The sequence below is a fragment of the Eucalyptus grandis genome, chromosome 1 (assembly GCF_016545825.1).
Source record: "Eucalyptus grandis isolate ANBG69807.140 chromosome 1, ASM1654582v1, whole genome shotgun sequence".
NCBI classification, from domain to species: Eukaryota; Viridiplantae; Streptophyta; class Magnoliopsida; order Myrtales; family Myrtaceae; genus Eucalyptus; species Eucalyptus grandis.
Window position 1 is genome coordinate 22,152,036 of NC_052612.1, and position 53,203 is coordinate 22,205,238.

At 39.5% G+C, this 53,203-nt stretch overlaps 3 protein-coding genes and 1 pseudogene across 3 annotated transcripts; 2 read left to right on the plus strand and 2 right to left on the minus strand.

Moving 5' to 3' along the window:
* Nucleotides 1–2,226: 2,226 nt before the first annotated feature.
* On the minus strand, nucleotides 2,227–4,420 carry LOC104433100 (fructose-1,6-bisphosphatase, chloroplastic). The gene is made up of 4 exons (XM_010045744.3): nucleotides 3,829–4,420; nucleotides 3,248–3,472; nucleotides 2,508–3,014; nucleotides 2,227–2,415 (listed from the first exon to the last, which is right to left on the minus strand). The coding sequence occupies exons 1-4, from the start codon at nucleotides 4,267–4,269 to the stop codon at nucleotides 2,344–2,346; spliced, it is 1,245 nt and encodes a 414-aa protein (XP_010044046.1). The 5' UTR covers nucleotides 4,270–4,420; the 3' UTR covers nucleotides 2,227–2,343.
* A 9,357-nt stretch (nucleotides 4,421–13,777) lies between these two features.
* Nucleotides 13,778–15,042, plus strand: LOC104433099. Its single transcript, XM_010045743.3, has 3 exons — nucleotides 13,778–13,968; nucleotides 14,079–14,405; nucleotides 14,702–15,042. Exons 1-3 carry the CDS (start codon nucleotides 13,899–13,901, stop codon nucleotides 14,848–14,850), a joined length of 546 nt encoding a protein of 181 aa, XP_010044045.1. The 5' UTR covers nucleotides 13,778–13,898; the 3' UTR covers nucleotides 14,851–15,042.
* Nucleotides 15,043–26,823: 11,781 nt separating this feature from the next.
* On the plus strand, nucleotides 26,824–28,828 carry LOC104435455 (annotated as a pseudogene).
* Nucleotides 28,829–48,281: 19,453 nt separating this feature from the next.
* Nucleotides 48,282–52,062, minus strand: LOC104433098 (laccase-7). The gene is given in 7 exon segments (XM_010045742.2): nucleotides 48,282–48,705; nucleotides 49,370–50,119; nucleotides 50,122–50,328; nucleotides 50,500–50,628; nucleotides 50,862–51,103; nucleotides 51,458–51,609; nucleotides 51,944–52,062. Coding segments are annotated over 7 exon segments (1,716 nt in total). The 5' UTR covers nucleotides 52,049–52,062; the 3' UTR covers nucleotides 48,282–48,574.
* Nucleotides 52,063–53,203: the final 1,141 nt, after the last annotated feature.

Sequence of the window (53,203 nt, forward strand, 5' to 3'; positions counted from 1 at the left end):
ACTCATACCAATTTGCGACTTAATTTTATGTTCTTAGTATACAAATGATTTTTCAATTAGAAATCACCATTAATCTATTTTTGGTGAGTCAATTAGAAAAATAAATAAAATAACGAGAGAATTACCTAAGTTCTAAGAATAAGAGATTAAATGAGTTTGGGGATTTGATTATGCTAGATTACTCTAACGCCCTTTTAGTATATTTTCTCTTTTATTTTCAATTTCTAAGCAGCTTGAGTTAATTTTAACCTATCCTTTAACAAGCAAGGTGATTATGTGAGTGCACAACCATTATTGAACACTCAACAAAACAATGCAACAAATAAATTCCAAACATGGGGAGGAAATACTTAGCTTGATGCAGCGCAAGCATCTGCAAAAAATATTAATTTGAAACACATATTTAACATAAATATGATTTGTAATTATCACAAAATTCCACTCCTCTTTTTGGGTTTTCTTATTTAAGTAAAACTTAATCTACATGCAATGCAATGCAATAATGTACAACAATGTCTAATTCATGCAACATGCAACCTATCATGTAAACTATATGTCACGCAACATTTATTAAATAACCTTATCTAATGATGGGCAAAATGCAACTATTCTAACATGTCATGTGTTTTAATTTAAATGACCCTAAACATACAATTTACTAAATTACGTGCAATGAATGAACTAATCTTATGTGACACACATATAATATTTTTTTGTATTTTTGATTGAAATTCATAATTAAAAATCACCAAAAAAATCTACCCAAAGTGAGATATTATAAATTTCAAATTAGGAAATAAACTAATCCAAATCCTATGTTAACTTAGAAAATTTATCTCAACATGCAATTTAATTCAAAGATAGTATATAACCTAGATATCATTTAAATATGCATTCTAATATAATTAGTTGGGCAAGGTGTTGCGAGCTTGCCGAAACCTCGACAGGCCACCGCAAGCCTCACCCTTGCAAATCTGGGTGAGGCTAAGCCTTGCTAGTCGCTAAGCGAGTCTCGCTTGGCCACAGGCAAGGCTTGACCTCACCCAAGTGGCACAAGGTTGGCTTCGTCTTTGCTTGGCGAGGCCCAGCCTCATGCCTCACCTAGCCATTGGTGAGGCTTGGTCTCACCAGCTAGTGCGAGGCTAGGCCTTGCTAAGCCAAGGCTTGGCCGACCTCACACCACTTGGGTGAGGTCGAGCCTCCCGGTGGCTAGGCAAAGCTAGGCGAGGCTGAGCGAGGCTGAGGCTTGCGATGGCCAGACGAGTCTCTGACAAGCTTGCTAGTGCCTCGCTAAAGGAGGAAGGAGAAGAGAAGATGAAAAATAAAACATAAAAAAGAGAACAATAAGAAAAATATAATAAAAGTATTAAAAAATTAAAATAAACAAAAAAATTTAAGAGTCATACTAAATGCATTTCTGAGCAAAAATTATTTTTTGCAATAGAATAATGATCAAATGTACCATAATTCTAGATTTGAAAGTTCGATGCACAAAACTCGAGGATGGACCTGAGACCCTCTCCCATGGACCTAGCACCCCAGGGGCTAGTCCAAGAATGCCTGTGCCTCGTCTCGGGACTGAGATCGTAATTTGGGACCTTGGGGCGTGGACTGGGTGGGGACTTCGATGCCCAAACACGAAATTGCAAGCGCAGGACTCCAATATGCAGCTCTTGGACATGGACCCTGGAATATGGACTGGACGTTTGGTGGACAGACGGGGTCCATAGGCACTCGGACTCAGGACACTAGGTTTGTAAAGCATGATTTTTGATTCTAGGTGCCAAGTTCCGAGTGCTACTCACAGGGATCTCAGTCCGTTCCCCTAGGCCCTTAGTCGCGTCCTCGAGGCTGGGAGGCCCCAGCCTGGCCTCGAGGTACGGTGTCTTGCGCTCAAGGTCCATTAGTGATAAGGCACCAGCCTAAATTTCTCAGTCATGAATTGTTATGATTCTGTCAATTATAGGGAAACTTGTTGCAGATGTATTCTTGAAAAAGGGAAAACCACATGTTCACGAATTTAATGCAGTTGCAAAACATGAGGAAAACATACATCTCAGTATTCTTTAAATTTTTTGTCTTACTCATCTCTTCTATGTACAGGTGTATGCTGTTGTTTATGGGGATTGAATTAGAACCTATACTCTCCGGTCCCACCCCCCAACAGCAGGGCCGCATGCCTGTTAACATTCAATGTCATAAACAATGAGAGAGAGAGAGAGAAGATGCGCAGAATCGTGTGACTTCGCTTTAAATTCTTTCTTCACTTTTAGAGCGGGGGTTCACTATATGGAAATGTCATTTTACAGCAAAAATTACCCTGTTCTTCCGGTAGTTCAATTGCTAAGCAAGATACTTTTCCAGTTTCTCGACTTCCTCCACGCTCCCAATGTACAACGGCACTCGCTGATGAATCTGTCAAAAAGCCCATGAAAAGCAGAGCCTGTTATACATCTGCTGCAATCTACTCAAGAAACACCCTGCAGATAGCACGTCAAGTCACTAACCTCGACAGGTTGAATGTCTAGTACCCGCTGGTGACCATCCGATCCCTTCCCTCCGGCCTGCTCCACGATGAAGCTCATCGGGGCACACTCGTACAACAGCCTCAGCTTCCCGTTCTTGCTCTTCTTGTCCCTCGGGTACCCATAAATGCCGCCGTACAACAGGGTCCTGTGGAAGTCCCCCACGAGGCTCCCAATGTACCGGGCCGAGTAAGGCTTACCGGTCGGGCCCGGGTCCTTGAGGTCATCGATGTACTTCTTCAGCTTGTCGTCCCACAGCTGGTAGTTTCCCTCGTTGAAGGAGTAGATCTTGCCGGCCTTTGGGATCTGGATGTTCTCCTGGGTGAGCACGAATTCACCATACATCGGGTCGAGGGTGAAGGCGTAGACGCCTTTGCCAATGGTGATGACAAAGATGACGGAGCTCGAGTACATGCAGTAGCCCGCTGCCAGGAGGTTGTCCCCCGGCTGGCACACATTCACCACGCACCTCTGCTCTGCATTGTCGAGCTGTTCGAGTGATCATGGCATACATGAGAAAATACAGTGTAGGCTGAATCAGCTTATTGTGATCGCCAATTTGATAATATTCTATCTTGGGAAGAAGTAATTAGTCTTTCAGTGTATCTAACAGTATTTCTACCACATTACAGGACTAATCAATTAAACAGTTAGAGAGATTGGCTGTTATCTATGAGAGTCATGGGAAAAATATTCCCGTTGAGGGGAAAGGGGAGGCTTACATTCTCGTCGTCGCCGATGTCGGCTAGGCACTCATCATTGGGGCTGTAGATCCCAAAGATGGAGCCAGTGGAAACAGCAGCATCGATGTTGGATGATCCATCAAGTGGGTCAAACACCACGATGTAGTTGCCGGAGAAGCTCTCCTCCACGGCCACTGGCACGTCCTCCTCCTCGGAGGCTATTATCCCAGTCCTCCCGCTCGATCTCAGGCAGCTTGAGAACACCTGTGCAAATTTACAAACCAATGAATAAGCACAGACGTAGACACAGAGCGATATTATCGCTCGAGACTCCATCAAAGAACTTATTATCACCACCGGTATAGCCAGTTTTGCGAGTCTTGCTAGTAATCTTGGACAAAATTCAGAGTGAAGCCCTAAGCATCAGTCTATCTAATCAAATTCAAGTAATGCTTGGCTTAGCAGTTAAAGAGACTGACAAGTTTGTGTAGATTAGGCATACATATCGTTGTCATCTCTACCTAAATCGAACGCACGGACACAAAATTCAATTCAGCATTGCTGTCAATGTTTTAAATGCTAAGGCAGAGGCCGAGACCGAGAGACGGCGGCGATGTTACCTCATTAGAGACGACGTCAAGCTTCTTTTGGTCCTCGCCCTGGACGTTGACAGCCCCCTGCACCCCCGTCAGGTTCGAAATGCCTGCCCGCTGGACCAGCGATGCAATCTGCTTGCACGCCATCGAGATGCTCGACAGCACAATGGTCAGCTCGGCGTCGATCACCCCTTCCTTCTCCTGCTGCAGCAGCCATGTCGTCAGCGTCAGGATATCGTACCCGCTCTTCTTCTTCTTCGCAGTCCCAGCCGTCTCGGTCGCCACCGCCATGCACCTCACTCCTCCTGCGGCGGCTCCAGCAGATCCGACATGTCTCTTCTTCAACGAGACGAGCGCCCTGGAGTCTAGCGTGCACAGCTTGAAGGAGGAGAGGCTGGAGAGGGAGCAGGACGGGTTGGAGAGGAGCCGGTGAGGCACCGCCGCTGACGTGGCTGCCGAGACCATGGCTTCAGGCTTCTTCTATGAGTCTCTCTCTTGGGTGTCTCTGCAACGCGTTCTTCTCGCTGCTGCTGCTTCGTCGCCCTGCTGCTGATATTTTTTCCTTGGCTCCGCCGAGTGGAACGAAGTGAATTTGGTGAGATTGAGTGGAGCATTGATGGAGGGGAATGTGAGGCCAGCGACGACTTCTGTTAACCTCGGGGCCCGCTTATCCTTCGGCATTGGCTTGCGTTGCGTTTTCTGTGATCATGGTTCCCCCGCTGTGAAACTCGGCTCTGTACCTTCGGGTTTATCAATCCCTCTCAACCCTTTCTTTTTTTATTTGGAAGAAATATGACTATTGCTAATCAAGATGTATGAGTTCAGTACAAAGAACATAGCCAGTATATTCGCATCAGGCCGATTTCTTCTTTGTGGCGTAATAAATGGGCTCAAAGCCTATTATTATCCCCATTATTTTCTTAGTATTGCCCAAAGCCCAACCCATTACTCTAAAAGCTCGGCCCAACATTTCATTTCCTTTTCGTGGAGAAACCAAGAAGAAGAGGTGCATTTGTTAAGAAGGGTCCACCGTGAAGAAGAAGAGAGGAAAGTGGAGGAAAGAGGGAAAATCTTTGCATGTTCACGATTTGGACACCTCGACTAGCCGAATCAACAATAAATTGCAATGCTGGATAAGTACTATGCATATTATTCTTTTGATTGAAGTAATATTCAAAATTATGGCACAAATTTGAAGTAATGTCAATTTCAACTATAAGATTTGATTGAAGAGTTATTGAGCTATAGATTCATATGAAAATGGTAAATGAGGGCATTGTGGAGCTGTAGAGTTTAAAGAAAATAGATTCCGAAGTATGGTTTGGTTGGAACAAAATTATGAAGTTTTACTCACGAGTTAGGCATTCTAATAATAAGCATTACCAACAAAAATGAACGTTTACTATAGACGAGTTTATTTGTCAGCCCACGTGGGTGTCATTTTATCAAAGAATAAGTGTAATTAGTCGAGTCATTCATTGGGATTATGTATTACTCGATTTTTATTTCTTTTGAATGATTAATAGGAATTCAAGTGTGTTGGCTTGAAAAACTATCCCAGGTTGGTTTTCGATTTTTCCATCTTCAATGAATTTATAAACATACATTGAAAGTGGTAGAGATTTAATATAGTATGAGTTATGAAGAAGCATATTTCTTGCATAAATTGAATTGGACTTTTACTATCATTTTGTTTATTTGAAATGATAAAGTACCTATTTATTACAATTTGAGTTGATTGTTGTAAATGGTTTGCAAAATCTTTTATAAAAGAATCATGAAAATTTTATGACTTATGAATGTGATTTATGAAAGGTATTTTGAGATATGTATATTTATATATATTGTAATGCAAAAAGTTATGTGTTTTGGTTGGTAAACTTGAGTTTGAAGTGGTTTCTAATTTTAGTTGAGTTATTGTAGATTAAGGTTGATAGATTATTCTCATATCGCTATGATTAGAACCCACTAAGGGGGTGGTATGCATAATGTTTTAAGATGTCTTTCTAGGCCGAACCATCGGTTAATATAGGTGGTAGACCTAGTCAATGAGGTAAACTTGGTCACCTTTCTCATGAACGTTAATGTAACCATAGTTGGATGTTGAGCATTGGATTAGTTAATGAAATAGATCTTTGATGTTGATTTGATTGAAGTTAATTAATGGAATAGACCATTGATAGTTGATATTGTTGATTTAGCTTATATGGAAAAGGTTTGTTGAAAAAGTGTGGTCCAAGTTTGATATGTTACGTATATAATTTAGTGGACTGGAAATTGTTGATATTGAGATATGTCTAAATTTCGAGTGAATTTCTTTTAGAAGGATGGATAGTAATAGATGGGCTCAAAGCCCATTATTCCATCAGTAGTGCCTAAAGCCCAACTTATTTCTCTAAAAGCTCAGCCCAACATATCATTTCCTCTTCATCTATTGAAGAGGAAATCGGCAGAGAAAGCACGAAGAGGTGCATTCGTGGAGAAGGGGTCGACCGTGAAGAAGAAAAGAGGAAAAAGGAGGGAAGAAAGAAAATTTTCATGTTTTCATGATTTGGACACCTCGACTAATTGAATCAATGGCGATTTGCAACACCGGGTAAGTAATCAAGCCTATTATTTGTTTCATCGAAGAAATTTTTGAAGTTAGGGCACAAATTTGAAGTGTGGTTGATTTTGAACTATGTGGATGGTAAATAAGGGCATCGTGGAGTCATAAGGTTTGATGAAAATCGATTCCCAAGTATGGTTTTGATGGAATGGAATTTTGAAGTTTCGCAGGTGAGTTATGCTTACGAACAAAAATAATTAAAAATGTGAAATGATTTTTCATTATATCAAATGATTTTTCATTATATCAAATGTGAAATGATTTTTCAATATGATTGTTTGTTATAGACGAGTTATTCGTTTGTGCATGGGTGTTGTTTTATAAAAGAATAAGTGTAATTAGTCGAGTCATTTGTAAGGATAGTGTGTTACTTGGTTTTTTATATTACTTTTTGAATAATTGATAGGTATTTGAGTGTATCGGCTTGAGTAATTACCAGAGGTTCATTTTCGATTTTCCCCAATTAGTGATAGTATATTTTCTATGAATTTACAAACTCATATTTTGAAAGAGGTAGAGATTTAATATAGTATTAGTTAAAAAGGAGCATGTTTCTTGCTCCAAATTGGATTAGACTTTTGCTACATTTTGTTTATTTGAAATGAACTTGTTGATTACAGTTTGAGTTGATTGATGTAAATGGTTTACGAAACTTTTTTGAAAGGATCATGAAAAATTTATATCATATGAATGTGGTTTATGAAAGGTATATATATATTGAATTGTGAAAAGTTTTGTGTATTGATTGGTAAACTTGAGTTTGAGGTTGGTTTTTGATTTTGGTTGAGTTATTGGAGATTGAGGTCGTTGGACTATACTCATGTTGCTATAATTAAAACTCACTGAGGGGGTAGTATGCATACTATTTTAGGACACCTTTCTAGGCTGAACCATCAGCGATATAAGCGATAAATCTAGCTAAGGGGGTAAACTTAGTTGCCTTTCTCATGGACATTAAATGTGACTATCGTAAGATGTTGAGCATTAGATAAGTTAATGAAACGAACCATTGACATTGATTTGATTAAAATTTATCAATGAAATAAACCATAAATGGTTGATATTGTTGATTTAACTTACATGCAAAAGTGTGATCAACGTTTGATATGTTATGTATAGTATATTGGACTAGGAATTGATGATATTGATTTATAAAAATGCAAATTGAATATTTGATCCACTTAGAATATATGTAGTACTCATTGAGTCATGAGTTGTGTTTCAATATCAAGCTATAGTTAGTTGTGTCCTTTGGGGAAATGACAGCCGTGTCATTACCCTTATTCTTGCGAGGTTGGAGATGTGACACTTTCAAGATAAAGAAAAGTACCAAAAAGTTTTAAATTTATTATATTAAAATCAATTTAGTTATAAATTTTTAGTTAAATAATTTATCCTAAATATTTTCACATTGATATCAATTCAATCCGTTAGACTAATTTAGGCTGAAAATTGTTAATATGAATTTATATCAATATAATAAGTTTAGAACTTTTTAGATACTTTCCTTTCAAGATGTCAAGAATACTTTAAAAATTTCGATATAACATGTAATGGATCCAAACGAAGAATGGGAGACAATCAGCGTGCTCTGATTTCAATGACGGGTTCAACGGAATCTTACCTCACGTCTCAAAGAACCTGAGATTGTTCCATGCGAGTCAAAAGTGTAATCACCCACTTGAATTGACGCGCGTATGTTCGCAACAAATATGCTCCTCGATCATAAAGAACACTTACTGACCAAAAACAAAAAAAAGATCATAAAGAACACTTGCTTGCAATTTTTGGAGAATCTCCATTGTGTCTCGGCACCATGTTACTCGAACATTGCATGATTTTCTTCTCTTTGGGGGTGTTTCATTTTATGGAAAAAAAGCTTATGTTTATGGAAATGATTTACCTAAAATTCATTATTAAGAAAAGTGATTGATTTTCCCTTATTTGGTTGTGAGTTGAAAATGAGAGCGAAGTAATTTTTTCAAGTTTGAAATTTTCATTTCTTAAAATATTTTTCTTTACGTAGTGCTATTAAACTATATAAAGGAAATTATACTATGTAAGGAATTATGAAGCTATGAATTTGCAATTGTTGGTACGAAAAACATCAAATGAGTGATTAAAGATCGATGAATTTCTGAATAAAATCTTTTAAAAAGCAAATATTGAAGAAGGATCTAAAAAGCCTTCAAACGCGGACATACATGAAAGTATTCAATCTCTTTATTCTTTTTCGCTGGTTCCAAAATTAGCGTTGGAAAGAAGTGAAATGGTCGGTACAACCTACTTTGACATTTGAGTAAATGCCTTTTCTGCTTTCCATTTCAGCCGCAATTTTTTTTTTTTTTTTTTTTTTTAACGCGGGAGGGGGCCGGGGGTTGGGGTGAGGGGGAGCACTGATTGAAAGTATTATTTGAGAGAGAGAGAGAGAGAGAGCACTGATTGAAAGTATTATTTGAGAGAGAGAGAGAATTGAAAGTATTATTTGAGAGAGAGAGAGAGAGAGAGAGCACTGATTGAAAGTATTATTTGAGAGAGAGAGAGAGAGAGAGAGAGAGAGAGAGAGCTTTATTGATGCTTTAAGCTTGATGAAAGTTCTTTTATATGTTGTGACATGAAACTACGTAAAATTTAGTTAATGAAGACGTTTCTCTTATTTGAATTGGAAAATCGCTTTCCTGATTTTAAGTGCAAGGGTTCTGTTTGAGGTGGAAACAACCCACTTTTGAATAAATGTGCTTCTCACGTTCAAAGGCGCACACGCAAACGAGCACATTCATGTGTCAAATTCTTTTGCACCGTGCGTGGTTAAGTTTACAAGTGAAGTTTTTTATTAATCCCTCGAAGGAGCACTCAAAATGCAAATGGGTTAGGCTTGGGCCAAGCCCAAAACTCGACAGACGGTTACTCCCAGAATGAATCTTCCATACGATCGATGTAAAAGTACATAGTGATCAGATTTTGCATAGCAACCACGACTAATGTCCTGCGGTATAACCTAGTTATTAACGGCTACTATAGGTTCTAGCATGGGGGTCACTTAGGCTGCGCATGATAAAATTTCTGGAAACAAATTGATTTCTTGCCGAAATCAATTTCTTAATTTCTATTCCTAGACAAGTTTACGAGCAAACCCGTTTGATAACAATTCAAAATTTCTATTTCGAAATGTAAACCGTTTGATAACGAACAAAATTTCTATTTTTTAGGAATAGAAATTGATTAGATAACAATATTGAAATCCTCAAATACAAAATAATAGTCGAAATAATACTAATACAAGTTGAAAATACAATTTCATGGAATTTCCGGCATATTATTATCATTTGCCATTTATTAACAATTGTTTTCCTAAGCGTATTTATTTGGTTTCCCTCCTCGATCAATGTATCGTTTGCAAGCTCATCCCGCGTAAGTTCGAGACAAGATGCGGAAACATGAATATAGGTGCCATCAATGACGCATATACAACATTGTCATTTTATCGAAAACTAGTATCTACAAGATTATTAACAAAATAAAATTAATGGTGTAAAGGAATATATGAGAATTCTATTTTAAAGTAATGTTTATGGTTAGGAACCAATCGGGGAAGGTCGGTTTATTTTGATTCTTGAATTGAATCGGTCTAGTTGCTCATCCTAATTTCTTTATTGTTGCTCAATGAACCTTTAATGGCCCTTGCATAGCAAAGAGAGATTCTCTTGAATCTCTGCTTTAATTAAAATTCAAGATTGTGTAACAATCTAATTATTTTGATTTTGCAAGAATTTTGAATCCGTAAAAAATAACGTTAAATTTCTAGGCACGTTTTTCATTCATCTATTACGTAAGTACTTTTTCTTCAACTGGCCATGCAAGTGCCTTTTCTAGAAGGAAAGAGCCCCATTGTTTTTAAGTAAGCATTTAAGAACTTTGGTCATTTTTTGAAAATTGGGGACCCATTCGATTGCCTTTCATCCTAAAGAGGAAGTTATAAAAAAAAAAATTGAAAAAATTGAAAAAATGCAAAAAAAAAAAAAAAACATGTGTAAAATAAGAAAAAGAAAATTAACAATAATTTGTGAAGTTGTGATTATGAGTGAATTAAGTTAGCAAGAAAGCGCAAAGTTCTTTATATGGTTTGATTTCGGTTTTTTCTATTTTTAAACGAAGGAGCACTCAAAATGCAAATGGGTTAGGCTTGGGCCAAGCCCAAAACTCGACAGACGGTTACTCCCAGAATGAATCTTCCATACGATCGATGTAAAAGTACATAGTGATCAGATTTTGCATAGCAACCACGACTAATGTCCTGCGGTATAACCTAGTTATTAACGGCTACTATAGGTTCTAGCATGGGGGTCACTTAACAATAGAATTCCTCTGACAAGACAAGAAAGATCGGCTTCGTAACATTTTTGCTAATTTAGCCGGTGACTAATTTCTAGATATTCGTAAGAGTTAGCAAATTTTCTTTCATCCAAACAGGCAACAAGACAAGCAGGATAGACGCATCAAAGAGATCGGTGGGGAATTGCTCAAATACAGAGATGTACGGTCTTTTGCACGTTTGGTCGAGATGATAAGTCATGCCGTAGGAAGACAATTTTACAGCGTGCTATAGCATTTTTGTACTTAAATACGATGATACATCATAACATTGCATGATGCACCGATTTGAACTCGACATGAAGCTGTGTTCTATTCCGTATTAGAAAGAGGAACACCTACTACCGATTGCTTTATCCTTGAATCCGTTGTCGTGTACGTCTCTCATACAAGCAGACGAATCAAGCGATCATCGATCACGTTTTGTGCTGATACCCCAACCTACTGTTGCTAGCCTTCTTAGGCATGATGCATTTCTGTGGTCTACTGCTAGCCGCCGTAAATTGGCCTTTAGGTGCATTAAAGTTGGAGGCGCGAGATTAAAGAGGTGGCTATGAATTGTATCCCGGAGATAATCGCAGTTTTGCACGACGGATTAAATTTCGTGGTAAATTCATGCACTTCTTTTGTGAGATTAAGTGGCTTTCTTTTGTGTGAAATTAGGTGGGATGTCCTAAACATTTTGACCATTTTTGAGAGAAATTGTCCAGAAAGTTCTAAACCTATTGTACATAGGCCAATTTAATTTTAAACCTTTCAATTGCCCATTTAGTCTTAACTATTTTGACAATTTCTCAATTTAGTTCTAAACCTTTAAATTGTATCAATTTAGTCCTAAACCTCTTGATGATTTCCCAATTCAATTCTAAACATTTTGACAATTTGTTATTATAATAATTTCGCCAAATATCCAAATAATAAGTTTATGACTAAATTGATAAATTTTCAAAAAGTTTAGGATTAAATTGATACAATTGAAAGGTCTAAAATTAAATTGACAAATTGCTGAAATGTTTAGAACTAAAATGACATAATTAAAAAAAAAAAACTTAAGACTGAGTTTGCTGCCAAACATTAGGTTTAGAACTTTTTGGACAACTATCTAGATTGTTGTTTATAATTGGGGACCGCAAAACACCTTGAAAATATTGAGAGGCTTGAGTGTAGTTGTAATCTCATTGTATCTCTTTAATTTATAATAAAATCTTGCGTTGTGCGTTACTTCTGATCGCTTGTTTTCACAACAATTGATCGATGATTAATTGAAAGGCCCACAATCAATTTAGCTTCTGGTGGAAATTGCCTTAACAGTCGGTCTAGCGAGAAGAGACCCTGGAGAGTCTGTCTAGCGATGTGAGATGTTGGGCTGCTGCAACGACAACGTAGTTCAAGTTGGCAATTGACGGTGGTAGTTGTAATCTCATTGTATCTCTTTAATTTATAATAAAATCTTGCGTTGTGCGTTACTTCTGATCGCTTGTTTTCACAACAATTGACCGATGATTAATTGAAAGGCCCACAATCAATTTAGCTTCTGGTGGAAATTGCCTTAACAGTCGGTCTAGCGAGAAGAGACCTTGGAGAGTCTGTCTAGCGATGTGAGATGTTGGGCTGCTGCAACGACAACGTAGTTCAAGTTGGCAATTGACGGTGGTTGATGTGCACAGTTTGTGGGTGTACTTTAACGACCCGAGGAGGTTCAAGTAAAGATATGTTGATGTAGAAGGATCCAAGGATTAAGGGAGAGCTTATCTCTAAACCGCCGGAGCTCACACACGTGCTAGATGTAGATTGGGTGTGATTTGGAACAATAATTAACTTAGTCCGATTAGAACTTATAACTTACGTTTTCTTGAAAATTTTGAGTAAATGCGCTTTGATCTGATTACGAAGATACCGGATTTTCATTGTGCGTCCCACCAAAAAGGAAAAACCCTTCGCAATTTCAGGACCACATGAATGAATGGAACCTTATCTGGCTTTCTACAAACTACCAGTCTACCGCCTTGGATTTCCACGTTTCACAAAGGGAAGACTTTTGCAACTTTTCCAACACGGGCAATTCGAATGCGACGTTTCGCGCAGTCTGCGTTCTCATCATGTAGGCCCACGAATCAACTCGTAACTTGAACTTAGCGCAAAAGTTTCATGCCCTTTTTCCAATTTCTACTTCTTGTTTTCTTTTTCTTTTTTTTTGGGTGGTCAACGTTGACGCAACAACTACTTTGGTTGGCTCCTCCTACGCTCCTTCCCTACGTATGCTCAAGCCGTGAATGTGATGGCACGTTTTGTTTTAGTCGCCCAACATGGACCGACCCATTTTAATAAAAATCAATAATACAACCAAAAATTGATTGATTACACAGATTCCGAATTCAGATTGCAAGAGGCGCCCGCTGTCACCTTATAGTAGAAACCTTATTCGATGTACATGGATGTGATAACAATCGTCGATACATAGAGATCAGTTGGGTTGACAGTTCAAATGCACCACGTTAAAAAAAATTGATGCCACAATTCGATATTCTTACGAGCCATGTCGATCCGACAAAGGGCAGATGGGTCCAAATCCTATGCTTCCCCGAAAGTTAGATGTAACCATGTAAACATCAATTGCCATTTTATTTTCTGAGACGACCATTGACGGCCAAGTTCGGTCTTACTCCACTTAAAACCAATTTTTCTTGCTTTGGAACCCGTAAAGCACACGGTCAATCCTCGGTCAACAAACGAAATTACCCAAAAGTTTCGTTTTCTTCTTGCCGTCATCGACACGAGCGACAAACTCAATTTCTTAATTTTCCACAATTGACTCGGTAAGCAGAAAATAAATACTGAATTACGAATTATCGCTGACGTAATCGCGAGGAAGGCTTCTCCAACCCGTCCCCCCCGCCACCGAAACGTCAGCGTCATGGCCTCAAAGACGTGTTTCAGTTACCCGCGACCAATGCAAATGGACGAGCTAAGCACACGCCCGTCTATAAATGGCCATGTTCGCCTCGTGCATTCTTAGATCTTGCGGCACCAAACGCTACATTAAAGGACACAAAACCAATCCTCCTCGATTCTCTCTATTCACCAAACAATACCCTACTTTGATTGGCAAACTTCAATGGCTTCTTCCTCAAGCAAAATGACTTTGGTTCTCCTCCTCTCTTCCCTCTTCCTCCATGCAACATTAGGTAAAGAAAGATATCCCATAATTATGTTTTGGCTTTCGAAACCCTTGATTGTTTCTCTCATGTTCTTTCGTTGCTCGCGTTGATCCTGTCGAGACTGGAATTCTTTGCAGCTGAGATTGTGTGCGAGGAGTTGCCGAAGGATCTGTGCGCGTTCTCGATCGCGTCTTCGGGGAAGAGATGCTCGCTGGAGACATACGCGAACCAGAGTGGTGGGGTCGAGTACCAGTGCCGGACGTCGGAGGTCATAGTGGAGAGGATGGGCGGGTACATTGAGACTGATGAATGCGTGCGCGCCTGTGGGGTCGATAGGGATGCCGTCGGCATCTCCTCGGACGCGCTCCTCGAGCCACAGTTCACCGCCAAGCTTTGCTCCCCGGCGTGTTACCGTAGATGCCCCAACATCATCGACCTCTACTACAATTTGGCTGCCGGAGAAGGTATGAACATGTGATTCACCATCAACGTCAGAGGCATAAAAAGGCCATAGAAAGAGTTTGTGCTTAGTTCCTTTCGCTTTCGCCGCGGAAAAATTGAAACATTCCTTATTCGATCCTTCTGTTTGACCCAAGGAATTTTCTTTTGGGTACTCAATCGTGGTATTTGACCAAATTCAATCTTTTTTTTTTTTTTTTTTTTTGTGAAGATTTTCCTTTTGTGAAGAAGTTACCGTTCACAAATTTAATAAAATAGAAGGGTCAACTTATGTTTTTCTTGCATCGAAATGATTTTGCAGGAGTGTTTTTGCCGGACCTGTGCGAGATGCAATGGACCAATCCGCACCGTGCGATGATCGTGCTGATGAGCTCGGGTGCAGCTGCCAGTCCGGCGGGTAGCGAGTCCTCGGACATCACGGCCGTTGCTCCGGCTATGTCGCCCATGTAATCTATCGATGTAATTAAGCCAGTCTTCACTTTGTTGGTGGGTGATATTATTCGTTGTCTTTGGTTGTTTCTATCTTAGATGGAGAAGAGGAATTATTAGCCAAGTAGAGAAGGAAGAGAGGTGTCTAGTCTAAATTCTTTGTATTTGGGTGGGGCTTGAGTATCATTTTCAGTTATTTTTATCTCCCCTATATATATTTTTTTCTGTTATGATTATAAAATGGACAAATAAATAAAGACTTGCCACGCGCGAGACTTCCCAGTGAATAAGGGAAATGAGATTGGTTGTGATGTTGTGGCAATGGCAAACGAGGCATGTTTAAGAGTGCTGAACATCCCAAGCGCCAAAACTTGAAACGGATTTATATTTAAGTATTAAAACTTCCAAAAAGTACACTTAAGTATTAAAATCGGAGAAGAAATGGACATTTAAGTGTTAAATCACGAGAATTTTCGGTCAAAATGTCGACATGACATTTTTTGGTAAATTTTTTTACCGAGATGGTAATTATTTTAAAAAAATTATCTACATGGCTAACTTGTCAAAAAATGACGTTGTTTTGCCCGCAAAATTGATTTTTAATATAAATATTAATTAAATTAAATTAAAAAACTAAATCATAAAAAGGATTGTAGTAAAGCGGCAAGAGCTTGCCGCAATTGCTGCCACCCCACCATCACTAGAAAAGGCTAGTGACGGTGGGGCGAGGGTTGGCCAAGGTCATTGAGGTGACAACAACAAGGGCTGCTTTGTGGTAAGCCCCTTTTTTTTAATTTAATTTAATTATTATTTATATTAAAAATTAATTTTGAGGCAAAACGACGTCATTTTGCATATTCATTGTTAAGTAGGCAACTCCGGTGAGCCACATAGACCACATTTATTCTTAAAATAATGCTAGGTCGGATTTTTGGTTACCCTTGTTGGAGTTGGCACTTAAGTGTCCTAATTTAAAAAAAAATGTTATTAAGTGCCACTTAAGTGTATCTTTCGTAAGTTTTGGTACTTAAGTGTTCTCATTGTGATGTACTTTTGTGGCATGTCTAGAGCAAGTTAGTCAAAATTGAAAATTGGGTTGCCTAGAGAAGTTTGCAAGAGATGTGTATATTGATTCCTAGTTTCCTAACATCATAAGTTACATGAATTATCATCTCAACTTTACGGAAGATATCAAGATCTATGAGCCCCCCCAAATATTATGATTGAGGTGGAATTAGATAGATTTATTTGGAATTCGAGTGATTTTAGTCGCTCTTGCGATGGAAGCTAAGAGCTCACGGTCATGCTGCAGCACAAAGTCGATGAAAGTTCAACTTAAGATTGCTCAAACCATGAACAATTTGGAAATGGATTATTATGCTGTATAAATTGCCCAAAAACTAGGAAAGTTACTAGAAAAAAATCATAAATCTATTGCATTTGTGCCAACTCATTTATAAATATTTCAATTATGCTAATTGAGTCATAAACTTTTATCACATTTTGCTAATTGAGTTCATCAGACTAATTTTGACTAAAAAACATTGAAGTGGACACTTGCCGACCTATGTAGTACAGTTGACACACGTGGACTTTGTTAATAATATTTTAATATTTTAAATTTTTTGTGCTTTTCTTTAATTACTCTCTTATTGATTGAGGGCTAAAAAGGGTTGTTGGCCATAGGTGAGGGCCGAGACGCCTTAGCCGGCACTAGGCGCAAGCGATGCATTCCTCATTGGCTTTGGGTGATGGTTGCCATGCCCTCGCTGGCCATAGCACTCATGGGCCCTCGCTGGGCATGATGGCCCTTGCCTAATGCCCTCATCAGCCACAACAAGGGTGTCCAACCCTTACCAAATCTAAGTAGTGAGGGCATTGTTGCCATTAACCCAGATTTAGTGAGGGCTACAACTCCCTTGCCGATTTGGGCCAAGTGAGGGTGTTGCCCAGTTGATGAGGGTATTGCAATTTTTGCCTTAATCTGGCAAGGGTCGGACACCCTTAATCATGGTCGGCAAAGGCATCCCAATGAGGCTCGAGCATCGGCCCTCAATAGAAAAAAAAAGAAAAAAAAAAAAAGAAAAAGACAAAAAAATATATAATATATTATTAAAAATGTCAATGTTAGCGCCAGTATGATGACTTGCATTCACTTTAACGGTTTTCAATCAAAATTGACTAGATGAATTCAGTTGATAAAATGTAAAAATATTTATAATTCAATAGGCAAAATTTAAATATTTAAGATTGAATCTACATAATTACAATAAGTTTAAAGCTTTTTTAGTACTTTTGCCCTCTAAATAAATTACTTGCAACACAATCCATTCTCATCACCATCGATATGGGCAATTTTAATTCAAAAGAGCGACCAACTTCTTGGTTAATAGTGATTATCGCGGGTTCTCTAACAGATGGTTAAACGGGATGTATATCTATCTATAATTAATCCTGGGAAATTACTAATTGATAAAAACAGAAATTCTACAATGGATCTAGTATATATTTGGGAAAATGACACAATAAATTTCATAACTTTTGACGGTTATTTAGGTGCCATTACCCATTTTTTTTAATCACTTGAGTGTTATTTTATGTATGTTGTTCACTTGAGCATCATGAGTTTTTTTTTTTTTCCTTTCAATTATTTGAGTACTATATAAACTTTTCAATCGCTCACTTGAATGCCATAATTTTTTAAAAACATTCTCCACAAATGTTATGCCATAGCAAATTTTCAACACTTGGATAAACCTTTTAAAAAAGTTATGGCAGTTACGTGATCAACTGAATATTGTGACAATTAAATGAACATTTTTGAGAAGTCATGGCACTAAAGTGGCCAAATAAAAATTATGGCACTTAAATAAGTGGTCTATGAAAGTTATGACACTTTTTGGTGTTCTTATTTCCCATTTAGGAAATACCATGAACACTTCATCACATTTGACTTGTTCTCCTCCTGTCAAAATCTCTGTCTTGGTCTTCTATGAACTCGTAGAGACCACCGATATCATCACTATTCATCTTGATACTACCACAAACATTTGCATTTTATTACAGTGGATATTATTCCCAAGATAGTTTTTGAAATCACCAAATTTCCATAGGGATGTTTTCCCAACACTTCCGTGAGATGAAAACTCCTTGTTCATTTTGGTTGATCTCTATGCAAGGAGGTGATGCATCAACCCAAGTCCGTTGTCCCAAACGTCTTTATCATCATGTCATATTTGAATTCTCAGGCTATGTTCTCATTGTTATTTGTATATATGAAATTATCCACATATAGAGACATAATAAGTGTGTCAAAATTACCTTGAGTCTTAATGTAGAGTATTGGCTCGCTCATGCTCTTTCTCACTCATGTTTGATGAAGTATCCGCTAATTCTGCTATACCGCACTAGCAGTGCTTGTTTGCCAATAAAGTCCTAAACGCTGCCATCAAAATTTCCTTTTGGTCCCCAAAAAAAAAAAAAAAAAAAAAACTCTTTATTTGGGTTTCTGGCAGGAGAAAGTGCATTACGTGTATCTTTACACAACCAGATCCAAAAAGCCTGTGTTAATTACAAGGCCCAGCTGGAAGACTATGCTTTCTTGGTGGGCTTTGGCAGCCCAATCAACATTACTAACCTGTAAATTCAGCAGTCAGCCATCCTCCATTAGCTGGTTGACCTCTTAAAGAGGTCATCCTTCTCCGGTCAAAGACTAACTCAGGTTTGGATAGTTCACTTTCCGGGTACATGTTTTTTCTCCTTCTATTTCGAACTGGTTTGAGGGTTTCAAGCTGGAGTTTCGATTTGTAGAGCACTTGATCACTTTTAAGTCCTTTGTGATTTCTGCAAACTACAGTCACCGATCACTAAAGCCATTCAAGGTTGTGAGTTTGAGCCTACGACTCCAGTTTCCAGCCCTTTCCTCGTTTCCCGGTGAACCTCGCATTGATGCACATAAAAAAAGGTCAAATTATGTGGTGATTAGATATATATATATATATATATATATATATATTATATCAATAAATATATTTTCTTTTATGTAACACTACCGAGTATGTCTTAGTTAAATAGTGCACTCGGCTAAAAAAATAATTGATGGTGCAATTCGATATTCTTACAAGCCATGTCGATCCGACAAAGGGCAGATGGGACCAAATCCTATGCTTCCCCGAAAGTTAGATGCAACCATGTAAACATCAATTGTCATTTTATTTTCTGAGACGACCATTGACGGCCAAGTTCGGTCTTACTCCACTTAAAACCAATTTTTCTTGCTTTGGCACCCGTAAAGCACACGGTCAATCCTCGGTCAACAAACGAAGTTACCCAAAATTGTCGTTTTCTTCTTGCCGTCATCGACAGCGACAAACTCAATTTCTTAATTTTCCACAATTGACTCGGTAAGCAGAAATTAAATACTGAATTACGAATTATCGTTGACGTAATCGCCAGGAAGGCCTCTCCAACCCGTCCCTCCGCCACCGAAACGTCAGCGTTTTGGCGTCAAGGACGCGTTTCGGTTACCGGCGACCAGTGCAAATGGATGACCTAAGCACACGTCCGTCTATAAATGGCCATGTTCGCCTCGTAAGTTCTTAGATCTTGCGGCACCAAACGGTACATTCAAGGACACAAAGCCGATCCTCCTCGATTCTCTCTATTCACCAAACAATACCCTACTTTTTTTTTTTTTTTTGGTCGAAAACATAACATATATTATATGCTTAGTGTTGAAGCTACACTAGAAAGTATTTCGGAATACAAAAGATCTCGTAAAAAAAGGAGGAGGATGTTGCACCCAATTAGGGGAAAGCAGAGAGGCCCGATGGGCCTTAGTGGCCTGGTCCGCAACAGAATTTGCTGCCCTACTGCAATGAACTATTCGGAGATTAGGGCACCGAAGCTTCAACTCCATTATCTCGTGAAAGATGGATCTGTGCTCCCATGGCATTAGGGCAGGATGGTTGATGGCGTCTACAAGAGTCAAGCAATCGGATTCCACTTCAAGATTATTTAATCCTCGCCCTCTCTGAAGCAGAAACTGCAAGGTTTGATTAAAGCTGAGCACCTCAGCTTGCAATGCCAAGGATGCAGACACTGATCGCGCAAAGCCATCAAGCAAGACGTCGGAGGAGTCTCTGTACACACAAGCCACCGAAGTATCGTTGCAATGGGATAGGTAAGCCGCATCTATGTTGACTTTTAGAAATCCTTTGTCTGGTAGATGCCATCGCTGATTCATATCACTTTGATTTAACCCACGCCGTTTCGTCATCTTATTGAAGCACCAACCGGATCGGGCGTCTACTTGTGCTGATTGCACAACCTGCTCAATGTTGGGACGCTGCTGACGGAATATGAAGTTGTTTCGAGCTTTCCAGATTTGCCAGAGAATAGACGTAACTGTTTCAAGATCTGGTAAGCCATTTTGTTTCTCAATAACAACAACCAACCAGCTTTCTATTCGATGCACACCTGTAGAATAATGCTTGAGATCGATTTTTGAGTGCAACCACACATTTAAAGTCCATGGACATAACAAGAATAGATGTTCTAGTGTCTCAGGTACCTGATTTGTACACATACAGCAAATAGGGTTTGATATGATGTGTCGTTTGTATAGATTTTCTCTAGTCAGCAGTGCATTGTTGCAAATTGACCACAGGAATGATCTTAATTTAGGCATAGTGTGGCACCCCGAAATACCTAAGGTCGCCACATGTACCTGTCGCTATACTTAATGAACGCTAGTCACATCTCTTAGCAGAAGCATTGAAGTTCATAGGCTTTATATATATATATAAACGGTCCTAGCGCAACTTATTAGCGGAAGCATAATTGAAATATCATCATCTCTCCCTCCAAGTCATAGCATAGATCCATCCTTTTTTTCTATTTTCACAACTGTTACTTTGCCTATATGAGCAGCAGCCTTACTTATCATGGTTTCAGTGCATCTTTCCAATGGCAAACCATAAACTTGGACCCAGAACTCGCAGGTGTTAAAGTCGTAGCAATGCAGAGGCGTATTCGCTATCCAGGGCTTTAATATGACCAAATGGTTGGCAAATAACCAAGGTCCATTCTCTAGAACTCTCTATTTTACCTCCTCATATTTAAATTTTACTATATATAGATCAGAGTCACCTTGAGAGATTTCCATGAGTTCAGTTCGCCGGGCCTGTTTCATAGTATTCTGAAATGCTTGAAAGTTGACTGAAGGATTATTGAGAATCTTACCAACCAAAACTAACTGACATTCCTCAATTTTGTTGACAGGTGCTGCCTCGTCCCAGACCTCAACTGCTTGTTCCGACCACAGGTGACCCATTCGATTGCACAAGGCCCCCAGGCGAGCTTCATCATCAGCAGTCAAGCGATTCATATTTGAAGTGGAGACCAAACAAATTATGGGGAAAACCCTTAGCAAACAAGATCCAGCAGCTGAATTAAAAGAAAACATATTGTCACACCCTTTCTTCGACCAGACGATATAAGAAAAGAGAAAGTCGGAAGAAAAGGCAACTGTCGATCAAACCGATCGTGACATTCAAGCCACAAGAAAGGCTAGGTAAAGGGCGTTGAAGGTGGGGATGAGAGAAGGAAGTGAGATGGAAATGGATAAGTGTTCCGATGGGAGATTAGTGAATGCACTATTCTGGGTAAAGAAATCCAACGGGATGAGCTTCGAGGGATTCTGTAATATGGAGAGATTTGGAAGAAGAAAACTACCATGAAGGTAGAAGCGCTCTACTTTGATTGGCAAGTTTCAATGGCTTCTTCCTCAAGCAAATTGACTTTGGTTCTCCTCCTCTCTTCCCTCTTCCTCCATGCAACATTAGGTAAAGCAACATATCTCATATTTATGTTTTGGTTTTCGAAACCCTTGATTGTTTCTCCCATGTGTTATAATTATGGTTATAATTATGGTTATAATTATGGTTAATGGATCAACGAATGCCAATAAATTAAGATACGTCTTTTCTATTCACGTATCTCTTTTTGGACTCATGAATTCCTTAAACTTTTCTGTTCACGTATCTATTGAATTCATGAATTTCCTAGATCCATGTATCTTTTAATTTATGTATTTATTGAGTTCATGAAACTCTTGAATTCACGTATCTCTGGATTCGTGAATCTCTTGAATTCATGTATCTCTTGATTCATGAATTTCGTGGATACATGCGTCTATTTAATTCATGTATCTCTTCTGTACATGAACTAAAAATCTCTATAAATAGATGGGAGCATAGAGCTTCATTATGGTTTTTTGGTTTTTCCGACTCGATTCCAAAAAGGCTTTGATACACTTTTCTACTCTTCTGAATTTTCTGAGTGTGCTGGTTCAATTGAACGGTTCGGCGAGTCCCGTTTGCATAGTGCTAATCCAAACAGTTCGAGGTGTTGTATCTTGGGAGGCATAGTTCGTGAATCTGCGGAGCACCATTGGCGGGAACTAATTGCCTTAAGGAGATTCGGATATCCGTACCTCACCTCCAATTTCATGTTCTGATTGCAACAAACAGTTTGTGTTTTATTTTGGATTATTTTCCAACAATCTTGAGGCAATTATTCACTCACTGTTTGTTGTTCTTGTCAGATTGTTGAGATGGCTGGAAACAACCAAGTGCCCTTCAATGTCCCGAATGTTTCTGGAGACGTTCCTATGGTTGATTCGACCGATGCTATGGAAGATGTTCAACCCTCAGGGTCTGAATTTGTAGCAGCCAATGCTACGGGCCATTGGGCTAACACCAATTTTGGTGGTGCAGGTACAAGTCATACGACTGGTATACCCGTGACTGTTTTTCAGAACAGTGTAGGCCAAATGGCTTTTGGCTCTGTTTCTGGAGGGATGGTTCAACGAACCTTGCCTACCGTGATGGCAACACCTCCAGTTACAACTAATGAGAAATCGGAAAAATTTACCGGAGTGGGCTTTAAACAGTGGCAACAGAAGATGTACTTCTATTTGACCATACTCAATTTGACGAAATATTTATCGGAGGTGTGCTCGATAATTAGTCCAAATGAGCAAGATGTCATGACGCTCGGTGCGTTGGAGGCTTGGAAGCATGGGGACTTCTTATGCCGAAATTATATCCTTAACTGTTTAGTGAATTCTCTTTATAATGTTTATTGTAATATTGAATCTGCTAAACAGTTATGGGAGTCCTTAGAGAAAAAAATACAAAACTGAGGATGCTGGCACCAAGAAATTTGTGGTTGCCAAATTCTTGGACTACAAGATGGTGGATTCTAAATCTGTCATGAGTCAGGTTCAAGAATTGCAATTAATTCTGAGTGACATCTCGGCTGAGGGAATGATACTTAGTGAATCATTCCAAGTGGCAGCCATGATTAAGAAACTACCTCCGGGCTGGTTAGACTTCAAAAATTATTTGAAGCACAAACGGAAGGAGATGAGCCTTGAAGATCTCATTTTGCGCCTCAGGATCGAGGAAGACAATAGAAGGAGTGCGAATCCTTCTTCTGAGCCAAAGGCCAACGTTGTGGAATCTTCCAAATCCAAGCAAGACAGAAAAAGGAAGATGTCTTTTCAAGGAAAAGGCAAGCAAAAGGAGCAGTTCCGAAATTCCAAGGGACGTGTTTTATATGCAACAAGCCTGGCCATCGTGCTAAGGATTGCAAGAAGCGCCCGAAAAAAGACAAGAACGAAGGTGCAACCCAGCAACTGAATTTGACAGAGCATGACAATATTGAGAGACTGTCTGCTGTGGTAATGTCTGAAGCATCTTTGGTGTCGAACACTAATGGCTGGTGGCTAGACACGGGTGCCACAAATCACATCTGTGTAGATAAACACATGTTCTCATCTTATGAGAAGGCTGAAGAAGATGAGAAGCTTTATATGGCTAACTCTGCATCAGCAAAGATCGTCGGAAGAGGAAAGGTGATCCTGAAGTTTACATTTGGCAAGGAGGTCGCCCTGCTGAATGTGCTACATGTACCAAATATTCGGAAAAATCTAATTTCTGGCCCTATACTTGTCAAGAAGGGCTTCAAAGTTGTATTTGAATCTGACAAGTTTGTACTTTCAAAAGGAGGGATGTATGTGGGGAAAGGGTACTTATGTAATGACCTGTTTAAGGCCAATGTGGCTGTCATTGATGTAAACTCAAAGTATGTGTACCCAAAGACTATTAATAAAGAAAAGTCTTCGCTTACACTTTGTTGTGTCTCCTTATCTATGGCATGGTAGATTAGGACATGTAAACTATGGTACAATGAAGAGAATAGCAAACTTGGGGTTAATTCCAAGATTTGAGTTGGATGCCCGTTACAAGTGTGAGATTGTGTTGAGGCCAAGTTTACCAAGAAACCTTTCAAATCCATTGAAAGAACAAGTGAACCTCTACAATTAATCCATAGTGATCTATGTGATTTAAAGTTTGTAGAAAGTAGAGGTGGAAAGAAGTACTTCATCACATTTGTGGATGATTGTACTAGATTTTGCTATGTTTATTTACTAACTAGCAAAGATGAGACTATGAGCATGTTTGTCAAGTATAAAACTGAAGTTGAAAATCAACTTGATAAACGAATCAAAGTGCTTAGGTCGATAGAGGAGGAGAATACAGTTCAATCAATTTGAAAGAGTTTTGTGCTAGTCATGGAATAATTCTCCAAACGACTGCACCTTATACTCCACAACAAAATGGAGTTGCTGAACGATTGAACAGGACACTAAAGGAGATGGCTAACGCCATTCTTTTGAGTTCAGGTTTACCTCAGAACTTGTGGGGGGAAGCAGTTTTAACTGCAAATTATATTCTTAATAAAATACCCCACAAAAAGACAGGTAAAACTCCATACGAGTTATGGAATGGAAAGTTGCCATCCTACAATTTTCTAAAAGTGTGGGGGTGCTTGGCTAAGGTGGCGATTCCTCCTCCGAAAGAAACTCGGTTGGGACCTAAAACGGTGGATTGCATATTCATCGGTTATGCTCAAAACAGTAGCGCATATAGATTTTTGGTTCATAAATCTGAAAATGCGGAAATTCATGTCAATACAATCCTAGAATCAAGGGATGCTGAATTTTTTGAGGATATACATCCTGCAAAAAGAATTCAAGGAGAACTTTCTCAGAAAAGGCTTAGAGAATCATAATATGAGAATGATGAAGTTATGGCCAAAGAAGCCGAACTTCGAAGGAGTAAAAGGTCTCGAATCGAAAAATCTTTCGGACCTGATTTTCTAACATACATGTTAGAAGGTGAGCCCAAACATATAAAGAGGCAATGTCATCTCCGGATGCTCCTTTCTCGGAAAGAAGTCATTGACAATGAAATCCATTCTATCCTAAGTAACCATACTTGGGAATTGGTTGATCTTCCACCTGGAAATAAACCAATTGGATGTAAATGGATTTTCAACAAAAACTAAAAGCTGATGGTTCCATTGATAAGTACAAAGCTCGGCTTGTAGCCAAAGGGTTTAGACAAAAAGAGGGTCTTAACTACTTTGATACTTATTCACCTGTCATAAGAATAACATCAGTAAGGATGTTGATTGCTATAGCTTCGCTATACAATTTGCAAATACATCAAATGGATGTGAAAACTGCATTCTTAAATGGTGATCTCGACGAGGAGATTTATATGGAAAAACCTGAAGGGTTCAAGGTCAAAGGACAAGAACACAAAGTGTGTAGACTTGTCAAATCATTGTATGGACTTAAACAAGCTCCTAAGTAATGGCATGAGAAATTTGACCGGGTAATGATTCAAAATGGGTATAGAATCAATGAGTGTGACAAATGTGTGTACACTAAATCCACTACGCTTAGATATGTACTTATTTGTCTATATGTTGATGACTTGTTAATTTTTGGAGATAACATTGAGGTCATCAAAATCACCAAGAACATTCTCAAGAAGAACTTTGAGATGAAAGATTTAGGTGTTGCAGATGTTATACTCGGCATCAAAATTCTAAGGAATTCTGATGGCTTAGGTTTAACACAATCTCATTACATTGAAAAGGTATTTGAGAGATTTAAAGGATTTGGCATTAAAAATGCAAACAATCCTTTTCTTCCACACCTAACTTTAAGAAAGAACACTAGAAATAGTGTTAGACAGCTAGAATACTCTCAAGTAATCAGCAGCATCATGTATATCATGAATTGCACTAGACCTGATATTGCATACTAAGTAAGCAAACTGAGTAGATATACCAGTAACCCAGGTCATGAGCATTGGAATGCTTTGATGAGAGTATTAGGATATTTGAAAAGGACAAAAGACTATGTTCTACAATATGGCAAATATTCAGCCGTTTTGGAAGGTTATTGTGATGCAAACTGGATTTCAGATTCTGATGAATCGAAATCGACTAGCGGATATGTGTTCACGCTAGGAGGTGCTGCAGTGTCATGAAAATCCTTTAAACAAACTATAATAACACGCTCTACAATGGAATCAGAGTTTGTTGCTTTGGATAAAGCTGCTGAAGAAGTAGAATGGCTTCGACATTTTTTAGAAGATGTTCCAATGTGGCCAAAACCTATGCCTGCAATTTGCATACACTGTGACAATCAAGCGGCAATTGCAAGGGCACATAATGTGATTTATAACGGTAAGTCTAGACATATCCGTCGTAGACATAACACCGTAAGGCAGTTACTCTCAAATGGAATAATTTCTTTAGACTTTGTAAAGTCAAAAGAAAATATTGCGGATCCGCTGACAAAAGGTTTGTCAAAAGAGCAGATAAACTGCGCATCGAGGGGAATGGGTTTAAGAGCCTTAACCCAATAAAGAGATTCCAGGGTGGAAACCTAACCTATGCGATTGGAGATCTCATGGACTAGGTTCAATAGGACAACGCAAATTTTGGAAACTCTAGTGTAAGCACTATCTCCCATTCCTATGATGCAACGGTGCTTTCCTACAGCGTTATTAAGGGTATGCTATGCGTTTAATGATTCCTATAACTTGGAATATAACATCCAAGTGAGATATGGTAGCATGTCTTTAATAGGAATGCACCTATATGCGTGGAGCTGGCCGATTCTATGAAAATCTTTAAAGGCTAGATTTTCTAAAGCACGCATGAATCCCGAGAGGTTCAGGGCCGAAAGAACGAACATAACCGAGAACCAATCTTGAATTGGAAATACTCCGTGTGAGGTTTATTGTCTAGGCTTACACAAACAACTGGCGATTCAAGGTTTAGTCCATCGACTAGTTAAGTAAGTCTGATAAGCTTTCACTAAAGAAGGTTCAAAGCGAAAGCTACCTATCTTGATGCGGTTTATTTCAACAGGCATGCTCAGATTCCTTCGAGTCAAAAATGTTTTGTTGATCCATTAATGTGGGGGATTGTTATAATTATGGTTATAATTATGGTTAATGGATTAACGAATGCCAATAAATTAAGATACGCCTTTTCTATTCACGTATCTCTTTTTGGACTCATGAATTCCTTAAACTTTTCTGTTCACGTATCTATTGAATTCATGAATTTCCTAGATCCATGTATCTTTTAATTTATGTATTTATTGAGTTCACGAATCTCTTAAATTCACGTATATCTGGATTCGTGAATCTCTTGAATTCATGTATCTCTTGATTCATGAATTTCGTGGATACATGCGTCTATTTAATTCATGTATCTCTTCTGTACATGAACTAAAAATCTCTATAAATAGATGGGAGCATAGAGCTTCATTATGGTTTTTTGGTTTTTCCGACTCGATTCCAAAAAGGCTTTGATACACTTTTCTACTCTTCTGAATTTTCTGAGTGTGCTGGTTCAATTGAACGGTTCGACTGAGTCCTGTTTGCATAGTGCTAATCCAAACAGGTTCGAGGTGTTGTATCTTGGGAGGCATAGTTCGTGAATCTACGGAGCACCATTGGCGCGAACTAATTGCCTTAAGGAGATTCGGATATCCGTACCTCATCTCCAATTTCATGTTCTGATTGCAACAAACAGTTTGTGTTTTATTTTGGATTATTTTCCAACACCATGTTCTTTCGTCGTTGATCCTGTTGAGACTGGAATTCTTTGCAGCTGAGATTGTGTGTGCGAGGAGTTGCCAAAGGATCTGTGCGCGTTCTCGATCGCGTCTTCGGGGAAGAGATGCTCGCTGGAGACATACGCGAACCAGAGTGGTGGGGTCGAGTACTAGTGCCGGACGTCGGAGGTCATAGTGGAGAGGTTGGGCGGGTACATTGAGACTGACGACTGCGTGCGTGCCTGTGGGGTCGATAGGGATGCCGTCGGCATCTCCTTGGACGCACTCCTCGAGCCACAGTTCACCGCCAAGCTTTGCTCCCCGGCGTGTTACCGTAGATGCCCCAACATCATCGACCTCTACTTCAATTTGGCTGCCGGAGAAGGTATGAACATGTGATTCACCATCAACGTCGAGGCATAAAAGGCCATAGAAAGAGTTTGTGCTTAGTCCCTTTCGCTTTCGCCACGGAAAAATTGAAACATTCCTTATTCGATCCTTCTGTTTGACCCAAGGAATTTTTTTTTGGGTACTCAATCGTGGTATTAGACCAAATTCAATCCTTTTTTTTCCTTGTAAAGATTTTCCTTTTGTGAAGAAGTTACCGTTCACAAATTTAATAAAATAGAAGGGTCGACTTATGTTTTTCTTGCATCGAAATGATTTTGCAGGAGTGTTTTCGCCGGACCTGTGCGAGGTGCAATAGACCAATCCGCACCGTGCGATGATGGTGCTGATGAGCTCGGGTGCAGCTGCCAGTCCGGCGGGTAGCGAGTCCTCGGACATCACGGCCGTTGCTCCGGCTATGTCGCCCATGTAATCTATCGATGTAATTAAGCCAGTCTTCACTTTGTTGGTGGGTGATATTATTCGTTGTCTTTGGTTGTTTCTATCTTAGATGGAGAAGAGGAATTATTAGCCAAGTAGAGAAGGAAGAGAGGTGCCTTCTCTAAATTCTTTGTATTTGGGTGGGGCTTGAGTATCATTTTCAGTTATTTTTATCTCCCCCATATATATATATATATATATATATATATATATATTTTTTTTTCTGTTATGATTATAAATGGATAAATAAATAAAGACTTGCCACGCGCGAGACTTCCTAGTGAATAAGGGAAATGAGATTGGTTGTGATGTTGTGGTAATGGCAAATAAGGCATGTTTAAGAGTACTGGACATTTCAAGCGCCAAAACTTGACACGAGTGGATATTTAAGTGTTAAAACTTCCAAAAGGAACACTTAAGTATTAAATCGGAGAATAAATGAACATTTAAGTATTAACGACAAGAATTTTGGTCAAAATGTTGACGTGACATTTCCGGTAACATTTTTTTACCAAGATGGTAATTATTTAAAAAAAAATTATCAACATGGCTAGCTTGTCCAAAAATAACGTCGTTTTGCCCTCAAAATTGATTTTTAATATAAATATTAATTAAATTAAATTAAACAACTAAACTATAAAAGGGATTGCAGTAAAGTGGCGGGGGCTCGCCGCAGCCGCTGCTGCCCCACCATCACTAGAAAAGGCTAGTGACGGTGGGGCAAGGTGAGGGTTGGCCAAGGTCGTCGAGGCGACAATAGCAAGGGCTGCGTTGTGGTAACCCGTTTGTTAATTTATTTATTTATTTAATTAAATTAATATTTATATTAAAAATCAATTTTCGGGCAAAACGACGTCATTTTGCACATTCATTGTTCAGTAGGCAACTCTGACGAGCCATGTAGACCACATTTATTCTTAAAATAATGCCAGGTCAGATTTTTGGTTACCCTTGTTGGAGTTGGCACTTAAGGGCTTGTTTGTTAAAAACAATTTTTGTTCCCATAACAAATTTTATTAGTATTTTGTTCTAGGAAACGAAAAAGAATAGAAACATGTTTAGTAAAACTTTTGTTCCTAGAAATAAAAAATCTATTTTTTGTATTTATTCTCGGGATTAGATTTGGAATTGAAACAAGAAGTTAAAAAAAAAGCCTTTTGTTTTCGAGAATAATTTCTAGAATCAATTTTTCTCTCTTTTTTTCTTCTTCTATTTTCTTCTTCTTCTTTCTTTTGCCGGTCGTTGGCCTTGGCCATGGCCGATGTTGGCGACTGGCCAAACAAGGGCAGGTGACCTTACCGGAGCGTCACTGGCCCTCAGAGACGCCGAGCCACTCCGAGTCTCATCGGCTCGAGCCTTGCTATGGCTGCACGAGACTCGACCTTGTTGGGCCACCTCTAAGATGGCATCGCTTGGTGGTGGCTTGGCGAGGTTGAGCCTCGTCGGTGGCTAGGTGAGCTTGGCCTCGCCAGATCTGGGCTTGGTTGACCTCACCCAGCCTTGGTGAGGCCGAGCCTCACATGGCCGTGGTGAGGCTTGGCCTCCCTAGCTGTCGCAAGGTTGGGCTTTGCCAGGCCAGGGCGAGGCCGACCTCTTCCCACTTGGGTGATGCCAAGCCTCACCGGTGGCCTGGTGAGGCTCACCTGGCCATTGGCGAGGCTTGACCTCGCTCGGCTGGTCACCAGCCACAACAGTGGCCGACGACTGGCCAAAGAGAAAAAGAAAAGGAAAAAGAGAAGAGGAAAAATAATAAAATAATTAAAAAATTAAAAAATATAAGAATTATAAAAATTTAAGAATTTCACCAAACGTATTTCTATCCTGAGACTAGAAATTTTGGTAAGTTGCCAAACGCGTTCTTTTCCCAGAAGTTGTTCTCGAAAACAGAAATAGAAAAAATCGTTTCTCATCAAAAATTGTTCCCTGGAACAAAATGGTTACTAAACGCGCTTTAAGTGTCCTAATTAAAAAAAAGTGCTATTAAGTGCCACTTAAGAGTATCTTTCGAAAGTTTTGGTACTTAAGTATCCTCCTTGTGATGTACTTTTGTGGCATGTTTAGAGCAAGTTAGTCAAAATTGAAAATTGGGTTGACTAGAGAAGTTTACAAGAGATGTGTATATTGATTCCTATTTTCCTAACATCATAAGTTACATGAATTATGATCTCAACTTTACGGAAGATATCAAGATCTATGAGCCCTCTCCCCAAAATATTATGATTGAGGTGGGATTAGATAGATCAACTTGGAATTCGAGTGATTTTAGTCGCTTTTGCGATGGAAGCTAAGAGCTCACAGTTATGCCGCAGCACGAAGTCGATGAAAAATTCAACTTACAATTGCTCAAAACATGAACAATTAGGAAATGGATTATTATGCTATATATAAATTGCCTAAAAACTAGGAAAGCTAGTAGAAAAGTTATAAATCTATTGCATTTGTGCCAACTCATTTATAAATATTTCAATTATGCGAATTGAGTCATAAACTTTTATCACATTTTGTTAATTGAGTTCATTGGACTAATTTTGACAAAAATCATTGAAGTGGACACTTGCCGACCTATGTAGTACGGTTGACACACATGGACTTTGTTAATAATATTTTAATATTTTAATTTTTTTGTGCATTTCTTTAATTACTCTTTTATTGATTGAGGGCTGAAAAAGGTTGCTGACCATACGTGAGGGCTGAGATGCCCTAGCCGGCACTAAGCGAGGGCGGTGCGTTCATCATTGGCTTTGGGTGAAGGTTGCCATGCCCTTGATGGCCATAGCAAGAGCTTACAGGCCCTCACTGAGCATGATGGCCCTTGCCCAATGCCCTCATCAGCCATAGCAAGAGTGTTGCAGCCCTTACCAAATCCAAGTAGTGAGGGCGTTGTTGCCACTAACTCAGATTTAGTGAGGGCCACGACTCCCTTGCTAGATTTGGGCCAAGTGAGGGTGTTGCCCAAATTGATGAGGGCATTGCAATCTTTTCCTTAAGCTGGCAAGGGTCAAGACGCCCTTGCCCATGGTCTGCAAAGGCATCGCAGTGAGGGTTGAGCGCCAGCCCTCAATAGAAAAAAATAAAGAAAAGATAAAGAAAAAGGCCAAAAAATATAAATATATTATTAAAAATGTTCATGTCAGCACTAGCATGATGACTTGCATTCACTTTAACGTTTTTCGATAAAAATTGATTGGATGATTTCAATTTATAAAATGTGAAAATATTTAGAATTTAATAGGCAAAATTTAAATATTTAAGACTGAATTGGCATAATTTTAACAAGTTTAGAGCTTTTTTTTTTTAGTACTTTTGCCCTCTAAATAAACTACTTGCAACACAATCCATTCTCATCGCCATCGATATGGGCAATTTTAATTCAAAAGAGCGACCAACTTCTTGGTCAATAGTGATTATCGTGGGTTTTGTAACAGATGGTTAAACAGGATGAATATCTATCTATAATTAATCCTGGGAATTACTAATTAATAAAAACAGAAATTCTACAATGGATCTAGTATATATTTGGGAAAATGACACAATAAGTTTCATAACTTTCGACAGTTATTTAGGTGCCATAATCCATTTTTTTTATCACTTGAGCGTTATTGTTTACGTATGTTGTTCACTTGAACATCGTGATTTTTTTTTTCAATTATTTGAGTGCTATATAAACTTTTCAATCGCTCGCTTGAATACCATAATTTTTTAAAAACATTATCCACAAGTGTTATGTCACAACAGATTTTTGACACTTGGATAAACATTTTTAAAAAGTTATGGCACTCACGTGATCAATTAAGGTTATGACAATTAAATGGACATTTTTTAGAAGTCATGATACTGAAGTGGCCGAATAAAAATTATGGCACTTAAATGAGTGGTGTATGAAAGTTATGACACTTTTAATGTCTTTATTTCCCATTTGGGACATACCATTGTCGCGGCCTGATTTTTTTCGGATTTCAACCACCTAGGGTTTGGCTAATGGATTGTTAAGCCTAAACTTAACTCGGGCTCTCCCAAGCTCATACCAATTCGCGACTTAGGTTCAAGTTCTTAACATGCAAATGATATTTCAATCAGGAGTCGTCACTAATCTATTTTTGGTGGGTCGATTAGAAACCCAAGTAAACTAATGGGAGAATTACTTTACTCCTACGAACCAGAGATTAAGGGTACGGGGACTTGATTACATTAGATTTCTCTAATACCCTTTCGGTACCATTCTTTTTATTTTAAAAAATGTTTGGCAATTGAATTGATTTTAAACTATCTCCCTAACATGTGAGGTGATCATACGGTGTGCAAATCACCAATTTAACACCCAAGAAAGCAATTAAATAATGTAGAATTTACCTAAAAGCAACGAAAGCAAGCATCTGCAGTGTTAAATTAAAATCCACATCAACAACCCTAGATATGGTTTCTAATTAACAAGCAATTACTCAATTTTTGTTTTCACTTTATTTAATGAGAATCATGCGATGCATGCTACTAATCTAATATGACATGGCAACATGACCTAAACTATATGACATGGAGAAATGCAATAATTAAATGCAATCTAAATTAATCAAATGGTGACAGGTAATGCAATGCAATGACATACTAAAATTATTTAACCTAAAATGACATGCAGCATACAATTTAGTATGCGAGCTATATGTCACGCGACATTTATTAAATGACATAATCTAATGACGGGCAATTTCTAATTAGAAATGAACCTAACAATAATCACTAAAATGACGTGCATTTCATGGACTTAATTCTATATAACGTGCACATGATTTTTTCTATTCTAAAAATGCAATATATTCCTGGAAATTGCAACTAATTTATCCTAAGACAAATTTTATGAAATTTGAAATTTAAAAATGCAAAAGTGATCTAGCTAGATTAAGATTCTATCTAATTTGAACTAGGGATTAAGTCATATTAAATCCTAATTTAAACTAAGACATTATCTAAATCTAAGATGCAATTTATCTAAAAAAGATGATCTAAATTTAAAATGAAACATGCAATTCTAATCTAAAATGCACAATGATTTTCTTGTGTTTTTCTTTAAGAAATTCGAAATTAAAACTTCACATAATTAAACATGCAATTCAAATAAAAAACTAACAACCTAAATGAATCACTTTCTTTTTTGGATTTTTATTTTTTTTAAATTCGGAATAAAATCCCTATTCTAGATATGCAAGATAACAAGAAATATTCCAAAATAAACTGAATCCTAATTCAAATATTTTTTAGATTTTTTAGTGTTTTTTCAAAACAATGCAATTACCAACTAAACATTAAATCTAAACTAATCAAAGCATCCAATCAAATAAAGAATTACAATGATTGAAAAAATAACCTGTCATCTAACAGGTCAAATTAACGATTACTATAGTCCTGAATGTCACGATAAAAAGATCAAAATAACTAAAAATCTTATCCGAATTCTTACGGATCAAATTAATAGTTATATTGATTCAACATTTAAAATACTATCAACAAACCCCCAAGAATTAATACAATTAAAAAATGACCCGACATCTTACAAGGTCAAATTAATAATTACAATAATCATAGGGATAACTCCTGCCGATAATGCCTACAATATCCAATGTCACTAAAGAAATGCTACCAAACGGAATAACCAAAAAATTACCTAAGAAATAAAAAGAGTAAAATAAATTAAACTATAAGTAAAGTAAAAAAATAAAAAGTAAAAAAAATAAAAAAAAACTACCTAAGGTAAGTAACGGAGATGGGGGGTTGACACCGGAGGGAGGAAGGTGGTCGGCCGGCGTGAGTTCGGACTCCGGCGAGGGCTGAACAGCGACCGGACTGCTGGTCGTCGGCGGCGAGGCAGCGCTCGGACTCCGGTGGTACGGGAGTCGCGATCTACAGTTGCAGGCAAGGGTGATCGCGGTCCGGTGCGGGCGGGATGCTGAGGTGGTGGTGAGCGGAGACACGGCAGGGGCTCGGTGCGGGGGCTTCGCGGCGACACAAGACCGGTGCAAGCGCAGGTGAGGAGCAGCAGCAGGCAGCCTTGCTCGGGCTTGGGCTCAGGTAGAGGATCGGCGTCGGGCAGTGAGTGGGGACGATTCGGCGTCTGCAGGCGAAGCGGTGCGTGGCAACCGACGGGTAGAGGCGTCGGCAGCAAGGGTGAGCGTCGCGAGCAGCAGGCGGGTCCTGGATCGGCTCGGGCGTGCGGTAGCTTGGTGACAGCAGAGGCAGAGCAGAGCGACAGTGGCTGGATCGGCGGGTTGCAGCGGCGGCGATGGCGCGGAGTGAGCTCGCGGGTGAGGAGGCGCGGCGGCCTCGGTTGCTGCAGAGGCGGAGTCGCGCTGGCTAAGGCGCGACGAGTGCCGGGCAGTCTGAGACCCGATCGTCGGACTGCTGGCGTTGGGTCCGCAGATCGCGGTGGTGCTCGTGCGGAGATACGGTGGGCTTCGGAGCGAGGCGGTTCTGGTGCGGCGACCAGTAGCGACGAACGAGTGAGTTGCTGCGACGGCGCTGGTGCAGAGGCGGGGCAGCTTCGCGGACGAATGACGACAGGCTGGCGGAGGAAACACCGATGCGGTGGCCGGCGTGGAATCTGTGACTGGAGGCGCGGCGAATCGGGCAGCGAGAGGAATGGCGAGGAAGATGAACAGTATGAGTCAAATCAGCCTTTTTACTTTACCTTTTCTCCTCTCTCTCTCTCTCTCTCTCTCACGTTCTGACTTTTCCTTTTCTTTTTTTTTCTGCAGTTTTTCACTGCAGAAGCAAAACTTCCCTTGACCTACCTTTCTGAATTTTTTCTTGTCTCCAAAGAAGCTCCCCCCACCATTGATCCGTACGTATCCTTTTATAGGCGACGCAAAACAGGATCTTTTTTTAAATATTTTCATCTCCCGAATATTGCTTATAACCTCTTGATCACAAAAATCCTTATCTCAAAAATATTCTCCCCCGATTTCATCATCTATTGATAAAAAATAAGATTACAATGCGATTTTTTTTTTAATTTTCAAAAACCATAATATCGCATCAAATGTTAATTCTTCGCAAGATAATCAATTAAAAATAACGACGGGCTTGGGTTAATTTTATCCTTTCATGGGCCTAGCCTGGCCTACCGAACTAGAGCTCAAAACATAAAATTTGAGCTCATCCACCACCGGTCCTAAAAATAAAAATAAAATGCAAAACATGTAAATTAAAAATAAATGCACCTAAAAAATTATATGCTATGCGATTGAATTATAATATTTTTTAGGGGTTAAAAATTAATCCACAATTTTTATGCAATAAATGACTAAATGGGTTGTCCAAAATTTAGGTGTCAACAGTTGCCCCTCTTTGAAGGTGAGCTCGAAGAGGTTGCCTTCAAAGATAATTTGAGACCTAAATTTTGGTTATGTGTATGCAATGGATGATTTTTGTTGGAAAATGAATTCCATTTTTTTATACAATTTATATGATGCATGGAAATGCTAATGCAGATGATGAAAGACTTACCTGGAATGACTTACCTTCAAAGAGGGTAGAGTGATTCAAGATAGTTGGTATTACATGTCCAGGACCCGTACCATTCTACGGTCGCCCAGAATAGTAACATGGCTTTGCAAAGAGACTGCTTCATAGGACCCGTACCATTCTACGGTCGCCTAGTATGACAGTGTTTGGTTGTGTCTAGGACCCGTACCATTCTACGGTTGCCTAAACGGGGATTTAGGTTTTGTCTAGGACTCGTACCATTCTACGGTCGCCTAAACGAGGATTTACCTTCCAAGACCCGTACCATTCTACGGTCGCCTGAATAGGGAAATAGGTTTTGTCTAGGACCCATACCATTCTACGGTCGCCTAAACGGGGATTCACTTTCTAGGACCCGTACCATTCTACGGTTGCCTAAAATAGGGAATAGGTATTGTCGAGGACCCGTACCATTCTACGGTCTCCTTGACGGAAAATTGATTTTTTAGGTTCCGTACCATTCTACGGTCGCCTGAATGGGGAAATTGCTTTCCAGGACCCGTACCATTCTACGGTCGCCTGTTAGAGCAATAAATGTTGTCTAGGACCCGTACTATTCTTCGGTCGCCTAAACGAGATTTTGCTTGGCTAAGACCCGAACCATTCTTCGGTTGCCTAGCCTTGCAACAGAGGTCAATTAACCAGGACCCGAACCGTTCTTCGGTCGCCTTAATCAGATTGAATCTGGAGGAAAATCTTTGGGGGACAACTCAGTTGAGTGTCGGTGTTTTCAAAAGGGACTCTAGGCTATGACAGCACGCCAGGTCAATATAAAAGGACACCGGGCTACAAAAGCACGCTGAGTCGATAAAGAGACTCTGGGCTACGAAAGCACGCCAGGTCAATATAAAGAGACATCGGGCTACAAAAGCACGCCGAGTTGATAAAGAGGGACTCTGGGCTACGAAAGCACGCTAGGTCAATATAAATGGACTCTAAGCTACGAAAGCACGCCAGGTCAATATAAATGGACAGCGGGCTACGAAAGCACGCCGAGTCGATAAAGAGGGACTTTGGGCTACGAAAGCACGCCAGGTCAATATAAAGGGACATCTTGACCGAGTCAAGTGTGAAGAATGGGTAGAGATATACTTACCTGATGATATCTCGATTCTTTGGGATATGTCTTCTGGAACTTAGATATCCTGTGGAGGCCTTTCACCTCCTAATATCATGAAACATTCTGAAAGGAACTTGAATTACCTGTCAGACATGATTTAGAGCAAAAACTGATATGCATTCATCAAAGAGATAGACAATCTAAGCTACTCTAGAATGCACATTTCAAAATTCGGTGAGGTTTTCATCAACTCAATCGGGGTTTATGCATAATGACCTTTACATCACCCAAATTTCCACTGGAGAAAATTATCATTCGAGACAATCTTCACTCATGACATGGATTTCTTAAGAATACTAAATGAGAGACTTTCGGTTAGAAAGGACTTTCACTCACTCTCATTTAGAATGTCTATTTTATGCGAATCACTCAATTTCATCATATCGACATGGGTCCAAGTATTCTCGCAAGCGGTACGATCTTACCAATCTGAGAGGTCTTTAATATGGACCATAATGTGGGCTTGGTCAACGGCTTAACAAAATGACTCTTTGAGTCAAAGCTATTGAATGAACTGTATTGTAATCATCTCCGGGTTTACAAGTCAAGAACCCTGCAAAACGAAAAAGAAATAATCTTGCTCGCACTTCTTCGAGCGATGCTTATAAACATATGAACTCCTACGTTAATTCAAATACCCTAATCTGAAGAGACTTTGTAAGGGACGTAACGTAGGTTGGGTTCATGGGTTGAGAAATGAAAGGATCATTAGGCTCAAAATGTGTGTAAAAGGTGTGAATTGATGATCATCTTGGCATTGCCACCGGTTTTCTTTTTCATCATCGGGGATTGTCTTCATGAAATGCCCCATTGATGGTAAAAACTCACCCTTTTGAGCTCTTTGAGTATTGCTCCACTGAGACTCAATTCTTGCAATTGACAATTACCTATATTGACTCTCTTTTTTCATTTATGGGTTTTGGCCTTGCTTTTACTAGGCACACTGCTTTTTCATACCCCCAGTTCTCATGCATTTTTTTTCACTTCTTTTCATGGGCATTGGCCTTACTTTTACCAGGCACACTGCTTTTCATGCCCCTTAGTTCTATTTCGAATTCAATTTTTGCGCACAATGCATGCGTCAAACAATGACACTCGAACTTTCAAAGGTCTTTTCTACCTTTTGCCTTGCCCCAGTGTGGGGGATGATCACCAATTGGGTATAAAGAAACGAAATCGCAGGCTCAAGTGGGCTATGCAAAGGATATAAGTGTATGGGATAGAGAAAGAAATGCTCTTCATCATCCTAAGGCACTTAAATTAACACATGAATTCAATGTAATAGCATGACTTGAAGATTGATGCAAGTGAGAGCAAGGAAATTTCAATCCATTTTCCTCACCTCATGATGCCATTTGATCTCTTAGTTGCCCCGATGTGGGGTGATTCTTGACAGGGGTGATTTGAAAAGAATATCCATAAGTGTATGGGCTCAAAAGGGTTAAGCAACGGATCACTTGTAGTGTTTGGGATAGAGAAATGAATTGCCTCTCATCATTTCGGTTGCCGTACCTTTTGCGAGAGAACTCTTTACCTTATGAATATGAACCTTCCTACACTCATCTCACAAGTGTATGAATATGGGACTGTGTATAGGATAGGGTTTGCCTTTCATCATCCCGACTCGCCTCATTTAGTATGCTCAATCAATTCCACATCATTCATTAAATTAGTCCATCTTGATGTTCTTTAATGAAATTGGTGGATAAAACATGTAAGAGTCATCATGCAAAACCCTTTTTTAAAAGGAACTCAACAGCTTTAAGCATGTCAACTTCAAACAGTTTTCTATACTGCAAAATTGTTTTAAGCATTCATTCAAGGATTCCTCTACAATGGGAATTGCCTCAGCAGTTGATGTATTTGGATTGTCCCTATCATTCAAGATTGAAAATCCACTTTTGCCCCTGCACAAGAGAACGTGCATCAGTATGATACTATGCAACATCAAAGTAAATTCAAACTGCACATCCATTTTGGCTCGGGTCGAGACTTTATCCCAGTTGGGTCACTACCAAAATCTGTCATGTCCCAAATTGGTCATCTCTTCCACCAGGGAATGATGGTCATCTTTTACTTGCCCCAAATCTTTTCATTACAATTGCACCCTAAACCTGTTGATCACAAGTCAAGTTTACGATCATTGAAACTTGATACGCCATTCTCAGATGTCCCTTGTCATAACAAGTTATAGAATCATGTTCTGAGACAATAAGCAAATGAGTCAGACAAACAAACATGTTTAATCTGCTACAAGCTTTGGGAAAATGTATTTTTTTTTTTTGAAAAGGTTTTTGGGAGGAAACATGAGAAAGTCCAGCCCTCAGGATTTTTCCGTGGATGATATTTTTCTTTTTCATGGTTGGATATCGTCATTGGACTGGTTTGGTATACTCCATCATGTCCTCAAAATTGGAAATAAAATTGTAATTTCATTGAATAGAATCAAATGAATTACATTATTGGAATGGAAATTGTGATTCCTAAATCCCTAAAAAGAGAAAAAATCGAAAACGATTCCTAAAAAGCGATAAGAATTCCTAGAAAGCGATAAAAATTCCCGCGCAGGGGAATGTGCAACAAGTTACTCTTGCAGGCTAACGTCCATGTCTTCCGAAGGTCCTTCATCATTGGTTCCTATGAAGAGGTCATCGAACAGACCTGTGATTCCTTCTAGGGCTTCATCATAGTTCTCTGTCTTTGGAGACGTCAGATCATCCATGTCATCCAATCCACTTGGAACTATGTTGCGGGAGTCAAAGTAAAAGCTGGGAGGAGCCGAATACTTCACCAGGTAATCAAACTTACCACTAGGCTGCCCTAGAGTGTCCATCACTTCCACTTCCTCTTGCCCCATCTTAGGGACATTGTCAAGTTTAGTTTTTTCGGCAGTGACCAACAGTGGGTCATCTTCCAAGTTAGCCATGTCACCATTGCTCATTTGGGTCTTGCCTGACTGCTTCAGGACTACTGTCTCAGGGAGAGCAGGTGCAGGAGTCAAATCCGTTCGGAGTGATTGGATTTGAGCTGTCATGAATTGCATAGAAGCGAGCAACTGTCGGAGTTGGTCTTCCATAGCGGAGATACGATCACACATTTCGGTTTGGTCAGCCATTCTAGTTCTTGATCGCCTAATAAGGAAAATGGAAATATGTAAGAACGAGGTATACTGAGAAAACCAATCCATGACAACAATCTATTTTTTAGTTAAGAAAAGTCCACAATGAAAAGGATTTCTTAAAATTGGACTAGGAAAATAAAGACATGGGACGGCCCAGTAGGGACGAAATTTCCTAAACATGAACTAGGAAAAGCCAAGACATAAATTGAAAACAAATTTCCAATTTTTTATTTTCCAAATGATTCATTGTATGGCAATTCATTTCATTTCTAATTGACAAAGGAATTAAATCAAATGACTCTTGATCACTTTAAGTCCTTTGTGATTTCTGCAAACTACAGTCACCGATCACTAAAGCCATTAAAGGTTGGGAGTTCAGTCTACGACTCCAGTTTCCAGCCCTTTCCTCGTTTCCTGGTGAACCTTGCAATGGTGCACATAAAAAAAGGTCAAATTATGTGGCGATTATATATATTCTCTTACGTAACGCTACCATGTATGTCTTAGTTAAATAGTGCACTCGGCTTTGCTCCAAAAAAAAAAAAAATAGTGCACTTAGCTATGATTACAATTTTTTTTTTATGTATCTTTTTTGCTTTTTAATTTTGTGCCAGCATAAATATCTTCAACTCATGCTCATATTACACGTAGAAGTGTGGGACGATATGGAAGCATGACATATTATATACCTCATTTTATATAAAGAAAAAATGGGTAGGGCAAGACAACTATAGATTGAGGGCTATGAATTTGCAAGGGAGTAGAGTTAGGGTAGCCACCTCAGCAAATTCACCAAGTCCATTCCGCTTCTCTCTCTCTTCTTCACCGTTTCTTTGTCTTTTCCCTCCTTTTTCCTTTTCTTTCCCTTTGACTTGTGGTCGGTTGTCAACCACATGTAAGGGTCGCCCTTACGAGATCTGGTGAGGATTTGGGAGATGACGACATTGATGAGGGTGTCATAGCACTTGTCGGCCATAGGCGAGGGTTGTTTTTGTTGCTTTTGGCAAGGGCTCAACTCTCGTGGCTAGGGTGAGGGTCATCCTTGTCGGATCTTGCGAGGGTTTGCAGTGTGGATGTTGAGGCAATAGCATGGTTCATCAAACAATGGGCTTTGTTGTGAGTCGGAACGATCACATGAGTGGGAGGAAGAAATAGCATAGTGTGGGAGAGAAGTGTGAATGGGAGAGAGAGGAAAGAGAGAGTGAGAGAAGAGCATGAAATTGAGATTAAGAGAGAGAAGGCTTTTGGCTTGCAATAGGTTGGGGCAATATTTGTTGCCCAATCCCAGCTCTACCTAATATTTTATCTTTATAACCTCAATCTAGACTCCAAAAAAGATGGGCCGATGTCAAATGGACCAAACTAGTAATTTTATTGCAGGTTGTAAAGGTGAGAGGATATGTCCTTGTTGGAGAAATTGATGCAACATTCAACGGCACTAATTGAAGTGGAAGAGGAAAATGGGGCGAAAAGCGACTCCTTTTAACTTTCAATGTGAAATTAAAAAAAAAAAAGTTGGTTTACTGGCCTTAGCCCAAGTCACATTCGATGTTGTGAAGATTATATAAGAACTTCAGTGCAAGATAGATAAAGAGTATATCTTTTTTGCAAGAAGCTCCCATCTCTTTAAGTGAATGCCCTTTCTAGCTTTTGAATTTTTCCACCGAATGTAGGTGATGTTTTTCTAAATGGCTCAGCCAATAAATACCGGTATTATGCATGTAACAAAGAGAAAAAGAAGAGAATCTATTTTTGTATTGATTCAACTTGTCTTGATTATGTGTATGGGCAGTATTCATAATATAACGTATGAGCAATTCAAGGAAATAATAAAATATGATACATGAAATCAAATGAAATCAAAGCCAATCTTGGATTGATTCAGATGGTCAATTATAATCAAAATGATTAGTCATTATCGATAATTGATATTGCATTTTTCCAACACCCTCCCTCAAGCTTCTGAGATGGTATATATCCAAAATGCCAAGTTTTTTCAATAGATCTGCATGTTGCCTTTGGCATAGTGGCTTGGTGAATACCTTCTTAAATTTTGTCTCGAGTGAAGTGATAATCAACTTCTATATGCTTCATTCCTTCATGGACTATGGGATTTGTGCGAGCTTAAGTGTTGTGTCGTTGTCACAAAATAAATTGGTTGGCCCTTTAACTTGTACACCAAGGTCTAAAAATAGACCTCGCATCCAAAATAAATTGGTTGGCCCTTTTGGCCATGGCTCGATATTTAGTTTCAGTTGATGACAACGATACAATGGACTGCCCTTTTGTTTTCCATGAAAGTAAATATTTTTCTAGCTTAATATAGAAGTCAGTGGTGGATCTTCCGCTCATGAGACTTGTGGCATAATTTGTATCGTAATAAGCAATCATTTCCAAATTGCAATCTCAAGAAAGAAGTATACTAAACCCTAGGCATTTCTTCAAAGACTTTACGACTTTCAGAGTTGCATTCATATGAGATTCCTTTGGATTATACATGAATTGACTAAGTGGTTGTACTGTATAGCATAAATCCAGTCTAGTCATTAGGTATATAAGTTTTCTTATGAACCACTGATAACTGGATGGATCTTCAAGAAGTGGGTCATCAATTTTAGACGACGATCCCATATCATAATCAACCGTGGTTAATTTTGCATTTTGTTTGATAGGGATAATAGCTGGCTTACATCCCAACAACCCTGCTTTTGATATGATTTCTAGAACAAATTTCTGTTGACTGAGGGAAATTCCTATGTATGAACGAGTGATCTCAATCCCAAGAAAATATTTGGGAGGCCCCAAATCTTTAATATGGAAAGCAGAATGTAGGTATTCCTTAAGACTCTTGACAGCTAATTCATCATTTCCCATAATGAGTATGTGATCAACACACATCATTAAATAAATTAATGACATACCTTTTGTCCATGTGAATAGGGCATAGTTGTGCTTGGACTGTGTGAAACCAGCGGTTGTGAGAGCTGTAGTGAATTTTTCATACCATTGTTAGGAAGCTTGTTTGAGACCATAAAGAAATTTATAGAGATGACATACCTTACACTCCCCCTATCATCGTAATTCTTGTGGAAGATCCATGTATATTTCCTCGTCCAAATCGCCATGGAGAAAAGCATTGTGAACATTCGTTTAATGGAATTGCCAATTTTAGAAAGCAATGATAGATTAAAAAAGACCAAATAATGGCATTTTTTGATACTAGAGAAAATGTTTCGTGGTAGTCAAACCCTTCTCATTACGTAAAGCCCTTGGCTACCAATCAAGCCTTGTATCGTTCAAGAGATCCGTTGATCCTATACTTGATTTTATATACCCACTTGCATTTAATAAGTTTACGATAGGGAGACAATGATACTATTTCCTAAGTTTGATTTTCCAATAAGGCATTTAGTTTTGTCTCATGGCCTTTTACCAACATGGATCATGAATAGCTTCACTCTGAGAAGATGGTTCTCTCTTCTCGAATATATGACTAATGGAGCACATATATTTGGAAGATAATTGCTCTAACATAGGAGGAAACGGGATATGGAGTACCTGATGAGTTGAGAGAAGCGCATATATAATCCTTAGTCCATGTAGATGGACGAGTGATACGACCTGAACATTGTTGGGGACATGCTCAAGCATAGTAGGTGATGACTCATCTACCATAAATTATGGAGATGATATTCCTAAAGATGAAGCAGAAGTCTCTTCCAATGGTGGGACTAGTTCCTCAGTTGAATGTCCTAAATGTCCTGAGGTTAATGGATGATTTGTATTGTTCTCCATTATTAGAGAAGATGTTGGAACATCCATAGGTGTAATAAGTCTATATTATGGAGTAGGTGATAAGACTTCTTTAGATAAAAATTGCCCATGATGATCGGATTTAGACTGCTTAGTTAATGGTAATTTATCTTCAAATGGAAATATGTCTTCATAAAAATCAATATATCTACTCATAAAAAAGTTACATTTTGATGGCTTGGAAACACAATACCCCTTTTGGAGAGTTGGGTATCCCATAAAAATACATTGCCAAGCACGAGGACTCATTTTGTCTTGAGAACCCATAGTATTGACATTGCACAAGTAGCTAAAACTTCTAAAGTGATCTATTTCAGGCTTCTTCCCGAAAAGCATCTTAAAAGGCATCCATTTGCCAATAAATCTAGTCACAATGCAATTGATCAAATAAGCTGCTGTGACCACACAATCTCCTAAAAGGTTTTAGGAATGGCTACTTGAAATTTAAGGGTACTTGCGACTTTCAAAAGATGATAGTGTTTACGCTCAACTATCCCATTTTGTTGAGTTGTGTAAGTGCACGAAATTTCATAGAGAATACCATGGGAAGAGGAGGTGTTTACATTCATAACTAAAGAATTCTTTCTCATTGTCTATTCGAATGCGTTGAACAAACTTTCCAAATTGATTTTGCGATAAGGTGAAAAAATTCTTTAAATGAGATAAAAAAAAAACTTGACCCTTTGATTGCATAAGAAAAATCCATGTGGCACGAGAATGATCATCGACAATTGTAAGGAAGAACCTTGATCCATCACAATGCAGGGTGTGGTAAGGCCCTAAATGTTAGCATGTATTAGTGAGAAAATGTCCATAGCACCTAATTTGCTTGTGAGAAAGGGTGAACATGATTGTTTTGCTAAAGGGCAAATTCGACCTTGAGGATGAGAAAGGGGCGCACTATGACTCAAACGTTGATGAGTGAGAATAATTTTATCATTGATAGCAACATTACACAATGAATTTTTATTCATGAAAATACATGACAATTCAAAGCTTTTGTGAAAGTTGGTCTAGAAATGCAACCCTTGTAAAAAACTACCAAGCCCTTTAGTTTGCTAGTCAAAAGGGATTGAAAGAAATAATTATCATAATTGAAAATGATAGGACAAGAATTGTCCTCACAGACTTTTGAGATCGAAATAAGATTGAATTGGAATTGAGGCACATAAGGGACATTATATGGAGTGTAATGGAAGGACTAAGATTTACGGTCCAATGCTCATGAAATAGGTCATATTTCAATTCAGGAGATGCACAAAAATGGGCAATTGAATATTTTTGTGAGTATAGGAAAAGAAACCTTTATCATAGATAATGTGGTCACTTGAACCTGAATTAATTATCTATGCATCATGTGAAATAGAGTTAAAGTAGTAAGAAGTACCTAAAAAACTTTCTTTCTTGTCATAAATGTCCAGTTGCTTCAGGACTTTCATAAGCGGCCGGTATTGATCATGGGTAATTGATTGATTGCTTTGTCCAGTGACTTAGTCAGCAGAATATTCCCTTTCCTTTTTTCCTTTCTCCTCGGGCCTTCCATATAATTTCCAACAAATGTCTATCTATGACGTGGACGCTTGCAATAATCACAGTACATTTGACCCTTTCCCTTTGAATTTGGTCCATTTCGTTGATGTGATGAAGAAAAACTGTTGGACTTGTACAATGGGGCCCACATGGCATCATTTGGAGTGTCCAATCTAGGTTCTAGGAAGACTGCGTGTGAGCCGTCCGATCCATCCATTGGGAAGTTTGTCTATGAGCCATCCGATCCAGGCGTTGGAAAGATCACCCGTGAGCCGTCTGATCGTGTTTTTTTTATTTGGATCGTTCATTCCTTTCATGAAGTCTCTTAAGTTTTCCTCAGAAAACATTAGCCCCTTTTGCCGCCTCCTTGCTTCAGCCCCAGCTCGCTTGAGTTATGAGAAGCAACCCCTTCCTATAACCCTTGCATGTTTCGGTGAGGTGAGTCACTGACTTTCTTCTTAAATTGCAAGTTGATAGATGTGTCCGAGCAATGACATCGGATTCATGATGAGGATCTGAGATCTAAATGGCAAGTAAGTTTCGTTCAATATCAAATGGAAACAAGTTACCTTCTCGTGTTCATTGATAATTTTGTACCACCGTAATGTGTGGTCGGAGTCCTTCAAGTTTTTCTCCGGTGGCCTCTAGTTTGTTCTAGAGGCTTGAAAGCTTATTGAAGCAAGCAGTGATGGATAAATTCCTTTGCTTGAATTCGAATAAAGCTTGGGTAAGACAAAAAATCTTCGCTTGATCTAATTTCTCGTATGTCTCCTTTATGTTATCCCACATAGATTTTGAGTCTTTTGTCAGAGGAAGCTTGGCCGTGACCTCTGGAGAGATAAAATTGCTTATCCACATTCGAAGGAGCTAGTTGCACTTCTTCTAGAATCGCACTAGGTGATTGTTGGTCAGGATCGGGACGGTTCCATCATGGAAACCATCCTTATCCTTCGTCACCAACACCTGGCGAAACTCTTGAGAACATGTCTAGTAGTTCTTTGTGCCAGCAAGTTACTGGTGATGAGACGCAGCTCCAGTTCGTCGGTGATAGAGGTGTATAGCAGGTTGCTGGGCTTTGGGCGACCGCTCACAGCGGAAAATGGGCATGGCATGATCTGAGTTGAGGAATCAGGCACGGATTCGTTCCTAGACCTATGGTACCCGGTTTGGACACCTGACCCGAATGAAACCACCCAGGCCTGAAGGACGGGCTTGCTCTATTAGTGGCTGGTGGACTCTCCTTGGGTTGGGTGTGTTCGCCATGGGCCTAATTCATCGGCCCTTGAGAAATGAGCCATGGATTGGACTGGGCTGGTCGATATATCTATGCATTGGGAGTGGCTTGGATAGGCAGCCATTAGATGGGCTGGCCCAGAATGAGCTACCCTTGGTTCAACTAGGTTTGGATAGGAAAACATTGGATGGGCTGTGCTTGGGGCCCAGATCTTTGCTCCTGTGCCACTTCAGTTTGGTGCTTCGACTGTGTAGGCGAGTGAGGTAGGTCCTCCAGTTTTGATCTTTCGGGAATTCTATTTTCTTTCGATGGTGATTGGTCTTTTTGCACGGTATCAGTAAAAGAAAATGGACTTTGTGTTTATTTGCTCAAATACTGATTCCTACACCTGTGTGCTAACATTGTTTTGTTGGTTAGTATTTTCTGCAACAACAAGGATACAGGAAGAAGAAACGGGAGGCAATCAGTAGAGAGGCTGAGGCTAGATCAGAAAATAGCCAAAGCTAGGCCAGGAGTGTGAAAGCTTTGATACCATAAAACAAAGTGAAAAGGGAGGGAATGTACTTCTGCATTGATTCAACTTGTCTTGATTACATGTATGGGCACTATTTATAATACAATGTATGAAAAATTCAAGGAAATATTAAAATATGATACACGAAATCAAATCCAATTTCAGATCGATTCATATGATCAATTATGATCAAATGATTAATCATAATCCATAATTGATCTTGCATATCTCCAACAATGCAAATGGACATTGCATAGGTGGGCAATGCCCAAACTTGAGGTGAGCAAAAAGGATTGCCTAGATTGGGAATCGCTTGAACCAGACTGAATTGGTCGGTTTTAAGTAGTTTCTAAGAATACCGGCTTGATTCCCAGTTTCATAAAATTGAAATTGGTGAATTTTGATCCGATTCCTAGTTCATGACATTACTTTGTGATTAGACCTTCCCGTGGGCCTAGTAGCTTGACAGTCTCGACAGCTTGCCAGGTGAGAAGACCGATTTAAATGGTAGTCGTGTATAAACCTTCCATCTGACCGGGTCTTGTTTCCATGAAGACTTCACAAAAATTGGAGTTCATTTTACGATTGGTTCGCAACCCATGATCACATTTCGATGATCTGGCAAAGCCCATGGGGTCCAATCACTTGCTCCTACCACACATACAAAACTCCATTTCATTTCCGTACATCCCCAGTTTTAATACTGGCTTCTCGACGATTCATTTCAGTCTTGTTCCCTGCTTTACTTTTTTTTCTTTTGGCACAACATATGAACCCACCAGGCTACTGTAGAAGATCTTGCGATACGTCTTTATTGGAATTTAAATACGTACAGAGTTACAACCAAGATGGATGCAAGAGACTCTTATCCTTGCTTCCTAATTTGCAGTGTTTTTACTTAAGCCAAAGGCATTTGGACCGAAGGATGGGAAAACATGAACTCTCTTCATCATAACCGCGTTTTCAAAGAAACGAAGCAGCAGATGACTAATCATAATGGGGTTGCAAGTAAGAAATAATGGAAAAGGATAGCCTAACTGCCCGGACAAGTTGGAAGCATGTATTGCGTTCTCTTGGTCCTAACACTGAGGCAGATCGGGAGGAGGCGGTGGCAATGTCGACGATGGGGTGGGCCCGTTCTCGACGACAAAAGCCGTCGCTAGTCCCATAGTCAAGTGGCTGTCCAGGTGACAGTGCAATATCCATACACCTACAGAATACACAGAAAAGTTGAGATACATTAATCATCTTGCTTGGATTGATAAAATAACTATTATTTTTCAGTATGTTATATGTTAAGCTTATCATCGAACTTGTCTAAAGGATTTGTTGAATCGTCGCTATCCCTTCTTGTCGTTCCATCTAATATGCCAAACTCATTCCTTCTTCTAACTCCTCCCTTGAAAAACATTCATGCACGCATATACAAAAATGCGAGTCCAAGCTAAATGATATCAACGTATGAACCGTCACCATAAAGGACAAAAAGCACTGTTTGACTTGTTAGCTTAAAGATAATGATTAGATTGCCCGATGTTAAGTGGATTTAGTCCCTTTCATCTTGCTTAATTACTCCCGAGAAAAGGTTCTATGTATCCGCTACCCTTGCAACTGATCGTTCATCACACTCAGGTTATCTTCTTTTTTGGCTAGGAAATAATCATGCTTGGATTAAACCCTATACAATCACTCAATTACGAACTATATTGAACTTCCTAAAAGATGCACCAACTCCTGTTTTGTTTTCAAATACCAGTCAATCATACTTCAACAAACGATAAATCCCACTTTAGACCCCAATGATATTCTAATAGTACGATTTTATGTGGTGTATAACATCATAATTAATACAATGAAAGAGCGAAAAATAATACCTGGATTATTTGCTTGGAATCTGATGGCAGCCCAACCTCCCACGGGCACACCGATCGTGTTACGTATCACCGGGTTGAAGAGATTGAACTTCTTCCGATCCTTTACCGGCTCGAAGTTCCCGAACCCTTGCCCCACCACGTGGAAATTGTAGCCGTGCAAGTGCATAGGGTGATTCTCCGCACCGATGATCGTTGTGTCCTGGAACACGATCTCGACCGTCGCGTTGTACTTCACTTGCTTCACCCTCGTGCTCTGGGGCGCGAACGCGAACGCTGTGTTGTTGCTGTTAGCGGGGTTCGTGTAATCGAATTTCAGCGGCGGCTGGTCGGGGAAATCGGGGGTGTAGATCCCTTTCACGTTGAAGTAGTGCGCTTGCAAGAGGGACAGCCTCGTGGGGACTTGGAACGACGCGTTGTTCATGTTTGCAGACAACCGGAGGGAGGGGATATTGGGAATTGCCTTACACGTGGCCGTCGACCCGCATGGGGAGAGGCTCAGTCCGATGGTCACGAACATTTGCTCATCCACCTTAGTTGGCACCGGCAACCAATTCGGGCTCCCGACGAGGCTGGTCAAGGAGGAGGAGAACTTGTGGGCCGTGGGGGTGTCGTTGAGGGCCGGCAAGAGAGGCATGATTGGGCTCGTGTAGTGCAGCTTGTCGTAAATGAGGATCCCGGTCGTGGCGGTGTTGTTGGGCGGCGGAGCATTCTGGGCGCTAACGTATGGGCGGGCTGCCATGTAGGCCCCGGGGTCTGGTCCGTGGTGAGGAGCACATCGACCGTGTGGCCCGGGGCGAGGACGACGACGTCGGTGACATAGGGGTTAGTGTATGAGGCGTCGACGGCGACGACAGTGAACTTGTGATTGGCTATCTTGAAGAAAAGTTGGTTATTGAGTGCAGCATTAATGATGCGAAGCATGTAGATCCTTCTCTGCACCACCTTTAGCTTGTAGGTATCTACGCAGGAAAAAAAGTGCTTTGAGTATTTAATTATCGATAAACTGCCAGTTAAAATTTCTCCGACCTTTGTTCCATTTCAAGATCTCTCTGAACTTTATGCAATAATTCATAGTCATCGAGGTGATACGAAGAAGAAAGGTGCAGTTTGTTGTTGGTGGTTTTGCTTACGCTTTCTGGAGCAAGGATAGAGATCTCCGGGCCGTCCATTAATGGTGTATGCATCTGAATTGGCAGGCGGCACGCCGAGCGCTTGTGCCTGGTTCTGCATATCGATCACATTTCCGTTCCACCACTCTCCTGCAGTACCAGCTAAATCATTTAATTATCATGTTGACAAATCATACGGTGACGGGATCCGCCTTCTTTGATTAGTCTAGTCCGGTTGATTAGTAACTCGGGTACGGGCCCAACACTCATGAATGAAGAAATTGTTTTACTGGTTCTTACACTTATATAATACAACTTTGTGTGATATATATATATATATATATATATATATATATATATAGAAATTGGGTGAGGAGTGATACCTAGAATAATAGGAAATTCTTTGTGGGGTGTGGGAAATGGGTAGTGACCCGACTTGGGACGGATGATGAGAGCACCGTAGACGGTGGCGCGGAGCAATGAGACGTGAGCATGCCACCAAAGTGTGCCTTCTTGTTTAGTGATAGTAAATTTCTGGATATAACTATGTCCCGGACGAATTGGACACTGTGTAAAGTAATTTGGTCCATCTGCCCAGCCACTCAATAATTGTAGCACTCCGTGCCTGTACAAATCACGCTAATTGTCATCATTAGCAACTTTAGGGGAAAAAATGAAGATAAAAGGACATCGCAAAGTAGCCACTTGGGAAGTTCATTGGGACAAAGTTGATTTTTTCAAGCGAATAGTTGACCAATTTGTGGGTGAGGTGAAATCTCATCTCATGTTCGCAAGCCATCAGCAATACCTAGTCAAAAACCATGTGTGCTCGTTTTATCTTCCTTTGTCGTGTTAACCATTCTAAACAGCTGTGAAAGAAAACAACAGAAATGAAAAAAACTATCCTTGCAATTTGTCAAAGTCAACTTTCCCATGCATCTTCAGTTTATCTGATGTATTTCTATGGTCCCCTACTTACCAGTGAATAGTGACGTTGTATGGGGACTTGTTGAAGACGTAAACGACAAGTGTGTCGCCTTCCGTGACTTGAATCGTCGGGCCAGGAAGAGCTCCGTTCACTGCAGTGATCACACGGTCGTGGCATAATTTCCTCACTGTCGCGTTCTCCACCTGAATGGATCATTAAAATGAAGATGATTAATCCCATGCCGTGCACTGGAGTTTAATCCATGCTTTTGTAGTTTAATCCACGAAAATTGAGACGATGCAGAGTCCTAATGCTACTCCAATACAGTTCTTTCCTCGAGAACCAAGAGATAGATAAATGAGCGATTAGATTAGGTGAGCAATCGAATTAGGTCTTGCATGCAAAACAGAATCATGCTGCAGACGAAAAAGACTGGGATAGAACAAGAACATAAAACGGGTCGGTGCGTAAAACCCTCACATAATATGTACATAGTTGGAAAAGAAGCTTTAAAAAGAGTAAAGCAAAGCTCGATACATTGAATATGTGCTCCACGATTGCAGCTGAAGCCATTGAAGACATAACTCCAAGAGCAAAAGCCCACGCACGCAGAAACCCAGTTTGCTCATGTCGTCGCGCCATCGTTCGGTGCAAGCTGTTTGTAGGTCGGGGAATGTCTCGACGATTTGCTCATATTTAAATCACAAACCCTCCTACGTTTCTTCTAGGGAACGAGAAGTGCACATCAATAAATTTTATATCAATAGAACTTCGTTGCAATTGGGAACCTTCGATGATGATTTCTTTTTTTTTTTTTAGTTTTTTTGTCAAGAATGATGTAATGCAGATCATGGACTTATTCGTAAGTTCGGACATGATTGCGTGAGGACATTAATTGAATTGGAGAAATGGTCCCTGAGGGTGTTTTCTCAACGACGGTAGGACAAACTTCGCTGTCCTGCAGTTCAAATGGTTTCTATTATAAAAAGAAACGAAGAAAATAGATTAAAAAGTGTATAAGTAGAAGAGAGGCATGGAACTTTATGTCATTGTTTTCGTAACGTAATCGGTCCTTGGAATTGGTTAATCGAACTACGACTAAGCAACCTCGGAGTTCTAGTTGTACCAAAATTCAGTTCATTCGAAGGTTCGGATGCAATAGTTTGGTTCACTAAGTTAATTCTTTTTTCATTCTTCCTGAATAGCTGATGAGATCTCATAGAGGTTCGGATAAATATTGACGGGGGAGACATGTTGAAAAGTTGATGCTTATACAAAAAAAAAAAAAAGGATTATTTTGAAGGGATAATGAGATGGGGTTCTGTTGAACTCTATTTCGAGCTCGTGGACAAAACCTTATTTGAATTGGACAATTAGATCGGTTTGTTAAACCCAAAAATCCGAACACACTTATGCTCAAGTTTGTTTCACAAAGAACTTTGACATTTTTCAAAAATGTTTTCCGATGAGCCATTTTTCAAAAGAATGATAATGCATTTTGATTTTTCATTGAAATCTGAAAATGAATTGAAAATTATTTTCCTTCAATTGGAATGGAAAGCTTACTTTTACTTACCTAAAAAGACATGCACTATTAGCTAAGATTCCTTGGGCCCAACTTTTGTGAACTTGGGCTTTGTCATAGAGGAACTGGGCCTTGACGCTAGCAACTTGGATGTGGGGTTGGGCACCTAGTCACAAGTATCAAGGTCCCAAACCTAGTTTAGAAAGGCTGGGTATGAAAGAACTGTGCTTGGCCTTTCTAGACAAAAGCTCAGGCATTGGTCACTTGGGAGC

Coding starts and splice junctions, on each gene's coding strand:
- LOC104433100 (XM_010045744.3), bottom strand. CDS start 4,269: ATGGTCTCGGCAGCCACGTCAGCGGCGGTGCCTCACCGGCTCCTCTCC. Junction 3,473..3,828: donor TTGACGTCGTCTCTAATGAG/GTAACATCGCCG, acceptor AAATTTGCACAG/GTGTTCTCAAGCTGCCTGAG. Junction 3,015..3,247: donor ACATCGGCGACGACGAGAAT/GTAAGCCTCCCC, acceptor TCACTCGAACAG/CTCGACAATGCAGAGCAGAG.
- LOC104433099 (XM_010045743.3), top strand. CDS start 13,899: ATGGCTTCTTCCTCAAGCAAAATGACTTTGGTTCTCCTCCTCTCTTCC. Junction 13,969..14,078: donor CTTCCTCCATGCAACATTAG/GTAAAGAAAGAT, acceptor AATTCTTTGCAG/CTGAGATTGTGTGCGAGGAG. Junction 14,406..14,701: donor CAATTTGGCTGCCGGAGAAG/GTATGAACATGT, acceptor ATGATTTTGCAG/GAGTGTTTTTGCCGGACCTG.